Source organism: Drosophila willistoni (assembly GCF_018902025.1).
Source record: "Drosophila willistoni isolate 14030-0811.24 chromosome 2L unlocalized genomic scaffold, UCI_dwil_1.1 Seg168, whole genome shotgun sequence".
Lineage (NCBI taxonomy): Eukaryota > Metazoa > Arthropoda > Insecta > Diptera > Drosophilidae > Drosophila > Drosophila willistoni.
Window position 1 is genome coordinate 16,791,993 of NW_025814047.1, and position 72,089 is coordinate 16,864,081.

A 72,089-nucleotide genomic window follows, 5' to 3' on the forward strand; every position below is an offset into this window, starting at 1 on the left:
GCATTCGGGATCAGGCTTAAAGTGAAGATCGAAGTGACCGCCATAAACCCAGTTTGGTTTTCGTAAGGGGAGATCTACGATAGACGCAATTCAGAAAGTGATAAACATAGCTCAGAACGCAATCACTGGCGATAGATGGATAGGCGGATCAAAAGAATACTGTCTAATAACGACATTAGCTTTTAACTCGGCAAAATGGTCCTGCATACTAGAGGCTCTGCAACACTTTAGAGTTCCGCCTTACCTGTTGAAAGTAACTAGCAGCTACCTCAACAACAGATGGCTGCATGGGGACACCTACGATGGAGGAAAACATTATAGCATTACCGGAGGGGTTCCACAGGGCTCTGTTATGGGGCCGCTACTCTGGAATTTAATGTACAACGGAGTGGTAAACCTGAATATGCCCGAAGGAGTTGAGACCATTGGCTTTGCCGACGACATCGCTTTAGTCTGCGTGGCAAAGCATCGTAACGACGTGGAAGCTGTTGGCCAATTTCTCGGCCATAATTATAATCTGCTACTCGTTGGATTCGATGAATCAAAACTTCCCTTGCCACAATCAAATTAGACGACGTTAGTAGTTTTCCATTTATTTTTGCGTCCGTCGCATTCGAGTTCTCTTGGTACAGTAAATTCTTCAATCCTTATATGCTACGAGAGAGAGTAATACAAAGTAAAATGTAAAGGGAAACGCAAGAAGAGAGCCAACAGTGATGCTAGATTGAACTCTCTTTGAGCTTGCGATATATCGATAGTTTAGCTATTTAATCCAATGGTTAATATTTCAGAATAATTAAATTAATGAATGTAAATTCAGGAGTTCTCCTCCAACATGCTCCCCCTGTTGAAAGAACCAACTTTCAAATAAATGATTCTGGAAGCGGAGCGATCTTGTGAATTGGCCTTTTAAAGATTCCTTTAGCAGTCCTAAGTTCGACTACTCGAATTTTGTCATCAGGTCCGGCATTTACAGACACTACTCTTGCTAAAGGCCAATGTTGAGCCGGCACGTTGTCTTCATGTACTATAACTAGTTGTCCCAAAGCCACATTTGCTTTTCCATAAATACATTTGCTGCGTTGTTGTAAGTTATGAACATAATCCCGTGTCCACAGTGTCCAGAATTGTTGTTTCAAATAGGTCACTCGCTGCCATCTATCCAGATACCGAAGTTCCGTTCCGGGAGGGTCCTTGGAATGGTAAAGTATTGATTCTGGTACTGACGTTAATTCGGTTCCAATCAGCAAATGCTCAGGAGTGAGAGCATTGAAATCGTTGGGGTCATCTGAAGTGGGTGCTTTTGGCCTTGAATTAAGGATAGCTTCCACATCCGAGAGCACAGTGAGTGGTTCCTCGAAAGTAAGAGATGCGTTTGAAATATTCTTCAGAGCCAGTGTCTTCGCTGATTTTACTGACGCTTCCCAGAGGCCGCCAAAGTGTGGAGCTCTAGGGGGAATAAAGCAAAAGTTAAATCCTTTAATTGAACTATATGTTTTTATGTGATCTATGACGTCTGAGTTAAACAATTTTGACTTAAACTCAGCTAGCCTTGTAGCAGCGCCAACAAAGTTTGTGGCGTTGTCGCACACCATGCGCAATGGTACACCACGGCGCGCTACAAATCTACGTATAAAAAGCAGAAATGCATTTGTTGACAATTCGGAGACTAATTCAATATGAATCGCCTTTGAAGCAAAACATATAAAAATTGCCGCATATGTTTTGTACGGCGGCTTTCCGCGAATCCTGTAAGACGTGAAAAATGGGCCGCAAAAATCTACTCCTGTTACTAGGAATGGTCTTTCAGCTCGTAGTCGACCAGCAGGAAGATTGCCCATCAGTTGAGTCATGAGGCGAGGTTTAAAGTGAAAGCAGTGGATGCAGCTTCGCACAACTTTTCTAATCAACGCTCGTGCGTTGATTACCCAAATTCGTTCTCGTAAAAGAGATAAAATAAACTTTGGGCCAGCATGAAGATTTTTGTTGGGCAAGAATTCGATGTATAACTTGGTAAAACGATGATTTTGAGGTAGCAGGGCCTGGTGCTTGGCGTTGAATGGAAGGTCTTCGTTGTCGAGACGTCCTCCGACTCTCATTACACATACTGCAGTTTGTTCAAATGTCATTGTGTGCATGAATGGTGTCAAACGCTGTAGACACGGTGTTAAGGTTTGTTTGTTTTTTAGTAAAGATATTTCATCAGCATAACATTCTTGTTGTATTAGTGCAACAATTTTCCAAAACGATTGATACATTTCTGTGTCAGTAATGCGAATATCGGCTATTGATGATGAAGTTAGAGTGCGATCAGGCTTCACTTTGTTCACGATGCGATAGAGGTATGAAACAATTCGAACGATTCGAATATACGATGAAGAATTATTTATGATCATATTTCATGTGAATTAGCGTTGTCTGCTCTGCTACAAAGAAGTGCTGACTTGGTTCTTACTTCGATAGGCGGCGGAAGTGCTTCCCTAAGAATTGGCCATTCGACCTTAGACAATTTTAAGAATGTTGGCACTGTTATCCACATGCTTGTTTGCAGCTCTGATGTCCTACAACCACGAGAAACAATGTCTGCTGGATTCTTGTTAGAAGGGACGTGCTTCCATATTATTTCTTCCGTGTGTTGTTGTAACTCTGATACTCTATTTGCTACAAAACAATTTAGTGTTGATGCATGAAGTTTCAGCCATTGCAGAACATTTTTTGAATCGGTCCAAAAGTATACCTTGTCGATGTATAATTTTAATGTCCTTTCGAATTTGCGCCAAGTCCGACTGAGCAACAATGCTCCGCACAGTTCTAACTTAGGCAATGACTGTGTCTTGGTAGGTGCTATCTTTGATTTCGCAACGAGTAAAGTGACTTTTGTATTTCGCATCGATACGTTTTTGATGTGTTCACATATCGTGGTATTTGTAGATTTGATAAGTCTCTAAGATCCTGTAAAAGTTCTTTCCATCTTTCCTTAATTTGACCATCGACAGGCTCATCCCAATCTAGGCCCTTGAGTGTCAAATCTTGCATAAGAATTTTGCACCGAACGATGACCGGACTTATGAATCCCAGCAAGTCAAACATTCTTGCTACTACTGAAAGAATTGATCGTTTGGTAAATGGTTCTTGGTGGTCACAAATGTATCGAAATGTAAAGATGTCACTGCTGGGCATCCACGTCATTCCCAGAGTTCTGGTAGTGTCTTGATCTTCCATGGCGATAAATACTTCGTCCTCTGAATTTTTCGTAATTTCCAGTTGCAGTTGCTACTAAATTTTGTAAGATGCAATCCAGCCTGTGCTAAGATGTCTACTGTATCATTTTTAATGTGTTGAAGCTCGGTTACGCTATCAGCTCCGGTTAGCAAGTCATCCACATATAAGTCGTTGCGTAATGTTTTAGCTCCTATAGGATGATCATGTGCGTACAAATCGGCAATATGGTGAACGCCTCTGATAGCTAAGAAGGGTGCAGCTGACATGCCATATGTCACGGTGTTGAGCTCGTAAGTTTTTAGTTCTTCTGTTTTTGTTGGTCGCCATACAAGTGCATACCTGTTCAGACGAAATGATAGAAATGTTATAAAAAGGTCTTGTTGAATTGTGGGGCCAATCATTAACAGCTCATTTAATGATTTTCCCGATGTTGTTTTAGCCGAAGCATCAAACACAACTCTAAGTTTCGTAGTAACGCTTTGCGGACGCAACACGCAATGATGAGGTATGTAATAATGCGGTTCGTTGTGGCTTGCGACAGTTTAAGTAGACATGTGGCCAAGTTTTACATACTCGTTGATGAAATCTACATAGGCCTTTTTTAGTTGATCGTCGCGGTCGAGACGATTTTCTAAGGATTTGAAACGCCGTACTGCATAGTCGTAGGAGAATCCTTATTTCTTTGGGGGTTCTTTAAATGGAAGTCGAACTTGAAGTCTTCCATCCGATTTTACAATTGCATTTTTACAAAAATGGCTTTCGCATTCCTGTTCTTCTTTGGTTTGTCGGTTACCAACAAACTCACAGTCTTCAATTTCCCAAAATCTTTTAACTAGAAGATCAAGTGATGGGTTGACGTGTGCCAATAAACATTGTTGTCGAGGCCTACCGTGTGTGGTTTCCAAATTTCCACTAACTATCCATCCATATTCCGTGTTGATTAAACATGGCATGTTTTCGCCCAAGCCTTGCTGACCATCGAGGATTGCTGCAAACAGCCCATTCGTGTTTATTAAAATGTGTATCTTGTGGGGCTTGTTGAAATACGGATCGGCTTGATTGATCCGTAGGTATGGTCCAATTTGATGTATCGATATGCTCGTGTGGTTGCTGAGCACAAATTTTCTTAATGACGGCAAAGTTGGCGGACCACGTAAATGATGAATGCCTAGAACGTATTGTGGCAAACGCATTGTGTTTAATGCCTTGACTGCTTCCGGTAATGTCGCTGAATTCTTGAGATACACGAGTCCTATCCAGATTTAGGCGCTTGGCAGTCTCTTCTGTAATAAAATTAAGTTCAGAACATGAATCCAAAAGTGCCCGTACAGTATGTGATTGGCCAGACTTATCCATTATGTGAACCAATGCTGTAGGAAGCATCCTCTTTTTATTAGTGCTCGTTAATAACGAATTGCTTTGTGAATTAGTTATTGGATTAACAGATTGAATCGATGATGATAGGTTTTCTATCGGGGTGGAGGCGAATTGATGCAATAACGTATGATGAGCCGATCGGCACACCTTGCACCGGGAGAGTGAGGGACAATCTTTGACGCGATGTCCCGTTCGCAGACAGTTAAGATATGCATTAGTCCGTTTGGCTGTTTCGAACTTTTGTTGTAGCGATAACTCTCCTAATGATTTACAATTACTAACATAGTGTGCCGTCGAATGGCAGTGTAAGCATTGAGAGTTAATATTGAGGAATGCCTTTGACGTTGATGGTCGTTTTCCTCCTAGTGAACTATTGCGCTGACCGAGTTGACCTGTCTGATGACTTCATAGGAACTGGCAGCGGCGATGAAGAATTGTGCAGAATTCCTCCCACGTTGAAAGCTTGTCGAAGCTTTGCTTTTCGTCGTAGACGCCTTTGGTCTCGTCATCAACCTTCGTAAGAAGTATGTGAATCATGATGTTATTCATTATTTCCTCAGTTGATCCTAGTGTAAGAAGTGATCCGCGTATAGCGGACGCATTATCGATGAGCTTCTGCAAAAGTCTTGCTTCTGGTTGCTTGACTAATGGTAAATTGAACAGACTCGATATACAATCATGGAAGATTAGAAGGTCGTTGTCGTAGCGAGCTTCTAATCTTGACCAAGCTAGACTGTAGGTTCGGTGACTTGGAACGACTGCACGACCTCCAGTGCAGGTCCCGATAAACATTCGAGAACATAATTGAATTTATCAATTGTTGGCATGTGGTGATCGTTGTGTATTAGATTCAGGAAAGACGATTTGAATCTCTTAAACGCTGAATATTTACCATCGAAACTGGGTAATTTCAGTTTAGGTAATCGTTGACTGAACCACAGTAGGAGACATTGAAGAACTCATAAAACTCAAATCCGATGTGTTTACTGGTCCCGTTGAACGTTTCCTTTGTAAAAGAGACAATAAATGTACCTTGACCTTTATGTACATTTCATCTAAATTACTGCGCTCTTTATCAATTTCAAATTTGTACAAATTTTCAATTTGAGTTTGAATGTGAGTAATTTGCCTATAATGAGATTCAAGTATTTAAAGTCTGCAGTCTAGTGTATCGGCATCTTCTTGGTCGCTAGTAGCAATGATCTTTTCATGTAAAGTTCGAATATGATTTTCAAACTGAGTCCGCTGGGATCTAAGATTTGTTAGTTTGTCTGTTCCCTTTGAGCTTACGGGAGTGTTTGAACCGTCTTTGCCCATAATGCTTCAATAAACGCCAGCAACACCTCCAAGTAGCAGAACCAATGCGAATGTTGAATAGTTATATGTGTATGTTCGCAAACTTAACTGTTTTTTGATGTACAGTTGGCGCAGGCACTCACGCTTGTTTGTGTTCGATATGTAAAGAGTGGAATGACAAACGACGAAAATATAACTGTTCGGTTTTCTCTTATTGGACATAAGCGAGTACAGTAATTGTTTGATTGAATACTTGCGGTTTTATTCCAATGACTTTACTGCAGTATGTGGAGAGTTTATCGTGGTATCATATGCATTAATGATGTCGACCTTTCTTCCTAGATGTCTCAACGGGTGTTTGATGATTGATTGCCTCTTGCAATCCCTTTTCGGAAACTTGTGGTAGCTTAAGAAGTTATGAAACAACGAGTCCAACTTAGTTGCAATTGAACCAAAACTTATTTAACAGCAAGTTTCTGGTCCTTTCACGGTCGCCAAAATGTTGGCCAAAATGTTTACGGCACTCCGGTCTGGACCGAGGCCATGGCCATAAAATCTTATGCATGGGAGATGGAATCCACCTAAAGGCTCAGCGCGCTTAGAGTCTGCTCCGGTTTCCGCACGACTTCTGGAATTGCTGCTATGGTGCTAGCAGGCACAATTCCTATCCGAGTCCTAGCAGACGAGACTAAACAACTGTTCATAAAGCTAAAAGACCTAAACATTTCTCAAATCAAAAAAGCTGCAATGCGCAAGAGGGAGCGGAGCAGAAGTATTTCTAGATGGCAGGCGCTGTGAGACGAGTCTCAAAACGGCAGATGGACTCACTAATCCGCTAATCGGAAAGAAGGACAGCCAAGGGGGACCTTTTGCTTGAAATGGGAAAGCCAATGCCTGAAAGTCTAAACCAAATAAGCGATTATATTGGCGGTGCATTGGGTAGCCAGTGTAAAGCCTCTGCTTTAATAAGCGAAACCAGGCTGGATATCAGAGAGCTTGATGGGGAAACCAGCAAAGAAGACATAGTATTAGCATAAAGTGAAGATCGAAGTGACCGCCATAAAGAGTCTGCGAAAATCTTATTCAGGCTGCCAGAGACCAACAGTAAGCGTCCGAACTACTGCAGTTAGCGACATCCTTCAAGCTGGAACATTATAGGTTCTCTGGGACGTCTGCCACGTACGCCTAGATAATACCCTGAGAATACCATATCGCGTCCAAATGCACCAGCGAAACAGACCGAACTGGCCTCTGTCTGAGATGTGGCAAATCGGGACACAAGATAAAAGAGTGCAACAATAGCCCTTCATGTTGCCTTTGTGTTGCCAGTGGAATCGATGATTATGAGCGCACGGCAAGTAGTCAGAGGTGCCCGTAAGGTCCGAAAAGGACGTCAACAACAAAACAATAATGAGAATTATTCAAATAAATCTCAACCACTGCGAGGCAGCAAAAGACCAGCTGTCACAGACTGTCAGAGAGCTCGGCACAGACGTTGCCATCATCAGCGAGCTTTACAAAAACGTTACCTCCACAACATGGGCACAAAATAATTCGGGAAAAACTGCGATCTGGGCATGCGGGACCACAACGTGCCATATGAAATTCTCTGCATCCTTTAACGGTTTTGTAAGATCCAAAATAAGAGAATACTGGATTTTGAGCTGCTATCTACCCCCCTCATATAGCCTCGGAGAATACTGCGTCAATCGACTTGGCGCTCCTAAACCCAGGCGACGGCTTCACGTTCCAACGGGGCAACATAGGATCTATAATTGATGTAACATTCGTTACCAGTGCACTCTGTGCAGACGCACGGTGGGTACTGAGTCCCCAATATACAGCTAGCGACCACAATGCAATTATCTGCATAATTGAAAATCAGCGGCGTTCGGAACGTGAGATATCGATACCCCAAACATTCAATTCGAAGTTGTTAGATGTCCAAGTCTTCACTAGAACTGTAGAGCAGCACAATACCGAGGCATATTCAACGGACGAGCTAAACGCGTGCATGCCGCGGAAAAATGCCTGTTCCAAGAACCACAGACCAGCATATTGGTGGAACGAAGAGATTGCCAAACTCCGTAAGTTGTGTCATCGAGCCAGAAGGAGATTTCAACGCACTCGGGCCAGCCAAGACTCTGAGTCTCCCCGCCTAGAATTTGAGGCGAAGCGCAGAGAGTTTAAGATGGCAATTCGCCGTAGCAAAAAGTCTTGCTTTAACGCACTACTCACGGAAGCAGTAAATTATGTTTGCGGCAGGCCATATAAAATTGTTATGAAGAGGCTAAAATATTTCCAGCGAGAACGAACTATTCGCTTCCCAAGCACCCATTAATTTTCTCACAGTCCCCTACGATGTAGCAGGCATACCGCCAGTCACAACACACGAAGTACTGTCAGCGGTAGGACGCATTAGAATCAAATCGTCCTCTGGTTCTGACTGTATCCCGAACGAGGCATTAAAGCTTTGTCGACGACATTGCTTTAGTCTGCGTGGGGAAGCATCTAAACGACGTGGAAGCTGTTTGCTCGAATGCGATATAAAGAGTTCAGCAGTGGTTGGCTACAATGGGCCTTCACTTGGCCGAATATCAAACTGAAGCAGTGCTCGTAAGTAGTCGGAAAAAAGTAGAGACAGCAACAATACAGGCCGGCACCGCGCAAATTACTAGCAAAAGCGTATCAAGTACCTTGGCATACTTATCGATTCCAGGTTAACATTCAAAGACCACCTCACCACAGCAAAGAAAGCGAGAGCTACCGGCACTGCCTTATCGCGCCTGATGTGCAACACAAAGGGTCCCACATAGAGCAGCAGACCACTGCTCCACGGGGTCACAAAAGCAATTATGCTTTACGGCACTCCGGTCTGGACCGAGGCCATGGCCAAAAAATCTTATGCACGGGAGATGGAATCCACCTATAGGCTCAGCGCGCTTAGAGTCTGCTCCGGTTTCCGCACGACTTCTGGAATTGCTGCTATGGTGCTAGCAGGCACAATTCCTATCCGAGTCCTAGCAGACGAGACTAAACAACTGTTCATAAAGCTAAAAGACCTAAACATTTCTCAAATCAAAAAAGCTGCAATGCGCAAGAGGGAGCGGAGCAGAAGTATTTCTAGATGGCAGGCGCTGTGAGACGAGTCTGAAAAAGGCAGATGGACTCACTAATCCGCTAATCGGAAATTTAACCCCCCCCCCCCCCCCAAAAAAAAAACAGTGAGGCATATAAACCTGAGCACTAAGCAGTCTATCGTCAAAATGAAAACGAGTTTCTCTGCCAGAGAGTCCTAGCTGGAAAATTCCAAAAAGGCCCGCAAAAGCAAGACGGGCCCACACAATTGACTCCAAAGGCAAATGGCCGCAACAGAGTCCTCGCAGCGATAACCAAGATGAGTGGCAAAAAGTCACCAACATAAGAAAAAACAGGACGGCGGCTCAAAAGCTGAAGCTGCCAAAACAGAGGCCGGACGCTATTCTGATAGCAAACAAAGGCAACCTAACATACAGCAAGATGCTCATGTTAGCCGCATGCAACGAAAACGAGTCCCTAAAATCGCTTGGGAAAACGTTAAGAAAGCAAGAAGGACAGCCAAGGGGGACCTTTTGCTTGAAATGGGAAAGCCAATGCCTGAAAGTCTAAACCAAATAAGCGATTATATTGGCGGTGCATTGGGTAGCCAGTTCAAAGCCTCTACTTTAATAAGCGAAACCAGGCTGGATATCAAAGAGCTTGATGGGGAAACCAGCAAAGAAGACATAGTATTAGCATTCGGGATCAGGCTTAAAGTGAAGATCGAAGTGACCGCCATAAACCCAGTTTGGTTTTCGTAAGGGGAGATCTACGATAGACGCAATTCAGAAACTGATAAACATAGCTCGGAACGCAATCACTGGTGATAGATGGATAGGCGGATCAAAAGAATACTGTCTAATAACGACATTAGCTTTTAACTCGGCAAAATGGTCCTGCATACTAAAGACTCTGCAACACTTTAGAGTTCCGCCTTACCTGTTAAAATTAACTAGCAGCTACCTCAACAACAGATGGCTGCATGGGAACACCTACGATGGAGGAAAACATTATACCATTACCGGAGGGGTTCCACAGGGCTCTGTTATGGGGCCGCTACTCTGGAATTTAATGTACAACGGAGTGCTAAACCTGAATATGCCCGAAGGAGTTGAGACCATTGGCTTTGCCGACGACATCGCTTTAGTCTGCGTGGCGAAGCATCTAAACGACGTGGAAGCTGTTTGCTCGAATGCGATATAAAGAGTTCAGCAGTGGTTGGCTACAATGGGCCTTCACTTGGCCGAATATCAAACTGAAGCAGTGCTCATAAGCAGTCGGAAAAAAGTAGAGACTGCAACAATACAGGCCGGCACCGCGCAAATTACTAGCAAAAGCGTATCAAGTACCTTGGCATACTTATCGATTCCAGGTTAACATTCAAAGACTACCTCAGTGCAACAGCAAAGAAAGCGAGAGCTACCGGCGCTGCCTTATCGCGCCTGATGTGCAACACAAAGGGTCCCACATAGAACAGCAGACTACTGCTCCACGGGGTCATAAAAGCAATTATGCTTTACGGCACTCCGGTCTGGACCGAGGCCATGGCCATAAAATCTTATGCACGGGAGATGGAATCCATCTATAGGCTCAGCGCGCTTAGAGTCTGCTCCGGTTTCCGCACGACTTCTGGAATTGCTGCTATGGTGCTAGCAGGCACAATTCCTATCCGAGTCCTGGCAGACGAGACTAAACAACTGTTCATAAAGCTAAAAGACCTAAACATTTCTCAAATCAAAAGAGCTCCAATCCGCAAGAGGGAGCGGAGCAGAAGTATTTCTAGATGGCAGGCGCTGTGAGACGAGTCTGAAAAAGGCAGATGGACTCACAGAATCATTCCAAATCTCGAAGCATGGCTGAATAGGAGACACAGCGAAGTCAACTTCAACCTGACACAGCTTCTGAGCGGCCACGGTTGCTTTCGGAGTTACCTCCACAGATTCCGACATGCTGCAAGCCCAGAGTGCTCATGGTGCAACAACGGTGAAGAAGAGACAGCTAAACACTTTCTGTTCAGTTGTGGCCTCTTCGACACTCACAGAAGAAATATGCATGTGGTACTTGGGGGGCATGCGTCAGCAACAAACCTGGTACCGCTAATCATACTTCGGAAGGCAAATTGGGATGCCTTCAACAAGTTCGCAGCGGTCACCATGGCCGAGCTGCGCATAGAGAAACAAACAGAACCCGATAAGAGAACGTGCGGTAGAGGCAAGACCGTATGAAGCAATACCCTCGATGGCAGTACCACACTCTCTACCCTTTCCACGACTTTCCATTTTTTCCATCGTGATTTTCGTATAAAAAAAATATTTTAATCAGTCAGTATTTAATTCAAAAAAAAATTTCCAAAGAAAAATAAGGATAATTTCATTTTTATGGAATTAATATTTTTTCTTGTCTCGGTGCATTTTTATTTTTGCCTCACAGATCCATGAAATTGACCTAGTCCGTTTAATGAAAATTAACTCAGAGTTTATTTTTCTTCATTGAAAAGTTATCGGCACTCCCAATCCTACTGATCTCAATTTTTCCATATTTTTTAAATACTCTTATAAATTTCAACATACAGTGAAACCTCGATATAACGAACTTCGTTATAACGAAAAACCCAATATAACGAATTTTTTGTTAAGTCCCTTGAAAGGACTAAGGTTTTACATTTCAGTACCTATAGCGAATCAATAGATATAACGAATAATTTTGCGATCCCCCTCAGATTCGTTATATCGAGGTTTCACTGTATTTCCACATTGTATAAATTTTAATATCCAAGTGATTATATATCCTTATAATTATTCCCACAACTTGGAGGAAAATTATAAATCCCTCTAATTTCATTTATGCTACCTATGCTTATTCATGGTGTTCATTAAAAAGAGGAGACATTTTTCCTTCTTACTCCTCTATCCTTAAATTATACAGTCCACTTACAGTTTTGTTTCGATCTCCTCGCCTGAGAGCTCTAATTCCACGAAGTTATTTGTTCCCTTTCGATTCGTAATAGATCAGAGAACACTCTTCGATGTCTCTTTCCGGTTTTTTTGTCGTGTGCGAGGCCTTAACGGCCCAGGCTTTAGCTGACGATGTGTCAATCGTCTCCATTAAAATTCACGTAGACCTCTCTTTGTTTGGAGAGCGAATCGAGCAGTTGTCTGCGAAAATGGCTCCACCACCAGTCAGGCTATCCATGGATTCCACCCATCAAAGTCGCACAGTCCCCCCGTGCCAAGTCGAAATCTTCAACGGAGACAGCCTGGCTTGGCCTACATTCTGTGACTTGTTTACCGCGATTTTCATCCATAATCCAAGCCTAACACAAGTGGAGAAACTTTACCACTTAAGTTGCAAAACTCGCGGTGAAGCCAGAGCCATTGTTTCTAGGTCACCCTTGACCAATGAAGGGTTCCAGTCCGCGTGGGATAACCTCACTGCGCGGTACGAAAATAATCGATTATTGATTATGAGCCAAGCCAAGCAGCTTCTACAGATCCCAGCTGTATCCCACGAGTCTGGCAAAGCGTTGAGAGAACTGCAGACGTCTATTCACAGTTGCTTAACCGGTCTTGCGCGTTCCGGGGCTGGTACAGACAATTGGGATATCCTTCTCATAGCAATCTGTACGAGCAAAATGCCCAAATCCACCCTTCTGTTGTGGGAACAGTCCGTTCCAAGTAGGACCGCCGTCTCATCCTGGGACGACCTGAATCGATTCCTAACTGATCGCCACGGATGTCCTTCAACCAAGCTTTGGCGGTCAGACCTTTCCATCCGTAAGCCAAAAACCTACGGCAAGAGCCTTTCCCGCTCAAATGCAAAAGAGCTCAGCACCTGATGCTTGTTTAATTCCGAATCTTGCGTCCTCCGATTCTTCCAGCAGCCCTTATGTAAACGTGGGAAGTTACTTCGCCTCCATTCATAATACGGGCCTCTTGTGTACTGCAAGAAAATTCATCGGTTTACTTTTAATCGAACCTATTTGTTTAAGGATAAACATCGTGTAGTAGTTCCGAAGATATATTGAGAGACACCAATTGTTCTTTCTGGTTTGAGCTCAGTTTATTGAATAATTCTTAATTCTATAACAATTGTCGACTATAGCTAAGACCGCGTAGCTGCGCTGCTAGTCATGCAGGCAGAGGAGCGGTATGCTTATGTATAAACATACTTATGTATAAATGTATAAGTGTTTACATAAAAGTATGTATGTTTATATACCGTCGCAGCGGTAGAGTGAGGATGTATCATATTGCATATTGGGCCAACGCGGCCGCGCGTGTTATATTTGCCGACACAGCAATTGTCCAGCACCATGCACTCATGGGTGGTCATGTTACTTAAGAGGCAAATGCACTTGAATGTTGCGCACATAAATATTGTAACTAATTGCTACAATATGTTTGTATTGTTGTTAATATGTTATTCCAAAACATGCTACATCCCCCCCTCTTTAGAAAAATAACGTAATTATATGGAGTTATTTTCTAAAAAAATTTTTTTTTTTATTATATAGAAATTTATTTACTTATTACTGTTTCTTTTTTTTTTAATTTTTTCTTTTGAATGTTCGAGTGTTTGTTTAATGATACATGTGGTAAAATTATATTTGTATATGTATAGTGTCATTAAATGTTGGTAATTTATTTGTTTAAACTTATTTCTCTTGTTTTATTGTTATTATTATTTTTTTTTATATATATATTAATTGGTTAAGATTTTTAACCTATGCACTAATTGTTTCTTATTCTTTGTATCTTTAATTAAAATGTTATCCCTATCTTTTATTTCTTCTATGATGTATGGGCCTAAATACTTAGATTCTAGCTTATGACCCGTATCATTACGTAATAAAACCTTATCTCCTATTTCTAATTCAATATTTTTTACCTTTCTATCATATATTTCCTCATTCTTCGCTTTGTGCTGTTCTAACATAATTCTTGCTCTTTTATAAGCCTGTTCTAATCTAAATTTTGATTTCTTAGCATAATCTTCTATGTTATATAGTGGATTTATCTTATCAACACTATTAAATTGTTGTGGTAAATTTGAAGTTTTACCGAATACTAACTCATATGGACAATAATCATGTGCCATAGAGGGTGTTGTATTAAAACAATATTCGAAGTATCTTATCCATACATCCCAGTCAGTTTTGTCAACTGAAATGTATGATCATAAAAATTCATTAAATGTTCGGTGGCTTCGCTCCACAGTGCCTACAGTCTGGTGATGATCTGCAGTTGAAGTTATCTTTTTTACTTGCAAGTTTTTGCATAAATCTTCAATTATTGAGTTTCTATATTCTGTTCCCATGTCCGTAATGAACGTCTTCATTGGACCGTACCGCAGAATGAAATCTTCAAATATAGCTTTCGCTACTGTTTTTGCACTTTTGTCTTTAATTGGTATTATTACAAGGTATTTTGTTAAGTCGCAGATTAAAGTTACTGCGTATTCATTTCCGTGTTCTGATGTTGGGAGTGGACCAATCGTATCCACAATAACCCTATCGAAAGCCTGTTGTGGCGTTTCAGTTATGATTAACGGGGTTTTTGTATGCTTTGTTATCTTTGCTTTTTGACACTTATTACATTTTTTTATATATTGAGGCAGCGAAATGGGGCACCGCCTCCACCAATGCAAGAGGCCAAGCACTCCTTGAAGCATTTACGTCAATCGACTTGGCGCTCCTAAACCCAGGCGACGGCTTCACGTTCCAACGGGGCAACATAGGATCTATAATTGATGTAACATTCGTTACCAGTGCACTCTGTGCAGACGCACGGTGGGTACTGAGTCCCCAATATACAGCTAGCGACCACAATGCAATTATCTGCATAATTGAAAATCAGCGGCGTTCGGAACGTGAGATATCGAGACCCCAAACATTCAATTCGAAGTTGTTAGATGTCCAAGTCTTCACTAGAACTGTAGAGCAGCACAATACCGAGGCATATTCAACGGACGAGCTAAACGCGTGCATGCCGCGGAAAAATGCCTGTTCCAAGAACCACAGACCAGCATATTGGTGGAACGAAGAGATTGCCAAACTCCGTAAGTTGTGTCATCGAGCCAGAAGGAGATTTCAACGCACTCGGGCCAGCCAAGACTCTGAGTCTCCCCGCCTAGAATTTGAGGCGAAGCGCAGAGAGTTTAAGATGGCAATTCGCCGTAGCAAAAAGTCTTGCTTTAACGCACTACTCACGGAAGCAGTAAATTATGTTTGCGGCAGGCCATATAAAATTGTTATGAAGAGGCTAAAATATTTCCAGCGCATAGAACCACCTTCTAGCATTGATATGGATGCAATAGTAAACGAACTATTCGCTTCCCAAGCACCCATTAATTTTCTCACAGTCCCCTACGATGTAGCAGGCATACCGCCAGTCACAACACACGAAGTACTGTCAGCGGTAGGACGCATTAGAATCAAATCGTCCTCTGGTTCTGACTGTATCCCGAACGAGGCATTAAAGCTTTGTCGACGACATTGCTTTAGTCTGCGTGGCGAAGCATCTAAACGACGTGGAAGCTGTTTGCTCGAATGCGATATAAAGAGTTCAGCAGTGGTTGGCTACAATGGGCCTTCACTTGGCCGAATATCAAACTGAAGCAGTGCTCGTAAGCAGTCGGAAAAAAGTAGAGACTGCAACAATACAGGCCGGCACCGCGCAAATTACTAGCAAAAGCGTATCAAGTACCTTGGCATACTTATCGATTCCAGGTTAACATTCAAAGACTACCTCAGTGCAACAGCAAAGAAAGCGAGAGCTACCGGCGCTGCCTTATCGCGCCTGATGTGCAACACAAAGGGTCCCACATAGAACAGCAGACTACTGCTCCACGGGGTCATAAAAGCAATTATGCTTTACGGCACTCCGGTCTGTACCGAGGCCATGGCCATAAAATCTTATGCACGGGAGATGGAATCCATCTATAGGCTCAGCGCGCTTAGAGTCTGCTCCGGTTTCCGCACGACTTCTGGAATTGCTGCTATGGTGCTAGCAGGCACAATTCCTATCCGAGTCCTAGCAGACGAGACTAAACAACTGTTCATAAAGCTAAAAGACCTAAACATTTCTCAAATCAAAAGAGCTCCAATCCGCAAGAGGGAGCGGAGCAGAAGTATTTCTAGATGGCAGGCGCTGTGAGACGAGTCTGAAAAAGGCAGATGGACTCACAGAATCATTCCAAATCTCGAAGCATGGCTGAATAGGAGACACAGCGAAGTCAACTTCAACCTGACACAGCTTCTGAGCGGCCACGGTTGCTTTCGGAGTTACCTCCACAGATTCCGACATGCTGCAAGCCCAGAGTGCTCATGGTGCAACAACGGTTAAGAAGAGACAGCTAAACACTTTCTGTTCAGTTGTGGCCTCTTCGACACTCACAGAAGAAATATGCATGTGGTACTTGGGGGGCATGCGTCAGCAACAAACCTGGTACCGCTAATCATACTTCGGAAGGCAAATTGGGATGCCTTCAACAAGTTCGCAGCGGTCACCATGGCCGAGCTGCGCATAGAGAAACAAACAGAACCCGATAAGAGAACGTGCGGTAGAGGCAAGACCGTATGAAGCAATACCCTCGATGGCAGTACCACACTCTCTACCCTTTCCACGACTTTCCATTTTTTCCATCGTGATTTTCGTATAAAAAAAATATTTTAATCAGTCAGTATTTAATTCAAAAAAAAATTTCCAAAGAAAAATAAGGATAATTTCATTTTTATGGAATTAATATTTTTTCTTGTCTCGGTGCATTTTTATTTTTGCCTCACAGATCCATGAAATTGACCTAGTCCGTTTAATGAAAATTAACTCAGAGTTTATTTTTCTTCATTGAAAAGTTATCGGCACTCCCAATCCTACTGATCTCAATTTTTCCATATTTTTTAAATACTCTTATAAATTTCAACATATTTCCACATTGTATAAATTTTAATATCCAAGTGATTATATATCCTTATAATTATTCCCACAACTTGGAGGAAAATTATAAATCCCTCTAATTTCATTTATGCTACCTATGCTTATTCATGGTGTTCATTAAAAAGAGGAGACATTTTTCCTTCTTACTCCTCTATCCTTAAATTATACAGTCCACTTACAGCTTTGTTTCGATCTCCTCGCCTGAGAGCTCTAATTCCACGAAGTTATTTGTTCCCATTCGATTCGTAATAGATCAGAGAACACTCTTCGATGTCTCTTTCCGGTTTTTTTGTCGTGTGCGAAGCCCTAACGGCCCAGGCTTTAGCTGACGATGTGTCAATCGTCTCCATTAAAATTCACGTAGACCTCTCTTTGTTTGGAGAGCGAATCGAGCAGTTGTCCGCGAAAATGGCTCCACCACCAGTCAGGCTATCCATGGATTCCACCCATCAAAGTCGCACAGTCCCCCGTGCCAAGTCGAAATCTTCAACGGAGACAGCCTGGCTTGGCCTACATTCTGTGACTTGTTTACCGCGATTTTCATCCATAATCCAAGCCTAACACAAGTGGAGAAACTTTAACACTTAAGTTGCAAAACTCGCGGTGAAGCCAGAGCCATTGTTTCTAGGTCACCCTTGACCAATGAAGGGTTCCATTCCGCGTGGATAACCTCACTGCGCGGTACGAAAATAATCGATTATTGATTATGAGCCAGGCCAAGCAGCTTCTACAGATCCCAGCTGTATCCCACGAGTCTGGCAAAGCGTTGAGAGAACTGCAGACGTCTATTCACAGTTGCTTAACCGGTCTTGCGCGTTCCGGGGCTGGTACAGACAATTGGGATATCCTTCTCATAGCAATCTGTACGAGCAAAATGCCCAAATCCACCCTTCTGTTGTGGGAACAGTCCGTTCCAAGTAGGACCGCCGTCTCATCCTGGGACGACCTGAATCGATTCCTAACTGATCGCCACGGATGTCCTTCAACCAAGCTTTGGCGGTCAGACCTTTCCATCCGTAAGCCAAAAACCTACGGCAAGAGCCTTTCCCGCTCAAATGCAAGAGAGCTCAGCACCTGATGCTTGTTTAATTCCGAATCTTGCGTCCTCCGATTCTTCCAGCAGCCCTTATGTAAACGTGGGAAGTTACTTCGCCTCCATTCATAATACGGGCCTCTTGTGTACTGCAAGAAAATTCATCGGTTTACTTTTAATCGAACCTATTTGTTTAAGGATAAACATCGTGTAGTAGTTCCGAAGATATATTGAGAGACACCAATTGTTCTTTCTGGTTTGAGCTCAGTTTATTGAATAATTCTTAATTCTATAACAATTGTCGACTATAGCTAAGACCGCGTAGCTGCGCTGCTAGTCATGCAGGCAGAGGAGCGGTATGCTTATGTATAAACATACTTATGTATAAATGTATAAGTGTTTACATAAAAGTATGTATGTTTATATACCGTCGCAGCGGTAGAGTGAGGATGTATCATATTGCATATTGGGCCAACGCGGCCGCGCGTGTTATATTTGCCGACACAGCAATTGTCCAGCACCATGCACTCATGGGTGGTCATGTTACTTAAGAGGCAAATGCACTTGAATGTTGCGCACATAAATATTGTAACTAATTGCTACAATATGTTTGTATTGTTGTTAATATGTTATTCCAAAACATGCTACATCCCCCCCTCTTTAGAAAAATAACGTAATTATATGGAGTTATTTTCTAAAAAAAATTTTTTTTTTATTATATAGAAATTTATTTACTTATTACTGTTTCTTTTTTTTTTTAATTTTTTCTTTTGAATGTTCGAGTGTTTGTTTAATGATACATGTGGTAAAATTATATTTGTATATGTATAGTGTCATTAAATGTTGGTAATTTATTTGTTTAAATTTATTTCTCTTGTTTTATTGTTATTATTATTTTTTTTATATATATATTAATTGGTTAAGATTTTTAACCTATCTTTATGCACTAATTGTTTCTTATTCTTTGTATCTTTAATTAAAATGTTATCCCTATCTTTTATTTCTTCTATGATGTATGGGCCTAAATACTTAGATTCTAGCTTATGACCCGTATCATTACGTAATAAAACCTTATCTCCTATTTCTAATTCAATATTTTTTACCTTTCTATCATATATTTCCTCATTCTTCGCTTTGTGCTGTTCTAACATAATTCTTGCTCTTTTATAACCTGTTCTAATCTAAATTTTGATTTCTTAGCATAATCTTCTATGTTATATAGTGGATTTATCTTATCAACACTATTAAATTGTTGTGGTAAATTTGAAGTTTTACCGAATACTAACTCATATGGACAATAATCATGTGCCATAGAGGGTGTTGTATTAAAACAATATTCGAAGTATCTTATCCATACATCCCAGTCAGTTTTGTCAACTGAAATGTATGATCATAAAAATTCATTAAATGTTCGGTGGCTTCGCTCCACAGTGCCTACAGTCTGGTGATGATGTGCAGTTGAAGTTATCTTTTTTACTTGCAAGTTTTTGCATAAATCTTCAATTATTGAGTTTCTATATTCTGTTCCCATGTCCGTAATGAACGTCTTCATTGGACCGTACCGCAGAATGAAATCTTCAAATATAGCTTTCGCTACTGTTTTTGCACTTTTGTCTTTAATTGGTATTATTACAAGGTATTTTGTTAAGTCGCAGATTAAAGTTACTGCGTATTCATTTCCGTGTTCTGATGTTGAGAGTGGACCGATCGTATCCACAATAACCCTATCGAAAGCCTGTTGTGGCGTTTCAGTTATGATTAACGGGGTTTTTGTATGCTTTGTTATCTTTGCTTTTTGACACTTATTACATTTTTTTATATATTGAGGCAGCGAAATGGGGCACCGCCTCCACCAATGCAAGAGGCCAAGCACTCCTTGAAGCATTTACGTCAATCGACTTGGCGCTCCTAAACCCAGGCGACGGCTTCAAGTTCCAACGGGGCAACATAGGATCTATAATTGATGTAACATTCGTTACCAGTGCACTCTGTGCAGACGCACGGTGGGTACTGAGTCCCCAATATACAGCTAGCGACCACAATGCAATTATCTGCATAATTGAAAATCAGCGGCGTTCGGAACGTGAGATATCGAGACCCCAAACATTCAATTCGAAGTTGTTAGATGTCCAAGTCTTCACTAGAACTGTAGAGCAGCACAATACCGAGGCATATTCAACGGACGAGCTAAACGCGTGCATGCCGCGGAAAAATGCCTGTTCCAAGAACCACAGACCAGCATATTGGTGGAACGAAGAGATTGCCAAACTCCGTAAGTTGTGTCATCGAGCCAGAAGGAGATTTCAACGCACTCGGGCCAGCCAAGACTCTGAGTCTCCCCGCCTAGAATTTGAGGCGAAGCGCAGAGAGTTTAAGATGGCAATTCGCCGTAGCAAAAAGTCTTGCTTTAACGCACTACTCACGGAAGCAGTAAATTATGTTTGCGGCAGGCCATATAAAATTGTTATGAAGAGGCTAAAATATTTCCAGCGCATAGAACCACCTTCTAGCATTGATATGGATGCAATAGTAAACGAACTATTCGCTTCCCAAGCACCCATTAATTTTCTCACAGTCCCCTACGATGTAGCAGGCATACCGCCAGTCACAACACACGAAGTACTGTCAGCGGTAGGACGCATTAGAATCAAATCGTCCTCTGGTTCTGACTGTATCCCGAACGAGGCATTAAAGCTTTGTCGACGACATTGCTTTAGTCTGCGTGGCGAAGCATCTAAACGACGTGGAAGCTGTCGCAATGGGCCTTCACTTGGCCGAATATCAAACTGAAGCAGTGCTCGTAAGCAGTCGGAAAAAAGTAGAGACTGCAACAATACAGGCCGGCACCGCGCAAATTACTAGCAAAAGCGTATCAAGTACCTTGGCATACTTATCGATTCCAGGTTAACATTCAAAGACTACCTCAGTGCAACAGCAAAGAAAGCGAGAGCTACCGGCGCTGCCTTATCGCGCCTGATGTGCAACACAAAGGGTCCCACATAGAACAGCAGACTACTGCTCCACGGGGTCATAAAAGCAATTATGCTTTACGGCACTCCGGTCTGGACCGAGGCCATGGCCATAAAATCTTATGCACGGGAGATGGAATCCATCTATAGGCTCAGCGCGCTTAGAGTCTGCTCCGGTTTCCGCACGACTTCTGGAATTGCTGCTATGGTGCTAGCAGGCACAATTCCTATCCGAGTCCTAGCAGACGAGACTAAACAACTGTTCATAAAGCTAAAAGACCTAAACATTTCTCAAATCAAAAGAGCTCCAATCCGCAAGAGGGAGCGGAGCAGAAGTATTTCTAGATGGCAGGCGCTGTGAGACGAGTCTGAAAAAGGCAGATGGACTCACAGAATCATTCCAAATCTCGAAGCATGGCTGAATAGGAGACACAGCGAAGTCAACTTCAACCTGACACAGCTTCTGAGCGGCCACGGTTGCTTTCGGAGTTACCTCCACAGATTCCGACATGCTGCAAGCCCAGAGTGCTCATGGTGCAACAACGGTGAAGAAGAGACAGCTAAACACTTTCTGTTCAGTTGTGGCCTCTTCGACACTCACAGAAGAAATATGCATGTGGTACTTGGGGGGCATGCGTCAGCAACAAACCTGGTACCGCTAATCATACTTCGGAAGGCAAATTGGGATGCCTTCAACAAGTTCGCAGCGGTCACCATGGCCGAGCTGCGCATAGAGGAACAAACAGAACCCGATAAGAGAACGTGCGGTAGAGGCAAGACCGTATGAAGCAATACCCTCGATGGCAGTACCACACTCTCTACCCTTTCCACGACTTTCCATTTTTTCCATCGTGATTTTCGTATAAAAAAAATATTTTAATCAGTCAGTATTTAATTCAAAAAAAAAATTTCCAAAGAAAAATAAGGATAATTTCATTTTTATGGAATTAATATTTTTTCTTGTCTCGGTGCATTTTTATTTTTGCCTCACAGATCCATGAAATTGACCTAGTCCGTTTAATGAAAATTAACTCAGAGTTTATTTTTCTTCATTGAAAAGTTATCGGCACTCCCAATCCTACTGATCTCAATTTTTCCATATTTTTTAAATACTCTTATAAATTTCAACATATTTCCACATTGTATAAATTTTAATATCCAAGTGATTATATATCCTTATAATTATTCCCACAACTTGGAGGAAAATTATAAATCCCTCTAATTTCATTTATGCTACCTATGCTTATTCATGGTGTTCATTAAAAAGAGGAGACATTTTTCCTTCTTCCACTCTTCGATGTCTCTTTCCGGTTTTTTTGTCGTGTGCGAGGCCTTAACGGCCCAGGCTTTAGCTGACGATGTGTCAATCGTCTCCATTAAAATTCACGTAGACCTCTCTTTGTTTGGAGAGCGAATCGAGCAGTTGTCCGCGAAAATGGCTCCACCACCAGTCAGGCTATCCATGGATTCCACCCATCAAAGTCGCACAGTCCCCCCGTGCCAAGTCGAAATCTTCAACGGAGACAGCCTGGCTTGGCCTACATTCTGTGACTTGTTTACCGCGATTTTCATCCATAATCCAAGCCTAACACAAGTGGAGAAACTTTAACACTTAAGTTGCAAAACTCGCGGTGAAGCCAGAGCCATTGTTTCTAGGTCACCCTTGACCAATGAAGGGTTCCATTCCGCGTGGATAACCTCACTGCGCGGTACGAAAATAATCGATTATTGATTATGAGCCAGGCCAAGCAGCTTCTACAGATCCCAGCTGTATCCCACGAGTCTGGCAAAGCGTTGAGAGAACTGCAGACGTCTATTCACAGTTGCTTAACCGGTCTTGCGCGTTCCGGGGCTGGTACAGACAATTGGGATATCCTTCTCATAGCAATCTGTACGAGCAAAATGCCCAAATCCACCCTTCTGTTGTGGGAACAGTCCGTTCCAAGTAGGACCGCCGTCTCATCCTGGGACGACCTGAATCGATTCCTAACTGATCGCCACGGATGTCCTTCAACCAAGCTTTGGCGGTCAGACCTTTCCATCCGTAAGCCAAAAACCTACGGCAAGAGCCTTTCCCGCTCAAATGCAAGAGAGCTCAGCACCTGATGCTTGTTTAATTCCGAATCTTGCGTCCTCCGATTCTTCCAGCAGCCCTTATGTAAACGTGGGAAGTTACTTCGCCTCCATTCATAATACGGGCCTCTTGTGTACTGCGAGAAAATTCATCGGTTTACTTTTAATCGAACCTATTTGTTTAAGGATAAACATCGTGTAGTAGTTCCGAAGATACATATACCGAACATACTTATGTATAAATGTATAAGTGTTTACATAAAAGTATGTATGTTTATATACCGTCGCAGCGGTAGAGTGAGGATGTATCATATTGCATATTGGGCCAACGCGGCCGCGCGTGTTATATTTGCCGACACAGCAATTGTCCAGCACCATGCACTCATGGGTGGTCATGTTACTTAAGAGGCAAATGCACTTGAATGTTGCGCACATAAATATTGTAACTAATTGCTACAATATGTTTGTATTGTTGTTAATATGTTATTCCAAAACATGCTACATCCCCCCATCTTTAGAAAAATAACGTAATTATATGGAGTTATTTTCTAAAAAAAATTTTTTTTTTATTATATAGAAATTTATTTACTTATTACTGTTTCTTTTTTTTTAATTTTTTCTTTTGAATGTTCGAGTGTTTGTTTAATGATACATGTGGTAAAATTATATTTGTATATGTATAGTGTCATTAAATGTTGGTAATTTATTTGTTTAAATTTATTTCTCTTGTTTTATTGTTATTATTATTTTTTTTTATATATATATTAATTGGTTAAGATTTTTAACCTATCTTTATGCACTAATTGTTTCTTATTCTTTGTATCTTTAATTAAAATGTTATCCCTATCTTTTATTTCTTCTATGATGTATGGGCCTAAATACTTAGATTCTAGCTTATGACCCGTATCATTACGTAATAAAACCTTATCTCCTATTTCTAATTCAATATTTTTTACCTTTCTATCATATATTTCCTCATTCTTCGCTTTGTGCTGTTCTAACATAATTCTTGCTCTTTTATAAGCCTGTTCTAATCTAAATTTTGATTTCTTAGCATAATCTTCTATGTTATATAGTGGATTTATCTTATCAACACTATTAAATTGTTGTGGTAAATTTGAAGTTTTACCGAATACTAACTCATATGGACAATAATCATGTGCCATAGAGGGTGTTGTATTAAAACAATATTCGAAGTATCTTATCCATACATCCCAGTCAGTTTTGTCAACTGAAATGTATGATCATAAAAATTCATTAAATGTTCGGTGGCTTCGCTCCACAGTGCCTACAGTCTGGTGATGATGTGCAGTTGAAGTTATCTTTTTTACTTGCAAGTTTTTGCATAAATCTTCAATTATTGAGTTTCTATATTCTGTTCCCATGTCCGTAATGAACGTCTTCATTGGACCGTACCGCAGAATGAAATCTTCAAATATAGCTTTCGCTACTGTTTTTGCACTTTTGTCTTTAATTGGTATTATTACAAGGTATTTTGTTAAGTCGCAGATTAAAGTTACTGCGTATTCATTTCCGTGTTCTGATGTTGAGAGTGGACCGATCGTATCCACAATAACCCTATCGAAAGCCTGTTGTGGCGTTTCAGTTATGATTAACGGGGTTTTTGTATGCTTTGTTATCTTTGCTTTTTGACACTTATTACATTTTTTTATATATTGAGGCAGCGAAATGGGGCACCGCCTCCACCAATGCAAGAGGCCAAGCACTCCTTGAAGCATTTACGTCAATCGACTTGGCGCTCCTAAACCCAGGCGACGGCTTCAAGTTCCAACGGGGCAACATAGGATCTATAATTGATGTAACATTCGTTACCAGTGCACTCTGTGCAGACGCACGGTGGGTACTGAGTCCCCAATATACAGCTAGCGACCACAATGCAATTATCTGCATAATTGAAAATCAGCGGCGTTCGGAACGTGAGATAGCGAGACCCCAAACATTCAATTCGAAGTTGTTAGATGTCCAAGTCTTCACTAGAACTGTAGAGCAGCACAATACCGAGGCATATTCAACGGACGAGCTAAACGCGTGCATGCCGCGGAAAAATGCCTGTTCCAAGAACCACACACCAGCATATTGGTGGAACGAAGAGATTGCCAAACTCCGTAGGTTGTGTCATCGAGCCAGAAGGAGATTTCAACGCACTCGGGCCAGCCAAGACTCTGAGTCTCCCCGCCTAGAATTTGAGGCGAAGCGCAGAGAGTTTAAGATGGCAATTCGCCGTAGCAAAAAGTCTTGCTTTAATGCACTACTCACGGAAGCAGTAAATTATGTTTGCGGCAGGCCATATAAAATTGTTATGAAGAGGCTAAAATATTTCCAGCGCATAGAACCACCTTCTAGCATTGATATGGATGCAATAGTAAACGAACTATTCGCTTCCCAAGCACTCATTAATTTTCTCACAGTCCCCTACGATGTAGCAGGCATACCGCCAGTCACAACACACGAAGTACTGTCAGCGGTAGGACGCATTAGAATCAAATCGTCCTCTGGTTCTGACTGTATCCCGAACGAGGCATTAAAGCTTTGTCGACGACATTGCTTTAGTCTGCGTGGCGAAGCATCTAAACGACGTGGAAGCTGTTTGCTCGAATGCGATATAAAGAGTTCAGCAGTGGTTGGCTACAATGGGCCTTCACTTGGCCGAATATCAAACTGAAGCAGTGCTCGTAAGCAGTCGGAAAAAAGTAGAGACAGCAACAATACAGGCCGGCACCGCGCAAATTACTAGCAAAAGCGTATTAAGTACCTTGGCATACTTATCGATTCCAGGTTAACATTCAAAGACCACCTTACCACAGCAAAGAAAGCGAGAGCTACCGGCACTGCCTTATCGCACCTGATGTGCAACACAAAGGGTCCCACATAGAGCAGCAGACTACTGCTCCACGGGGTCACAAAAGCAATTATGCTTTACGGCACTCCGGTCTGGACCGAGGCCATGGCCAAAAAATCTTATGCACGGGAGATGGAATCCACCTATAGGCTCAGCGCGCTTAGAGTCTGCTCCGGTTTCCGCACGACTTCTGGAATTGCTGCTATGGTGCTAGCAGGCACAATTCCTATCCGAGTCCTAGCAGACGAGACTAAACAACTGTTCATAAAGCTAAAAGACCTAAACATTTCTCAAATCAAAAAAGCTGCAATGCGCAAGAGGGAGCGGAGCAGAAGTATTTCTAGATGGCAGGCGCTGTGAGACGAGTCTGAAAAAGGCAGATGGACTCACTAATCCGCTAATCGGAAATTTAACCCCCCCCCCCCCCCCCCCCCCCAAAAAAAAACAGTGAGGCATATAAACCTGAGCACTAAGCAGTCTATCGTCAAAATGAAAACGAGTTTCTCTGCCAGAGAGTCCTAGCTGGAAAATTCCAAAAAGGCCCGCAAAAGCAAGACGGGCCCACACAATTGACTCCAAAGGCAAATGGCCGCAACAGAGTCCTCGCAGCGATAACCAAGATGAGTGGCAAAAAGTCACCAACATAAGAAAAAACAGGACGGCGGCTCAAAAGCTGAAGCTGCCAAAACAGAGGCCGGACGCTATTCTGATAGCAAACAAAGGCAACCTAACATACAGCAAGATGCTCATGTTAGCCGCATGCAACGAAAACGAGTCCCTAAAATCGCTTGGGAAAACGTTAAGAAAGCAAGAAGGACAGCCAAGGGGGACCTTTTGCTTGAAATGGGAAAGCCAATGCCTGAAAGTCTAAACCAAATAAGCGATTATATTGGCGGTGCATTGGGTAGCCAGTTCAAAGCCTCTACTTTAATAAGCGAAACCAGGCTGGATATCAAAGAGCTTGATGGGGAAACCAGCAAAGAAGACATAGTATTAGCATTCGGGATCAGGCTTAAAGTGAAGATCGAAGTGACCGCCATAAACCCAGTTTGGTTTTCGTAAGGGGAGATCTACGATAGACGCAATTCAAAAACTGATAAACATAGCTCGGAACGCAATCACTGGCGATAGATGGATAGGCGGATCAAAAGAATACTGTCTAATAACGACATTAGCTTTTAACTCGGCAAAATGGTCCTGCATACTAGAGACTCTGCAACACTTTAGAGTTCCGCCTTACCTGTTAAAATTAACTAGCAGCTACCTCAACAACAGATGGCTGCATAGGAACACCTACGATGGAGGAAAACATTATAGCATTACCGGAGGGCCGCTACTCTGGAATTTAATGTACAACGGAGTGCTAAACCTGAATATGCCCGAAGGAGTTGAGACCATTGGCTTTGCCGACGACATCGCTTTAGTCTGCGTGGCGAAGCATCTAAACGACGTGGAAGCTGTTTGCTCGAATGCGATATAAAGAGTTCAGCAGTGGTTGGCTACAATGGGCCTTCACTTGGCCGAATATCAAACTGAAGCAGTGCTCGTAAGCAGTCGGAAAAAAGTAGAGACTGCAACAATACAGGCCGGCACCGCGCAAATTACTAGCAAAAGCGTATCAAGTACCTTGGCATACTTATCGATTCCAGGTTAACATTCAAAGACTACCTCAGTGCAACAGCAAAGAAAGCGAGAGCTACCGGCGCTGCCTTATCGCGCCTGATGTGCAACACAAAGGGTCCCACATAGAACAGCAGACTACTGCTCCACGGGGTCATAAAAGCAATTATGCTTTACGGCACTCCGGTCTGGACCGAGGCCATGGCCATAAAATCTTATGCACGGGAGATGGAATCCATCTATAGGCTCAGCGCGCTTAGAGTCTGCTCCGGTTTCCGCACGACTTCTGGAATTGCTGCTATGGTGCTAGCAGGCACAATTCCTATCCGAGTCCTAGCAGACGAGACTAAACAACTGTTCATAAAGCTAAAAGACCTAAACATTTCTCAAATCAAAAGAGCTCCAATCCGCAAGAGGGAGCGGAGCAGAAGTATTTCTAGATGGCAGGCGCTGTGAGACGAGTCTGAAAAAGGCAGATGGACTCACAGAATCATTCCAAATCTCGAAGCATGGCTGAATAGGAGACACAGCGAAGTCAACTTCAACCTGACACAGCTTCTGAGCGGCCACGGTTGCTTTCGGAGTTACCTCCACAGATTCCGACATGCTGCAAGCCCAGAGTGCTCATGGTGCAACAACGGTGAAGAAGAGACAGCTAAACACTTTCTGTTCAGTTGTGGCCTCTTCGACACTCACAGAAGAAATATGCATGTGGTACTTGGGGGGCATGCGTCACAAACCTGGTACCGCTAATCATACTTCGGAAGGCAAATTGGGATGCCTTCAACAAGTTCGCAGCGGTCACCATGGCCGAGCTGCGCATAGAGAAACAAACAGAACCCGTTAAGAGAACGTGCGGTAGAGGCAAGACCGTATGAAGCAATACCCTCGATGGCAGTACCACACTCTCTACCCTTTCCACGACTTTCCATTTTTTCCATCGTGATTTTCGTATAAAAAAAATATTTTAATCAGTCGGTATTTAATTCAAAAAAAAATTTCCAAAGAAAAATAAGGATAATTTCATTTTTATGGAATTAATATTTTTTCTTGTCTCGGTGCATTTTTATTTTTGCCTCACAGATCCATGAAATTGACCTAGTCCGTTTAATGAAAATTAACTCAGAGTTTATTTTTCTTCATTGAAAAGTTATCGGCACTCCCAATCCTACTGATCTCAATTTTTCCATATTTTTTAAATACTCTTATAAATTTAAACATATTTCCACATTGTATAAATTTTAATATCCAAGTGATTATATATCCTTATAATTATTCCCACAACTTGGAGGAAAATTATAAATCCCTCTAATTTCATTTATGCTACCTATGCTTATTCATGGTGTTCATTAAAAAGAGGAGACATTTTTCCTTCTTACTCCTCTATCCTTAAATTATACAGTCCACTTACAGCTTTGTTTCGATCTCCTCGCCTGAGAGCTCTAATTCCACGAAGTTATTTGTTCCCATTCGATTCGTAATAGATCAGAGAACACTCTTCGATGTCTCTTTCCGGTTTTTTTGTCGTGTGCGAGGCCTTAACGGCCCAGGCTTTAGCTGACGATGTGTCAATCGTCTCCATTAAAATTCACGTAGACCTCTCTTTGTTTGGAGAGCGAATCGAGCAGTTGTCCGCGAAAATGGCTCCACCACCAGTCAGGCTATCCATGGATTCCACCCATCAAAGTCGCACAGTCCCCCCGTGCCAAGTCGAAATCTTCAACGGAGACAGCCTGGCTTGGCCTACATTCTGTGACTTGTTTACCGCGATTTTCATCCATAATCCAAGCCTAACACAAGTGGAGAAACTTTAACACTTAAGTTGCAAAACTCGCGGTGAAGCCAGAGCCATTGTTTCTAGGTCACCCTTGACCAATGAAGGGTTCCATTCCGCGTGGATAACCTCACTGCGCGGTACGAAAATAATCGATTATTGATTATGAGCCAGGCCAAGCAGCTTCTACAGATCCCAGCTGTATCCCACGAGTCTGGCAAAGCGTTGAGAGAACTGCAGACGTCTATTCACAGTTGCTTAACCGGTCTTGCGCGTTCCGGGGCTGGTACAGACAATTGGGATATCCTTCTCATAGCAATCTGTACGAGCAAAATGCCCAAATCCACCCTTCTGTTGTGGGAACAGTCCGTTCCAAGTAGGACCGCCGTCTCATCCTGGGACGACCTGAATCGATTCCTAACTGATCGCCACGGATGTCCTTCAACCAAGCTTTGGCGGTCAGACCTTTCCATCCGTAAGCCAAAAACCTACGGCAAGAGCCTTTCCCGCTCAAATGCAAGAGAGCTCAGCACCTGATGCTTGTTTAATTCCGAATCTTGCGTCCTCCGATTCTTCCAGCAGCCCTTATGTAAACGTGGGAAGTTACTTCGCCTCCATTCATAATACGGGCCTCTTGTGTACTGCGAGAAAATTCATCGGTTTACTTTTAATCGAACCTATTTGTTTAAGGATAAACATCGTGTAGTAGTTCCGAAGATACATATACCGAACATACTTATGTATAAATGTATAAGTGTTTACATAAAAGTATGTATGTTTATATACCGTCGCAGCGGTAGAGTGAGGATGTATCATATTGCATATTGGGCCAACGCGGCCGCGCGTGTTATATTTGCCGACACAGCAATTGTCCAGCACCATGCACTCATGGGTGGTCATGTTACTTAAGAGGCAAATGCACTTGAATGTTGCGCACATAAATATTGTAACTAATTGCTACAATATGTTTGTATTGTTGTTAATATGTTATTCCAAAACATGCTACATCCCCCCATCTTTAGAAAAATAACGTAATTATATGGAGTTATTTTCTAAAAAAATTTTTTTTTTATTATATAGAAATTTATTTACTTATTACTGTTTCTTTTTTTTTAATTTTTTCTTTTGAATGTTCGAGTGTTTGTTTAATGATACATGTGGTAAAATTATATTTGTATATGTATAGTGTCATTAAATGTTGGTAATTTATTTGTTTAAATTTATTTCTCTTGTTTTATTGTTATTATTATTTTTTTTTATATATATATATTAATTGGTTAAGATTTTTAACCTATCTTTATGCACTAATTGTTTCTTATTCTTTGTATCTTTAATTAAAATGTTATCCCTATCTTTTATTTCTTCTATGATGTATGGGCCTAAATACTTAGATTCTAGCTTATGACCCGTATCATTACGTAATAAAACCTTATCTCCTATTTCTAATTCAATATTTTTTACCTTTCTATCATATATTTCCTCATTCTTCGCTTTGTGCTGTTCTAACATAATTCTTGCTCTTTTATAAGCCTGTTCTAATCTAAATTTTGATTTCTTAGCATAATCTTCTATGTTATATAGTGGATTTATCTTATCAACACTATTAAATTGTTGTGGTAAATTTGAAGTTTTACCGAATACTAACTCATATGGACAATAATCATGTGCCATAGAGGGTGTTGTATTAAAACAATATTCGAAGTATCTTATCCATACATCCCAGTCAGTTTTGTCAACTGAAATGTATGATCATAAAAATTCATTAAATGTTCGGTGGCTTCGCTCCACAGTGCCTACAGTCTGGTGATGATGTGCAGTTGAAGTTATCTTTTTTACTTGCAAGTTTTTGCATAAATCTTCAATTATTGAGTTTCTATATTCTGTTCCCATGTCCGTAATGAACGTCTTCATTGGACCGTACCGCAGAATGAAATCTTCAAATATAGCTTTCGCTACTGTTTTTGCTCTTTTGTCTTTAATTGGTATTATTACAAGGTATTTTGTTAAGTCGCAGATTAAAGTTACTGCGTATTCATTTCCGTGTTCTGATGTTGAGAGTGGACCGATCGTATCCACAATAACCCTATCGAAAGCCTGTTGTGGCGTTTCAGTTATGATTAACGGGGTTTTTGTATGCTTTGTTATCTTTGCTTTTTGACACTTATTACATTTTTTTATATATTGAGGCAGCGAAATGGGGCACCGCCTCCACCAATGCAAGAGGCCAAGCACTCCTTGAAGCATTTACGTCAATCGACTTGGCGCTCCTAAACCCAGGCGACGGCTTCAAGTTCCAACGGGGCAACATAGGATCTATAATTGATGTAACATTCGTTACCAGAGCACTCTGTGCAGACGCACGGTGGGTACTGAGTCCCCAATATACAGCTAGCGACCACAATGCAATTATCTGCATAATTGAAAATCAGCGGCGTTCGGAACGTGAGATAGCGAGACCCCAAACATTCAATTCGAAGTTGTTAGATGTCCAAGTCTTCACTAGAACTGTAGAGCAGCACAATACCGAGGCATATTCAACGGACGAGCTAAACGCGTGCATGCCGCGGAAAAATGCCTGTTCCAAGAACCACACACCAGCATATTGGTGGAACGAAGAGATTGCCAAACTCCGTAGGTTGTGTCATCGAGCCAGAAGGAGATTTCAACGCACTCGGGCCAGCCAAGACTCTGAGTCTCCCCGCCTAGAATTTGAGGCGAAGCGCAGAGACTTTTAAGATGGCAATTCGCCGTAGCAAAAAGTCTTGCTTTAATGCACTACTCACGGAAGCAGTAAATTATGTTTGCGGCAGGCCATATAAAATTGTTATGAAGAGGCTAAAATATTTCCAGCGCATAGAACCACCTTCTAGCATTGATATGGATGCAATAGTAAACGAACTATTCGCTTCCCAAGCACTCATTAATTTTCTCACAGTCCCCTACGATGTAGCAGGCATACCGCCAGTCACAACACACGAAGTACTGTCAGCGGTAGGACGCATTAGAATCAAATCGTCCTCTGGTTCTGACTGTATCCCGAACGAGGCATTAAAGCTTTGTCGACGACATTGCTTTAGTCTGCGTGGCGAAGCATCTAAACGATGTGGAAGCTGTTTGCTCGAATGCGATATAAAGAGTTCAGCAGTGGTTGGCTACAATGGGCCTTCACTTGGCCGAATATCAAACTGAAGCAGTGCTCGTAAGCAGTCGGAAAAAAGTAGAGACAGCAACAATACAGGCCGGCACCGCGCAAATTACTAGCAAAAGCGTATTAAGTACCTTGGCATACTTATCGATTCCAGGTTAACATTCAAAGACCACCTCACCACAGCAAAGAAAGCGAGAGCTACCGGCACTGCCTTATCGCACCTGATGTGCAACACAAAGGGTCCCACATAGAGCTAGACTACTGCTCCACGGGGTCACAAAAGCAATTATGCTTTACGGCACTCCGGTCTGGACCGAGGCCATGGCCAAAAAATCTTATGCACGGGAGATGGAATCCACCTATAGGCTCAGCGCGCTTAGAGTCTGCTCCGGTTTCCGCACGACTTCTGGAATTGCTGCTATGGTGCTAGCAGGCACAATTCCTATCCGAGTCCTAGCAGACGAGACTAAACAACTGTTCATAAAGCTAAAAGACCTAAACATTTCTCAAATCAAAAAAGCTGCAATGCGCAAGAGGGAGCGGAGCAGAAGTATTTCTAGATGGCAGGCGCTGTGAGACGAGTCTGAAAAAGGCAGATGGACTCACTAATCCGCTAATCGGAAATTTAACCCCCCCCCCCCAAAAAAAAACAGTGAGGCATATAAACCTGAGCACTAAGCAGTCTATCGTCAAAATGAAAACGAGTTTCTCTGCCAGAGAGTCCTAGCTGGAAAATTCCAAAAAGGCCCGCAAAAGCAAGACGGGCCCACACAATTGACTCCAAAGGCAAATGGCCGCAACAGAGTCCTCGCAGCGATAACCAAGATGAGTGGCAAAAAGTCACCAACATAAGAAAAAACAGGACGGCGGCTCAAAAGCTGAAGCTGCCAAAACAGAGGCCGGACGCTATTCTGATAGCAAACAAAGGCAACCTAACATACAGCAAGATGCTCATGTTAGCCGCATGCAACGAAAACGAGTCCCTAAAATCGCTTGGGAAAACGTTAAGAAAGCAAGAAGGACAGCCAAGGGGGACCTTTTGCTTGAAATGGGAAAGCCAATGCCTGAAAGTCTAAACCAAATAAGCGATTATATTGGCGGTGCATTGGGTAGCCAGTTCAAAGCCTCTACTTTAATAAGCGAAACCAGGCTGGATATCAAAGAGCTTGATGGGGAAACCAGCAAAGAAGACATAGTATTAGCATTCGGGATCAGGCTTAAAGTGAAGATCGAAGTGACCGCCATAAACCCAGTTTGGTTTTCGTAAGGGGAGATCTACGATAGACGCAATTCAGAAACTGATAAACATAGCTCGGAACGCAATCACTGGCAATAGATGGATAGGCGGATCAAAAGAATACTGTCTAATAACGACATTAGCTTTTAACTCGGCAAAATGGTCCTGCATACTAGAGACTCTGCAACACTTTAGAGTTCCGCCTTACCTGTTAAAATTAACTAGCAGCTACCTCAACAACAGATGGCTGCATGGGAACACCTACGATGGAGGAAAACATTATAGCATTACCGGAGGGCCGCTACTCTGGAATTTAATGTACAACGGAGTGCTAAACCTGAATATGCCCGAAGGAGTTGAGACCATTGGCTTTGCCGACGACATCGCTTTAGTCTGCGTGGCGAAGCATCTAAACGACGTGGAAGCTGTTTGCTCGAATGCGATATAAAGAGTTCAGCAGTGGTTGGCTACAATGGGCCTTCACTTGGCCGAATATCAAACTGAAGCAGTGCTCGTAAGCAGTCGGAAAAAAGTAGAGACTGCAACAATACAGGCCGGCACCGCGCAAATTACTAGCAAAAGCGTATCAAGTACCTTGGCATACTTATCGATTCCAGGTTAACATTCAAAGACTACCTCAGTGCAACAGCAAAGAAAGCGAGAGCTACCGGCGCTGCCTTATCGCGCCTGATGTGCAACACAAAGGGTCCCACATAGAACAGCAGACTACTGCTCCACGGGGTCATAAAAGCAATTATGCTTTACGGCACTCCGGTCTGGACCGAGGCCATGGCCATAAAATCTTATGCACGGGAGATGGAATCCATCTATAGGCTCAGCGCGCTTAGAGTCTGCTCCGGTTTCCGCACGACTTCTGGAATTGCTGCTATGGTGCTAGCAGGCACAATTCCTATCCGAGTCCTAGCAGACGAGACTAAACAACTGTTCATAAAGCTAAAAGACCTAAACATTTCTCAAATCAAAAGAGCTCCAATCCGCAAGAGGGAGCGGAGCAGAAGTATTTCTAGATGGCAGGCGCTGTGAGACGAGTCTGAAAAAGGCAGATGGACTCACAGAATCATTCCAAATCTCGAAGCATGGCTGAATAGGAGACACAGCGAAGTCAACTTCAACCTGACACAGCTTCTGAGCGGCCACGGTTGCTTTCGGAGTTACCTCCACAGATTCCGACATGCTGCAAGCCCAGAGTGCTCATGGTGCAACAACGGTGAAGAAGAGACAGCTAAACACTTTCTGTTCAGTTGTGGCCTCTTCGACACTCACAGAAGAAATATGCATGTGGTACTTGGGGGGCATGCGTCAGCAACAAACCTGGTACCGCTAATCATACTTCGGAAGGCAAATTGGGATGCCTTCAACAAGTTCGCAGCGGTCACCATGGCCGAGCTGCGCATAGAGAAACAAACAGAACCCGATAAGAGAACGTGCGGTAGAGGCAAGACCGTATGAAGCAATACCCTCGATGGCAGTACCACACTCTCTACCCTTTCCACGACTTTCCATTTTTTCCATCGTGATTTTCGTATAAAAAAAATATTTTAATCAGTCAGTATTTAATTCAAAAAAAAATTTCCAAAGAAAATTAAGGATAATTTCATTTTTATGGAATTAATATTTTTTCTTGTCTCGGTGCATTTTTATTTTTGCCTCACAGATCCATGAAATTGACCTAGTCCGTTTAATGAAAATTAACTCAGAGTTTATTTTTCTTCATTGAAAAGTTATCGGCACTCCCAATCCTACTGATCTCAATTTTTCCATATTTTTTAAATACTCTTATAAATTTAAACATATTTCCACATTGTATAAATTTTAATATCCAAGTGATTATATATCCTTATAATTATTCCCACAACTTGGAGGAAAATTATAAATCCCTCTAATTTCATTTATGCTACCTATGCTTATTCATGGTGTTCATTAAAAAGAGGAGACATTTTTCCTTCTTACTCCTCTATCCTTAAATTATACAGTCCACTTACAGCTTTGTTTCGATCTCCTCGCCTGAGAGCTCTAATTCCACGAAGTTATTTGTTCCCATTCGATTCGTAATAGATCAGAGAACACTCTTCGATGTCTCTTTCCGGTTTTTTTGTCGTGTGCGAGGCCTTAACGGCCCAGGCTTTAGCTGACGATGTGTCAATCGTCTCCATTAAAATTCACGTAGACCTCTCTTTGTTTGGAGAGCGAATCGAGCAGTTGTCCGCGAAAATGGCTCCACCACCAGTCAGGCTATCCATGGATTCCACCCATCAAAGTCGCACAGTCCCCCCGTGCCAAGTCGAAATCTTCAACGGAGACAGCCTGGCTTGGCCTACATTCTGTGACTTGTTTACCGCGATTTTCATCCATAATCCAAGCCTAACACAAGTGGAGAAACTTTAACACTTAAGTTGCAAAACTCGCGGTGAAGCCAGAGCCATTGTTTCTAGGTCACCCTTGACCAATGAAGGGTTCCATTCCGCGTGGATAACCTCACTGCGCGGTACGAAAATAATCGATTATTGATTATGAGCCAGGCCAAGCAGCTTCTACAGATCCCAGCTGTATCCCACGAGTCTGGCAAAGCGTTGAGAGAACTGCAGACGTCTATTCACAGTTGCTTAACCGGTCTTGCGCGTTCCGGGGCTGGTACAGACAATTGGGATATCCTTCTCATAGCAATCTGTACGAGCAAAATGCCCAAATCCACCCTTCTGTTGTGGGAACAGTCCGTTCCAAGTAGGACCGCCGTCTCATCCTGGGATGACCTGAATCGATTCCTAACTGATCGCCACGGATGTCCTTCAACCAAGCTTTGGCGGTCAGACCTTTCCATCCGTAAGCCAAAAACCTACGGCAAGAGCCTTTCCCGCTCAAATGCAAGAGAGCTCAGCACCTGATGCTTGTTTAATTCCGAATCTTGCGTCCTCCGATTCTTCCAGCAGCCCTTATGTAAACGTGGGAAGTTACTTCGCCTCCATTCATAATACGGGCCTCTTGTGTACTGCAAGAAAATTCATCGGTTTACTTTTAATCGAACCTATTTGTTTAAGGATAAACATCGTGTAGTAGTTCCGAAGATATATTGAGAGACACCAATTGTTCTTTCTGGTTTGAGCTCAGTTTATTGAATAATTCTTAATTCTATAACAATTGTCGACTATAGCTAAGACCGCGTAGCTGCGCTGCTAGTCATGCAGGCAGAGGAGCGGTATGCTTATGTATAAACATACTTATGTATAAATGTATAAGTGTTTACATAAAAGTATGTATGTTCATATACCGTCGCAGCGGTAGAGTGAGGATGTATCATATTGCATATTGGGCCAACGCGGCCGCGCGTGTTATATTTGCCGACACAGCAATTGTCCAGCACCATGCACTCATGGGTGGTCATGTTACTTAAGAGGCAAATGCACTTGAATGTTGCGCACATAAATATTGTAACTAATTGCTACAATATGTTTGCATTGTTGTTAATATGTTATTCCAAAACATGCTACATCCCCCCCTCTTTAGAAAAATAACGTAATTATATGGAGTTATTTTCTAAAAAAATTTTTTTTTTTATTATATACGAATTTATTTACTTATTACTGTTTCTTTTTTTTTTTAATTTTTTCTTTTGAATGTTCGAGTGTTTGTTTAATGATACATGTGGTAAAATTATATTTGTATATGTATAGTGTCATTAAATGTTGGTAATTTATTTGTTTAAATTTATTTCTCTTGTTTTATTGTTATTATTATTTTTTTTTATATATATATTAATTGGTTAAGATTTTTAACCTATCTTTATGCACTAATTGTTTCTTATTCTTTGTATCTTTAATTAAAATGTTATCCCTATCTTTTATTTCTTCTATGATGTATGGGCCTAAATACTTAGATTCTAGCTTATGACCCGTATCATTACGTAATAAAACCTTATCTCCTATTTCTAATTCAATATTTTTTACCTTTCTATCATATATTTCCTCATTCTTCGCTTTGTGCTGTTCTAACATAATTCTTGCTCTTTTATAAGCCTGTTCTAATCTAAATTTTGATTTCTTAGCATAATCTTCTATGTTATATAGTGGATTTATCTTATCAACACTATTAAATTGTTGTGGTAAATTTGAAGTTTTACCGAATACTAACTCATATGGACAATAATCATGTGCCATAGAGGGTGTTGTATTAAAACAATATTCGAAGTATCTTATCCATACATCCCAGTCAGTTTTGTCAACTGAAATGTATGATCATAAAAATTCATTAAATGTTCGGTGGCTTCGCTCCACAGTGCCTACAGTCTGGTGATGATGTGCAGTTGAAGTTATCTTTTTTACTTGCAAGTTTTTGCATAAATCTTCAATTATTGAGTTTCTATATTCTGTTCCCATGTCCGTAATGAACGTCTTCATTGGACCGTACCGCAGAATGAAATCTTCAAATATAGCTTTCGCTACTGTTTTTGCACTTTTGTCTTTAATTGGTATTATTACAAGGTATTTTGTTAAGTCGCAGATTAAAGTTACTGCGTATTCATTTCCGTGTTCTGATGTTGGGAGTGGACCAATCGTATCCACAATAACCCTATCGAAAGCCTGTTGTGGCGTTTCAGTTATGATTAACGGGGTTTTTGTATGCTTTGTTATCTTTGCTTTTTGACACTTATTACATTTTTTTATATATTGAGGCAGCGAAATGGGTCCCCGCCTCCACCAATGCAAGAGGCCAAGCACTCCTTGAAGCATTTACGTCAATCGACTTGGCTCTCCTAAACCCAGGCGACGGCTTCACGTTCCAACGGGGCAACATAGGATCTATAATTGATGTAACATTCGTTACCAGTGCACTCTGTGCAGACGCACGGTGTGTACTGAGTCCCCAATATACAGCTAGCGACCACAATGCAATTATCTGCATAATTGAAAATCAGCGGCGTTCGGAACGTGAGATATCGAGACCCCAAACATTCAATTCGAAGTTGTTAGATGTCCAAGTCTTCACTAGAACTGTAGAGCAGCACAATACCGAGGCATATTCAACGGACGAGCTAAACGCGTGCATGCCGCGGAAAAATGCCTGTTCCAACAACCACAGACCAGCATATTGGTGGAACGAAGAGATTGCCAAACTCCGTAGGTTGTGTCATCGAGCCAGAAGGAGATTTCAACGCACTCGGGCCAGCCAAGACTCTGAGTCTCCCCGCCTAGAATTTGAGGCGAAGCGCAGAGAGTTTAAGATGGCAATTCGCCGTAGCAAAAAGTCTTGCTTTAATGCACTACTCACGGAAGCAGTAAATTATGTTTGCGGCAGGCCATATAAAATTGTTATGAAGAGGCTAAAATATTTCCAGCGCATAGAACCACCTTCTAGCATTGATATGGATGCAATAGTAAACGAACTATTCGCTTCCCAAGCACCCATTAATTTTCTCACAGTCCCCTACAATGTAGCAGGCATACCGCCAGTCACAACACACGAAGTACTGTCAGCGGTAGGACGCATTAGAATCAAATCGTCCTCTGGTTCTGACTGTATCCCGAACGAGGCATTAAAGCTTTGTCGACGACATTGCTTTAGTCTGCGTGGCGAAGCATCTAAACGATGTGGAAGCTGTTTGCTCGAATGCGATATAAAGAGTTCAGCAGTGGTTAGCTACAATGGGCCTTCACTTGGCCGAATATCAAACTGAAGCAGTGCTCGTAAGCAGTCGGAAAAAAGTAGAGACAGCAACAATACAGGCCGGCACCGCGCAAATTACTAGCAAAAGCGTATTAAGTACCTTGGCATACTTATCGATTCCAGGTTAACATTCAAAGACCACCTCACCACAGCAAAGAAAGCGAGAGCTACCGGCGCTGCCTTATCGCGCCTGATGTGCAACACAAAGGGTCCCACATAGAGCAGCAGACTACTGCTCCACGGGGTCACAAAAGCAATTATGCTTTACGGCACTCCGGTCTGGACCGAGGCCATGGCCAAAAAATCTTATGCACGGGAGATGGAATCCACCTATAGGCTCAGCGCGCTTAGAGTCTGCTCCGGTTTCCGCACGACTTCTGGAATTGCTGCTATGGTGCTAGCAGGCACAATTCCTATCCGAGTCCTAGCAGACGAGACTAAACAACTGTTCATAAAGCTAAAAGACCTAAACATTTCTCAAATCAAAAAAGCTGCAATGCGCAAGAGGGAGCGGAGCAGAAGTATTTCTAGATGGCAGGCGCTGTGAGACGAGTCTGAAAAAGGCAGATGGACTCACTAATCCGCTAATCGGAAATTTAACCCCCCCCCCCCCAAAAAAAAACAGTGAGGCATATAAACCTGAGCACTAAGCAGTCTATCTTCAAAATGAAAACGAGTTTCTCTGCCAGAGAGTCCTAGCTGGAAAATTCCAAAAAGGCCCGCAAAAGCAAGACAGGCCCACACAATTGACTCCAAAGGCAAATGGCCGCAACAGAGTCCTCGCAGCGATAACCAAGATGAGTGGCAAAAAGTCACCAACATAAGAAAAAACAGGACGGCGGCTCAAAAGCTGAAGCTGCCAAAACAGAGGCCGGACGCTATTCTGATAGCAAACAAAGGCAACCTAACATACAGCAAGATGCTCATGTTAGCCGCATGCAACGAAAACGAGTCCCTAAAATCGCTTGGGAAAACGTTAAGAAAGCAAGAAGGACAGCCAAGGGGGACCTTTTGCTTGAAATGGGAAAGCCAATGCCTGAAAGTCTAAACCAAATAAGCGATTATATTGGCGGTGCATTGGGTAGCCAGTTCAAAGCCTCTACTTTAATAAGCGAAACCAGGCTGGATATCAAAGAGCTTGATGGGGAAACCAGCAAAGAAGACATAGTATTAGCATTCGGGATCAGGCTTAAAGTGAAGATCGAAGTGACCGCCATAAACCCAGTTTGGTTTTCGTAAGGGGAGATCTACGATAGACGCAATTCAGAAACTGATAAACATAGCTCGGAACGCAATCACTGGCGATAGATGGATAGGCGGATCAAAAGAATACTGTCTAATAACGACATTAGCTTTTAACTCGGCAAAATGGTCCTGCATACTAGAGACTCTGCAACACTTTAGAGTTCCGCCTTACCTGTTAAAATTAACTAGCAGCTACCTCAACAACAGATGGCTGCATGGGAACACCTACGATGGAGGAAAACATTATAGCATTACCGGAGGGCCGCTACTCTGGAATTTAATGTACAACGGAGTGCTAAACCTGAATATGCCCGAAGGAGTTGAGACCATTGGCTTTGCCGACGACATCGCTTTAGTCTGCGTGGCGAAGCATCTAAACGACGTGGAAGCTGTTTGCTCGAATGCGATATAAAGAGTTCAGCAGTGGTTGGCTACAATGGGCCTTCACTTGGCCGAATATCAAACTGAAGCAGTGCTCGTAAGCAGTCGGAAAAAAGTAGAGACTGCAACAATACAGGCCGGCACCGCGCAAATTACTAGCAAAAGCGTATCAAGTACCTTGGCATACTTATCGATTCCAGGTTAACATTCAAAGACTACCTCAGTGCAACAGCAAAGAAAGCGAGAGCTACCGGCGCTGCCTTATCGCGCCTGATGTGCAACACAAAGGGTCCCACATAGAACAGCAGACTACTGCTCCACGGGGTCATAAAAGCAATTATGCTTTACGGCACTCCGGTCTGGACCGAGGCCATGGCCATAAAATCTTATGCACGGGAGATGGAATCCATCTATAGGCTCAGCGCGCTTAGAGTCTGCTCCGGTTTCCGCACGACTTCTGGAATTGCTGCTATGGTGCTAGCAGGCACAATTCCTATCCGAGTCCTAGCAGACGAGACTAAACAACTGTTCATAAAGCTAAAAGACCTAAACATTTCTCAAATCAAAAGAGCTCCAATCCGCAAGAGGGAGCGGAGCAGAAGTATTTCTAGATGGCAGGCGCTGTGAGACGAGTCTGAAAAAGGCAGATGGACTCACAGAATCATTCCAAATCTCGAAGCATGGCTGAATAGGAGACACAGCGAAGTCAACTTCAACCTGACACAGCTTCTGAGCGGCCACGGTTGCTTTCGGAGTTACCTCCACAGATTCCGACATGCTGCAAGCCCAGAGTGCTCATGGTGCAACAACGGTGAAGAAGAGACAGCTAAACACTTTCTGTTCAGTTGTGGCCTCTTCGACACTCACAGAAGAAATATGCATGTGGTACTTGGGGGGCATGCGTCAGCAACAAACCTGGTACCGCTAATCATACTTCGGAAGGCAAATTGGGATGCCTTCAACAAGTTTGCAGCGGTCACCATGGCCGAGCTGCGCATAGAGAAACAAACAGAACCCGATAAGAGAACGTGCGGTAGAGGCAAGACCGTATGAAGCAATACCCTCGATGGCAGTACCACACTCTCTACCCTTTCCACGACTTTCCATTTTTTCCATCGTGATTTTCGTATAAAAAAAATATTTTAATCAGTCAGTATTTAATTCAAAAAAAAATTTCCAAAGAAAAATAAGGATAATTTCATTTTTATGGAATTAATATTTTTTCTTGTCTCGGTGCATTTTTATTTTTGCCTCACAGATCCATGAAATTGACCTAGTCCGTTTAATGAAAATTAACTCAGAGTTTATTTTTCTTCATTGAAAAGTTATCGGCACTCCCAATCCTACTGATCTCAATTTTTCCATATTTTTTAAATACTCTTATAAATTTCAACATATTTCCACATTGTATAAATTTTAATATCCAAGTGATTATATATCCTTATAATTATTCCCACAACTTGGAGGAAAATTATAAATCCCTCTAATTTCATTTATGCTACCTATGCTTATTCATGGTGTTCATTAAAAAGAGGAGACATTTTTCCTTCTTCCACTCTTCGATGTCTCTTTCCGGTTTTTTTGTCGTGTGCGAGGCCTTAACGGCCCAGGCTTTAGCTGACGATGTGTCAATCGTCTCCATTAAAATTCACGTAGACCTCTCTTTGTTTGGAGAGCGAATCGAGCAGTTGTCCGCGAAAATGGCTCCACCACCAGTCAGGCTATCCATGGACTCCACCCATCAAAGTCGCACAGTCCCCCCGTGCCAAGTCGAAATCTTCAACGGAGACAGCCTGGCTTGGCCTACATTCTGTGACTTGTTTACCGCGATTTTCATCCATAATCCAAGCCTAACACAAGTGGAGAAACTTTACCACTTAAGTTGCAAAACTCGCGGTGAAGCCAGAGCCATTGTTTCTAGGTCACCCTTGACCAATGAAGGGTTCCAGTCCGCGTGGGATAACCTCACTGCGCGGTACGAAAATAATCGATTATTGATTATGAGCCAAGCCAAGCAGCTTCTACAGATCCCAGCTGTATCCCACGAGTCTGGCAAAGCGTTGAGAGAACTGCAGACGTCTATTCACAGTTGCTTAACCGGTCTTGCGCGTTCGGGGCTGGTACAGACAATTGGGATATCCTTCTCATAGCAATCTGTACGAGCAAAATGCTCAAATCCACCCTTCTGTTGTGGGAACAGTCCGTTCCAAGTAGGACCGCCGTCTCATCCTTCAACCAAGCTTTGGCGGTCAGACCTTTCCATCCGTAAGCCAAAAACCTACGGCAAGAGCCTTTCCCGCTCAAATGCAAGAGAGCTCAGCACCTGATGCTTGTTTAATTCCGAATCTTGCGTCCTCCGATTCTTCCAGCAGCCCTTATGTAAACGTGGGAAGTTACTTCGCCTCCATTCATAATACGGGCCTCTTGTGTACTGCGAGAAAATTCATCGGTTTACTTTTAATCGAACCTATTTGTTTAAGGATAAACATCGTGTAGTAGTTCCGAAGATACATATACCGAACATACTTATGTATAAATGTATAAGTGTTTACATAAAAGTATGTATGTTTATATACCGTCGCAGCGGTAGAGTGAGGATGTATCATATTGCATATTGGGCCAACGCGGCCGCGCGTGTTATATTTGCCGACACAGCAATTGTCCAGCACCATGCACTCATGGGTGGTCATGTTACTTAAGAGGCAAATGCACTTGAATGTTGCGCACATAAATATTGTAACTAATTGCTACAATATGTTTGTATTGTTGTTAATATGTTATTCCAAAACATGCTACATCCCCCCATCTTTAGAAAAATAACGTAATTATATGGAGTTATTTTCTAAAAAAAATTTTTTTTTTATTATATAGAAATTTATTTACTTATTACTGTTTCTTTTTTTTTAATTTTTTCTTTTGAATGTTCGAGTGTTTGTTTAATGATACATGTGGTAAAATTATATTTGTATATGTATAGTGTCATTAAATGTTGGTAATTTATTTGTTTAAATTTATTTCTCTTGTTTTATTGTTATTATTATTTTTTTTATATATATATTAATTGGTTAAGATTTTTAACCTATCTTTATGCACTAATTGTTTCTTATTCTTTGTATCTTTAATTAAAATGTTATCCCTATCTTTTATTTCTTCTATGATGTATGGGCCTAAATACTTAGATTCTAGCTTATGACCCGTATCATTACGTAATAAAACCTTATCTCCTATTTCTAATTCAATATTTTTTACCTTTCTATCATATATTTCCTCATTCTTCGCTTTGTGCTGTTCTAACATAATTCTTGCTCTTTTATAAGCCTGTTCTAATCTAAATTTTGATTTCTTAGCATAATCTTCTATGTTATATAGTGGATTTATCTTATCAACACTATTAAATTGTTGTGGTAAATTTGAAGTTTTACCGAATACTAACTCATATGGACAATAATCATGTGCCATAGAGGGTGTTGTATTAAAACAATATTCGAAGTATCTTATCCATACATCCCAGTCAGTTTTGTCAACTGAAATGTATGATCATAAAAATTCATTAAATGTTCGGTGGCTTCGCTCCACAGTGCCTACAGTCTGGTGATGATGTGCAGTTGAAGTTATCTTTTTTACTTGCAAGTTTTTGCATAAATCTTCAATTATTGAGTTTCTATATTCTGTTCCCATGTCCGTAATGAACGTCTTCATTGGACCGTACCGCAGAATGAAATCTTCAAAGATAGCTTTCGCTACTGTTTTTGCACTTTTGTCTTTAATTGGTATTATTACAAGGTATTTTGTTAAGTCGCAGATTAAAGTTACTGCGTATTCATTTCCGTGTTCTGATGTTGAGAGTGGACCGATCGTATCCACAATAACCCTATCGAAAGCCTGTTGTGGCGTTTCAGTTATGATTAACGGGGTTTTTGTATGCTTTGTTATCTTTGCTTTTTGACACTTATTACATTTTTTTATATATTGAGGCAGCGAAATGGGGCACCGCCTCCACCAATGCAAGAGGCCAAGCACTCCTTGAAGCATTTACGTCAATCGACTTGGCGCTCCTAAACCCAGGCGACGGCTTCAAGTTCCAACTGGGCAACATAGGATCTATAATTGATGTAACATTCGTTACCAGTGCACTCTGTGCAGACGCACGGTGTGTACTGAGTCCCCAATATACAGCTAGCGACCACAATGCAATTATCTGCATAATTGAAAATCAGCGGCGTTCGGAACGTGAGATATCGAGACCCCAAACATTCAATTCGAAGTTGTTAGATGTCCAAGTCTTCACTAGAACTGTAGAGCAGCACAATACCGAGGCATATTCAACGGACGAGCTAAACGCGTGCATGCCGCGGAAAAATGCCTGTTCCAACAACCACAGACCAGCATATTGGTGGAACGAAGAGATTGCCAAACTCCGTAGGTTGTGTCATCGAGCCAGAAGGAGATTTCAACGCACTCGGGCCAGCCAAGACTCTGAGTCTCCCCGCCTAGAATTTGAGGCGAAGCGCAGAGAGTTTAAGATGGCAATTCGCCGTAGCAAAAAGTCTTGCTTTAATGCACTACTCACGGAAGCAGTAAATTATGTTTGCGGCAGGCCATATAAAATTGTTATGAAGAGGCTAAAATATTTCCAGCGCATAGAACCACCTTCTAGCATTGATATGGATGCAATAGTAAACGAACTATTCGCTTCCCAAGCACTCATTAATTTTCTCACAGTCCCCTACGATGTAGCAGGCATACCGCCAGTCACAACACACGAAGTACTGTCAGCGGTAGGACGCATTAGAATCAAATCGTCCTCTGGTTCTGACTGTATCCCGAACGAGGCATTAAAGCTTTGTCGACGACATTGCTTTAGTCTGCGTGGCGAAGCATCTAAACGACGTGGAAGCTGTTTGCTCGAATGCGATATAAAGAGTTCAGCAGTGGTTGGCTACAATGGGCCTTCACTTGGCCGAATATCAAACTGAAGCAGTGCTCGTAAGCAGTCGGAAAAAAGTAGAGACAGCAACAATACAGGCCGGCACCGCGCAAATTACTAGCAAAAGCGTATTAAGTACCTTGGCATACTTATCGATTCCAGGTTAACATTCAAAGACCACCTCACCACAGCAAAGAAAGCGAGAGCTACCGGCACTGCCTTATCGCACCTGATGTGCAACACAAAGGGTCCCACATAGAGCAGCAGACTACTGCTCCACGGGGTCACAAAAGCAATTATGCTTTACGGCACTCCGGTCTGGACCGAGGCCATGGCCAAAAAATCTTATGCACGGGAGATGGAATCCACCTATAGGCTCAGCGCGCTTAGAGTCTGCTCCGGTTTCCGCACGACTTCTGGAATTGCTGCTATGGTGCTAGCAGGCACAATTCCTATCCGAGTCCTAGCAGACGAGACTAAACAACTGTTCATAAAGCTAAAAGACCTAAACATTTCTCAAATCAAAAAAGCTGCAATGCGCAAGAGGGAGCGGAGCAGAAGTATTTCTAGATGGCAGGCGCTGTGAGACGAGTCTGAAAAAGGCAGATGGACTCACTAATCCGCTAATCGGAAATTTAACCCCCCCCCCCCCCAAAAAAAAACAGTGAGGCATATAAACCTGAGCACTAAGCAGTCTATCGTCAAAATGAAAACGAGTTTCTCTGCCAGAGAGTCCTAGCTGGAAAATTCCAAAAAGGCCCGCAAAAGCAAGACAGGCCCACACAATTGACTCCAAAGGCAAATGGCCGCAACAGAGTCCTCGCAGCGATAACCAAGATGAGTGGCAAAAAGTCACCAACATAAGAAAAAACAGGACGGCGGCTCAAAAGCTGAAGCTGCCAAAACAGAGGCCGGACGCTATTCTGATAGCAAACAAAGGCAACCTAACATACAGCAAGATGCTCATGTTAGCCGCATGCAACGAAAACGAGTCCCTAAAATCGCTTGGGAAAACGTTAAGAAAGCAAGAAGGACAGCCAAGGGGCACCTTTTGCTTGAAATGGGAAAGCCAATGCCTGAAAGTCTAAACCAAATAAGCGATTATATTGGCGGTGCATTGGGTAGCCAGTTCAAAGCCTCTACTTTAATAAGCGAAACCAGGCTGGATATCAAAGAGCTTGATGGGGAAACCAGCAAAGAAGACATAGTATTAGCATTCGGGATCAGGCTTAAAGTGAAGATCGAAGTGACCGCCATAAACCCAGTTTGGTTTTCGTAAGGGGAGATCTACGATAGACGCAATTCAGAAACTGATAAACATAGCTCGGAACGCAATCACTGTCGATAGATGGATAGGCGGATCAAAAGAATACTGTCTAATAACGACATTAGCTTTTAACTCGGCAAAATGGTCCTGCCTACTAGAGACTCTGCAACACTTTAGAGTTCCGCCTTACCTGTTAAAATTAACTAGCAGCTACCTCAACAACAGATGGCTGCATGGGAACACCTACGATGGAGGAAAACATTATAGCATTACCGGAGGGGTTCCACAGGGCTCTGTTATGGGGCCGCTACTCTGGAATTCAATGTACAACGGAGTGCTAAACCTGAATATGCCCGAAGGAGTTGAGACCATTGGCTTTGCCGACGACATCGCTTTAGTCTGCGTGGCGAAGCATCTAAACGACGTGGAAGCTGTTTTCTCGAATGCGATGTAAAGAGTTCAGCAGTGGTTGGCTACAATGGGCCTTCACTTGGCCGAATATCAAACTGAAGCAGTGCTCGTAAGCAGTCGGAAAAAAGTAGAGACTGCAACAATACAGGCCGGCACCGCGCAAATTACTAGCAAAAGCGTATCAAGTACCTTGGCATACTTATCGATTCCAGGTTAACATTCAAAGACTACCTCAGTGCAACAGCAAAGAAAGCGAGAGCTACCGGCGCTGCCTTATCGCGCCTGATGTGCAACACAAAGGGTCCCACATAGAACAGCAGACTACTGCTCCACGGGGTCATAAAAGCAATTATGCTTTACGGCACTCCGGTCTGGACCAAGGCCATGGCCATAAAATCTTATGCACGGGAGATGGAATCCATCTATAGGCTCAGCGCGCTTAGAGTCTGCTCCGGTTTCCGCACGACTTCTGGAATTGCTGCTATGGTGCTAGCAGGCACAATTCCTATCCGAGTCCTAGCAGACGAGACTAAACAACTGTTCATAAAGCTAAAAGACCTAAACATTTCTCAAATCAAAAGAGCTCCAATCCGCAAGAGGGAGCGGAGCAGAAGTATTTCTAGATGGCAGGCGCTGTGAGACGAGTCTGAAAAAGGCAGATGGACTCACAGAATCATTCCAAATCTCGAAGCATGGCTGAATAGGAGACACAGCGAAGTCAACTTTAACCTGACACAGCTTCTGAGCGGCCACGGTTGCTTTCGGAGTTACCTCCACAGATTCCGACATGCTGCAAGCCCAGAGTGCTCATGGTGCAACAACGGTGAAGAAGAGACAGCTAAACACTTTCTGTTCAGTTGTGGCCTCTTCGACACTCACAGAAGAAATATGCATGTGGTACTTGGGGGGCATGCGTCAGCAACAAACCTGGTACCGCTAATCATACTTCGGAAGGCAAATTGGGATGCCTTCAACAAGTTCGCAGCGGTCACCATGGCCGAGCTGCGCATAGAGAAACAAACAGAACCCGATAAGAGAACGTGCGGTAGAGGCAAGACCGTATGAAGCAATACCCTCGATGGCAGTACCACACTCTCTACCCTTTCCACGACTTTCCATTTTTTCCATCGTGATTTTCGTATAAAAAAAATATTTTAATCAGTCAGTATTTAATTCAAAAAAAAATTTCCAAAGAAAAATAAGGATAATTTCATTTTTATGGAATTAATATTTTTTCTTGTCTCGGTGCATTTTTATTTTTGCCTCACAGATCCATGAAATTGACCTAGTCCGTTTAATGAAAATTAACTCAGAGTTTATTTTTCTTCATTGAAAAGTTATCGGCACTCCCAATCCTACTGATCTCAATTTTTCCATATTTTTTAAATACTCTTATAAATTTCAACATATTTCCACATTGTATAAATTTTAATATCCAAGTGATTATATATCCTTATAATTATTCCCACAACTTGGAGGAAAATTATAAATCCCTCTAATTTCATTTATGCTACCTATGCTTATTCATGGTGTTCATTAAAAAGAGGAGACATTTTTCCTTCTTACTCCTCTATCCTTAAATTATACAGTCCACTTACAGCTTTGTTTCGATCTCCTCGCCTGAGAGCTCTAATTCCACGAAGTTATTTGTTCCCATTCGATTCGTAATAGATCAGAGAACACTCTTCGATGTCTCTTTCCGGTTTTTTTGTCGTGTGCGAGGCCTTAACGGCCCAGGCTTTAGCTGACGATGTGTCAATCGTCTCCATTAAAATTCAAAGACCTCTCTTTGTTTGGAGAGCGAATCGAGCAGTTGTCCGCGAAAATGGCTCCACCACCAGTCAGGCTATCCATGGATTCCACCCATCAAAGTCGCACAGTCCCCCCGTGCCAAGTCGAAATCTTCAACGGAGACAGCCTGGCTTGGCCTACATTCTGTGACTTGTTTACCGCGATTTTCATCCATAATCCAAGCCTAACACAAGTGGAGAAACTTTACCACTTAAGTTGCAAAACTCGCGGTGAAGCCAGAGCCATTGTTTCTAGGTCACCCTTGACCAATGAAGGGTTCCAGTCCGCGTGGGATAACCTCACTGCGCGGTATGAAAATAATCGATTATTGATTATGAGCCAAGCCAAGCAGCTTCTACAGATCCCAGCTGTATCCCACGAGTCTGGCAAAGCGTTGAGAGAACTGCAGACGTCTATTCACAGTTGCTTAACCGGTCTTGCGCGTTCCGGGGCTGGTACAGACAATTGGGATATCCTTCTCATAGCAATCTGTACGAGCAAAATGCCCAAATCCACCCTTCTGTTGTGGGAACAGTCCGTTCCAAGTAGGACCGCCGTCTCATCCTGGGACGACCTGAATCGATTCCTAACTGATCGCCACGGATGTCCTTCAACCAAGCTTTGGCGGTCAGACCTTTCCATCCGTAAGCCAAAAACCTACGGCAAGAGCCTTTCCCGCTCAAATGCAAGAGAGCTCAGCACCTGATGCTTGTTTAATTCCGAATCTTGCGTCCTCCGATTCTTCCAGCAGCCCTTATGTAAACGTGGGAAGTTACTTCGCCTCCATTCATAATACGGGCCTCTTGTGTACTGCGAGAAAATTCATCAGTTTACTTTTAATCGAACCTATTTGTTTAAGGATAAACATCGTGTAGTAGTTCCGAAGATATATTGAGAGACACCAATTGTTCTTTCTGGTTTGAGCTCAGTTTATTGAATAATTCTTAATTCTATAACAATTGTCGACTATAGCTAAGACCGCGTAGCTGCGCTGCTAGTCATGCAGGCAGAGGAGCGGTATGCTTATGTATAAACATACTTATGTATAAATGTATAAGTGTTTACATAAAAGTATGTATGTTTATATACCGTCGCAGCGGTAGAGTGAGGATGTATCATATTGCATATTGGGCCAACGCGGCCGCGCGTGTTATATTTGCCGACACAGCAATTGTCCAGCACCATGCACTCATGGGTGGTCATGTTACTTAAGAGGCAAATGCACTTGAATGTTGCGCACATAAATATTGTAACTAATTGCTACAATATGTTTGTATTGTTGTTAATATGTTATTCCAAAACATGCTACATCCCCCCCTCTTTAGAAAAATAACGTAATTATATGGAGTTATTTTCTAAAAAAATTTTTTTTTTATTATATAGAAATTTATTTACTTATTACTGTTTCTTTTTTTTTGTGGTAAAATTATATTTGTATATGTATAGTGTCATTAAATGTTGGTAATTTATTTGTTTAAATTTATTTCTCTTGTTTTATTGTTATTATTATTTTTTTTTATATATATATTAATTGGTTAAGCTTTTTAACCTATCTTTATGCACTAATTGTTTCTTATTCTTTGTATCTTTAATTAAAATGTTATCCCTATCTTTTATTTCTTCTATGATGTATGGGCCTAAATACTTAGATTCTAGCTTATGACCCGTATCATTACGTAATAAAACCTTATCTCCTATTTCTAATTCAATATTTTTTACCTTTCTATCATATATTTCCTTATTCTTCGCTTTGTGCTGTTCTAACATAATTCTTGCTCTTTTATAAGCCTGTTCTAATCTAAATTTTGATTTCTTAGCATAATCTTCTATGTTATATAGTGGATTTATCTTATCAACACTATTAAATTGTTGTGGTAAATTTGAAGTTTTACCGAATACTAACTCATATGGACAATAATCATGTGCCATAGAGGGTGTTGTATTAAAACAATATTCGAAGTATCTTATCCATACATCCTAGTCAGTTTTGTCAACTGAAATGTATGATCATAAAAATTCATTAAATGTTCGGTGGCTTCGCTCCACAGTGCCTACAGTCTGGTGATGATGTGCAGTTGAAGTTATCTTTTTTACTTGCAAGTTTTTGCATAAATCTTCAATTATTGAGTTTCTATATTCTGTTCCCATGTCCGTAATGAACGTCTTCATTGGACCGTACCGCAGAATGAAATCTTCAAAAATAGCTTTCGCTACTGTTTTTGCACTTTTGTCTTTAATTGGTATTATTACAAGGTATTTTGTTAAGTCGCAGATTAAAGTTACTGCGTATTCATTTCCGTGTTCTGATGTTGGGAGTGGACCGATCGTATCCACAATAACCCTATCGAAAGCCTGTTGTGGCGTTTCAGTTATGATTAACGGGGTTTTTGTATGCTTTGTTTTTATATATTGAGATATATCTCGTGTCATATTTTTCCAATAATAATGCCTTTTTATTTTGGCCATAGTTCTCAATATTCCAGTATGACCTCCTTGTATTGGGTCATCGTGGAACGTAAACAGTATTGCTTCTTTTTCTTTATCATTATTTGATAATAGGGTCACCGGCTTGAGTAGCGCTACTCTTAATGATTGTAAAATTTTATTGCCCATATTTTTAAAAGATTCTATTGAGATAGTTTCAAAGATATTTTCGCTCGGTGCCACTTTGACTTGACTTATGTTGAGTATACCGGCTTCTTTTTCGAGCCTTTGAAAAAATTGACCTAAGTCGAGAATTCCATTGGTATACATATCGCAAATATCAATTCTTGCTATAACTTTCTTGCCATGTTTGAATGTGGTTAAACAATCAGTTATTCGCAAGGTCACTACTTTTCGTACTTCGTCATTTACAATGACGTCATATACGTTGGGCTTAGAAGCATTAAGAGATTGTTTTTGCACATCTTCTTTTTCTTTTTCGTTCCCTGCGCAGGAATTTAACTGTTTATTTTGGTTTCTGGTAGTGACTTTCAGAATTTTATTATCGATTTGTATGTTTTGTAAGTCTGTGATTGTTATTCTTGATAGGGTATCTGCTACATAATTATCTTTACCCTTAAGATACTCTACTGTGAAATCATATTCCTCTAATTCAAGTCTCATTCGCGTTAGTTTCGAACTTGGATTTATCATTGAAAATAGATAAGTAAGTGCTCTGTGATCAGTTTTGACGGTGAAATGTCTACCATAAATGTATGGTCTGAAATGTGTTATTGCCCAATGAATAGCTGCTAATTCTTGTTCTGTTGTACTCTTGTTGCTCTCACCTTTTGTAAAGGCTCTTGATGCGTATGCAACTGGTAGCTGGAGTCCTTCTTTGTTCTGTGTTAGGGCTGCTCCACATGCGTGCTTACTCGCATCAGTGATTATGCAAAATTCTTTGCTGAAATCTGGGTATTGCAATAGAGTTGGGTTTATTAATGCCGATTTTAGATGTTCAAAAGCATTTTGACAGTCAGGTGTCCATTCAAATTTTACATCTTTTTTACATAATCTTGTTATGTGACGAGAATAGTCGGCAAAATTCTTTATGAATCTTCTGTAATAATTGCAAAATGCAATAAATCTTCTAGCGCTGTCCGCATCGTGGGGGACTGGATAATTTTGGATCACGTCGTATTTTGTGTCATCAGGCAAGATTCCTTTGTCTGTGCATTTATGCCCCAAAAAGGTGTCTTCATGCATAAAAAATGAACATTTTTCGGGATGTAATTTTAGGTAGGCAACACACATTTCTCAAACACATCTGTTAAGTTATTGAGCATATGTTTTTCAGAATGACTATTAAATCGTCCATATAAAGGAATGCTTGAGAAGGTTCAAGTCCAGTGAATGCTATAGTCATCATTCTCTGGAATGAATTTGGCGCTATCTTTAGACCAAATGGTAATCGCGTGAAGCGATATGAACCATTGTTTGTTGAAAAGGATGTAACATTTCGTGACTCTTTTTCGAGTTATATCTGATGAAAACCTGACATTAAATCCAGGCACGAAAAGTACTTCGCCCTTCCCAGTTGATCTAGAATATCATCTATCCTTGGGAGTGGGAATTTATCGGACAACAATTTTTTATTAATCTGACGATAGTCAATTACTAATCGCCATTTTTTCTTTTCGGAATTAGGCAGTGATTTCTTTGGTACAAGTAACAGTGGGCTGTTATAAGCTGATAACGATGGTTCAACTATTTTGTCATCTATTAACTTTTGGACTTGTTTTTGTATCTCGTCTTTTTGACTATGAGGATTTCTGTAGTTCTTTATATATATTGGATCATCATCTTTCAGTCTCAGTTTTTGTTTATAAAAATTATTGGTAGTTATAGATTCGGTTTCCAAACCAAACACATCACTATATTGTGTGCATAATTTGGTTAGTTGGCTATTGAACTGTGGTGGGAAATTCTTCGAGAGTGTCGCTAATACCGTTTTCTCTCTATCTTCTGAACTTGTTTTAACTACTTCGTAGTTCGAAAGTGATTCGTAATGCAAGTTATTTATATTGACTATTTGATTTGTGTTTGTTGTATTTAGCAATTTTATGAATGCGTTTTGAGAAGATGCTATGGTATTTGCTATGTAAATACCCTGCTGAATTTCTTGGTTAGGAATTAATATACTGTCTTCCGCTGAGGTTATTTCAATTTTTCGGACAACTTGTGATCTTGCTGGCAGAACTATGGAGTTGTTGCCAGAACTGTATGCTATTGGTACATATATGGGATATTGTAAATTATTTGGTCTAATTATAAGCCAATCCTCAGTCGGTTTAAAATCTAATTGACAGTTATATTTTCTTATGAAATCGATACCTAGTATTCCATCACAAGGAATAGCGAATTGTAAATTTACGATATGAAAATTGTGTGGAATTATGTATTTAGAGGTTTGTATTTCTATGGAAGTAAGTCCTTTTGATTTTGTTATTTCTTGACTTATTCCCTGTATATTTATTATTTGATTGGTTTGAATATATTGGAAGTTGTCGGAATTTTCTTTTAATATGGATATGTCAGCACCTGTGTCTATTAAAAATACTAACTCTTTTCCTGTGGCTACGTTAGTGAAACTTGCAAATGTGCTTTGACTGAGACTGATGGTGTAAACCTTGTAATTTTTTATTGTTGAGTATCTAAAGGTTGTTGGGAGTTTCCCGAATTATTCTGGGCTACCCTAACATTGCTATTATTAGAGTTATAACCTCTGTTTTGTTGGTTATTTCCTCTATTCCCTCTGTTATTATTTCTGCCGCAACCTCTGTTGTTTCCTCTGTAACTATTGTTTCTGTTTTGTTGGAAATTTTGGCCGTTATTGTTTTTGTTATAGTTGTTGTAATAACCACGACCATTGCCTCTACCACGATAATTATATTTGTTATTGTAATTACCACGGTTTCTTTGAGCAAATAGAACAGTATTTGGATTACCTGATATCTCAGTACTTTTTTGTAGGTACTTTGCTATAGCTTCGTCCATGGTTTTGAAGTTACCAGAGTCAAGTATATTTTTAATTCTGTTGTGTTCGCAATTTCCAATCATTGCTTCTATAGCATCGTCTGTGATATTCTTAAGAGCAAGTGCTGCAGGCATACCTTCTTCGATATATGCAGATTGAAGTGTTTTGCGTAAGTTATCTATCTGCGAAGTAAATTCGTCAGCGGTTTTACCTTTCTGAGTTGTATTCTTCAATCTGGCTTTTATAACTTTAGATGTTTCACCAATTACAAATTGCCTTGCAATTTTTGGATTATTGCTTCTATTGAAGTTTCTTCTTCGACTTCATATAGTGTTGGGCCAATAATTTTTGATTTTATTACCTCAACTGCTATATTTTCGTAGTCGCCTTTCATCATATCTACCAACCTCAGAGCTGTTACGAATCTTTTGAGTTGCATTTTCGCGCCGTTAAATTCAGGTATGGCTATGTTTATATCTTTCATATATGCCCTTCGGGCATTTAATTCTGCCATCCTGTCAGTTGTGTTTATTACACTTGTATTGGTGTCCAAATCTGATTCGTTGTCTTGTTCAGACAACGCTTCTATATCAGGTAATGTTAATAGCGCAGGAATTGTTAGATCGTTTAGATCTTTCTCTTCTATTTCTTCCTCGCTTGTTTCAGATTCTTCACCTTCTTGCTCTGTTTCCTTTTTACAGGTGTCTATGCTCAGGGGTGAATTAAGGACGGTAGGTACAAATATATCAAGATTGTATTTTGTCTTTATAGAGATTAGGTTTGTACGTAACTTGATCAGTAGATTGGAAATCTTTGACCAATTTGCTTTACCTATGCTCTCTCTATTAACATGCACTAAATTTCTTGCTTCGTTGAATGAATCAACTAGAATTTTTACGTGCTTGTTTATTGTTTCCTTTTGGATGTTTCTATTTTGTGTAACGCATTTATATGATTTTTTGAAATTTTCTTTAATATTTTGGATATGGAGAAGTAATTCTTCCCATTCCATGCTTGAAAGTTTATTTTTGTGTTTTTTTTTTTTTTAATTCCGTGAGAGATCGATTATCTCTATGGGTTCTTCAAACAGTTTATGTACCCAGGTGGGTAAAATTCTATTTTTTCGCTTTAGGCGATTATATGCTCCTACTATGGATCTTTCTATCAAGTGGGCTATCCTTGATTTGAATTTTCTGTTATTCACAATCCAGTGTTTAATTTCTTTATATTTTGGATTGGTTTCACCTCTGTTGAAGAGGAAATCTAAGAATGGAACATATTTGTTCAAATATTTAAGTTCTACTCGATCCACTTACTCTTATATTTTCTCTACTCTTATATTTTTCTTGATTTTTGCTTTATTTTCGCAACAACTTATTATTGTTGAGCTTCATCCATCAGGTAGAAGCGAAATGTGCCTGTTGAGTTGGAAAAACAGCATATATTTGGTACAGTGACAATAAAACTCACCTGTACCATTGCACTTTCTTTAACTGGGAATTCTTCTCCCGTTAAATCGAAGTATGCTAATCTGATCTGTACTAGATTTATCGAACTTTGTGCCGATTTAATATTATCCCTATTAAAAACCTCAACTAAATCCGCTGCACTGTTGGGATTCCTATTTACTATCTTCCTAAAATAATTGTCTAACGTACTCATTTTAATCAACCAATATATATTTTATTCAGCTTAAAAATTTTTTTTTTTTTTTGTATTTGGAAATTGATATATATATATTTTTCTTTTGATAATGTTCACGCCACCGGGTGAACACCAGTGAGCGGCGAAGAGCAGTGAAGAGTTAGGAGGGTTTTTTGATCCTCGGCATCTACGGTCACACCAGGAGGGGTGACTGGGTTTTTTCCAATGGGCATCGCCATTATGCTGAATCGAGATTTTCACCCGAACACCCGTTCATCTCCTTTATAATTTACTTTGCGATTTGTCACTTTTTCAAACCGAACCATTTCGTGTGTGTGTCGGTATACCTTGTGAATTAAATAAATCAAACATAGAATTAAAACGAAGTTTTTCGCGCGTTTTAATCATTCTACTCACGTACGAGACCCTGAAGATATTGGCACCCGCCAACCACTTGAGACTATATCGGGTCCTTCCGCCCCTCCACAAACATTGGTCTTTCGAGCCGGATATCCTTCCGCTCCTCCAGCTTGCATCGGCGGAATTCCTGATAAGTACAAAAATTTCATTATTCGTTTCATTTGGCCCTACATACTAATAAAAGTGTGAGGTTTTCCCGCTTCTCCATAGCGACCTACACACTTTTACATATTGTATGTACATACCTGACCTGTTCCAAGGGTCCATGGTAGTTCCTAATCCTTAGCGTGTTTGTCCAACGTTCTCGTTTTACATTACATTTCCATTTTTATTTATATTTTTCCCCGCACTTGTCCAAATCCACCTCTTTTACATATGCATTCACATGTACATGTAATTTCCACAGCTGTTTGCCAAGTCCGCGTAAAGGGTTAAAAAACAAAAAAAAAAAAATATTAAAGTGTTATAAAAAATAGAAAAAAATAATAATCCAAGTGTTCACCGCGTTTTCTTATGTGTTGAAATAATTATTTTTTAATGCCAAACTAATTTCCGCACGCGCGTATCTACGTACATACACACATCGTCATCTGTTGATGTACGCGCATATGTACATATCCATGTACATATAATCCCTTCACACATTTACCACAACACAAAAGGCCAAAAAATATTGTTTTTTTTTTTTTAATAGCACTTAACGTATGCACCGCGATTTCTTGCGCGTTCGAATTAGGTGCGAAATTAATTCCTCACGCGCGTCTTTGGAAACCGGTGCACTTGCTTACATATGTACATACATGCTTACATAGTCATACATTGCACATATGTACATATCCACAACACATAATCCATTTCGGTGTCGCGCATTGATTTAACACCACCCCACCTCCAATTTTTTAAATGACAATTACTTACGTTATTTTTGTTGTGAACAACGCGTGTGCACACATATCTATATACTCACCTGTGTACTTATGCATGTACGTACATACATAGATCAAGCATTTGTCCACATGCATTGATCGTTTGTTTTGTTTGCCTTCGCGCACAACACTCGCGGTGTGTAAAAGCGTTCTTTTGTTCTTGGTTTTCTCTTTTTTTGCACAACCACAAAAAAATTATTAACATAATTAAACAACAACATCAAAATATAAACAACGGCCGACAGCTGTTTTCGGAGTAGTGGTGACACGTGAGTCGAGTCGTGATATCGATAGGCGGCTCAAGCGCGCCAAATTCAAATCACATTATTTCCGATTCCCTTTTTTTCGCCTAATTATATATCCGCCCATATTTATAAATAAATACATATATATTTTTCCAGCACTATCGTGCCCACATTTATATATCCGTCCATATGTATAAGTCTTTTATATAATTTTTCCGGCCAACTTTTTGCGCTCATATATGTATCCGCCCCTATTTATAAATAAATACATATATAATTTTTCCAGCACTATCGTGCCCACATTTATATATCCGTCCATATTTATAAATCATTTATATAATTTTTCCGGCCAACTTTTTGCGCGCATATATGTATCCGCCCATATTTATAAATAAATACATATATATTTTTTCCAGCACTATCGGGCTCATATTTATATATCCGCCCATATTTATAAATAAATACATATATATTTTTTCCAGCACTATCGGGCCCATATTTATATATCCGTCCATATTCATAAATTATATATATATAATTTTTTCCGGCCAGTATTTTGCGCACATATATATATCCGCCCATATTTATAAATAAATACATATATATTTTTTCCAGCACTATCGGGCCCATATTTATATATCCGTCCATATTCATAAATTATATATATATAATTTTTTCCGGCCAGTATTTTGCGCACATATATATATCCGCCCATATTTATAAATAAATACATATATATTTTTTCCAGCACTATCGGGCCCATATTTATATATCCATTCATATTCAAAAATTATAAATATATTTTTTCCGGCCAGCCTTTTGCGCTCATATATATATCCGCCCATATTTATAAATAAATACATATATATTTTTTCCAGTACTATCGGGCCCATATTTATATATCCATTCATATTCAAAAATTATAAATATATTTCTTCCGGCCAGCCTTTTGCGCTCATATATATATCCGCCCACATTTATAAATAAATACATATATATATTTTTTCAGGCACTATCGGGCCCATATTTATACATCCGTCCATATTTATAAATTATATATATAATTTTTCCGGCCAGTATTGTGCGCACATATATATATCCAGATCCAGATTTATACAAAAACGTATTTTCTTTTATCCTATACATCTTTATTTATATATTTCCTCCGTGTTTTGTTTTATACGTACTCCCAGCGTTACTTACGAATCCATACAAACTTGTTTTGTAATCATTTAGCTTTGTCTACGTGCAAGTTTTGATCCGCACTCGTGCGTTCGTATATTGTTCCGCATCTATCCCCATTAAAAGGGCTCCGTTTCCGAGCCGCACGCGAGATAATTCTCCCGCAATCCTGCGGTGCACAGTGAGAAAGCTCTTGCGTCCTCATACAGTCCACTTCTCATTTCCTGTGGTTTTTTTTTTCAAAACAAAAAAAAAAAACCCACAAACTCGGTGTTCGACGGTAAGGTCGTCCCCTGAGTATGTCCACGGAGCCGTCCAAGACTGCGCCGAAGTCTAACGGTCTTTCGTCTCCCTCTTCAACTCCGGAGAAGGTTCGGTCTCCGATAACTCCGGCGACCGTGAAGCGTACGGATATTTCGCGCAAGTTCTCGTCTGTTCGCAGCCGCAGCGAATCCCCAAGATCCCGTCCGTCTTCGTCCAGCCTCCCTCAGGGTCGCAGATTCTCGGTTAAAGACTCGAGTGAACACAAAGGTCGTTCCAAGCTTTCAACCCAGACCCAGATCCCGCACGTTGTTGTGACGCACTATTCTGACGCTTCCGTCACCCGATCCGTATCACAACAGCGCAGAGAACACTCCAGAATGTCCCTCTCCGATTTCATTCTGGCGTGCGACGCATTGACTCTGTTCGAAGCTCGGGAGAGTGAAGCACTAACTTCTGAAGTGCCCTTGTTTTCCATTAAAATGCACTTAGAGCAGCTCAAATCCCTTTGGTCAACTGTCGAGATGGAACACTCCCGTTGTCACAAGGCTTTGACAGTCCAAACCGACGAGGAAAGCTTGGCAAACATAAGCCGCATCAAGGCGAAGCACGAATACGCTTATGCGGCGTATGTGCGATGCGGGACGTTGTTCGGAGAACGCATCGAACAGCTCTCGGCACAGATGACGAGTCTTATGCGTCAGCCAACCGCTCCGTCGAGGCCGGCGGGGCATAGAGTTCCTCCGTGTGAGGTGGAGACATTTGATGGCGACAGCCTAGCATGGCCCACATTCCGCGATTTGTTCGCCGCCATTTATATCGCCAACCCGTACTTGTCACAAGTGGAGAAGCTCTACCACCTGAACACCAAGACGCGAGGGGAAGCGAGAACCATCGTAGCTAAGTCCCCCCTGACGAATGAGGGTTTCCAGGCCGCGTGGGAGAACCTCACCGCACGGTACGAAAATAGCCGTCTGCTTGTCATGACTCAAGCCAGACAACTCCTTCAGATTCCTGCGGTGGCACAAGAGTCGGGCAAATCCTTGCGAGAGCTGCAGACTGCGTTTCAAGGGTGTCTTACCGCGCTTGAGCGTTCGGGTGTTAGTACGGAGAATTGGGATGTCTTACTTATCGCCATCTGCACTAGCAAATTGCCGAAGGCCACAATCCTCCTGTGGGAGCAATCAGTGCCAAATAAGACTGTCGTCTCAAATTGGTCCGATTTGAACCAATTTCTTACCGATCGGTATCGTGTCCTGGATGCCACCGAAGAACATAAGTCGGGCCCAAGTGTGCAAGCCATCCCCTTTGGCCCCCGCAAATCCTCTGCAACGATGAAGGTCCAAGCGTTCCCCGCGAAAGCCCAGCTCAAACCGGCTTCTTGTAAGCTGTGCCATCGGGAGAATCACCCTATACGGCTCTGCCCTAGTTTTCTTGATATGCCTGTTCACAGGCGGCTGGAAACCATTAGACAGCAGGGACTTTGTCTGAACTGTTTTGCCCGCGGTCATCAAGTGAAGGGCTGCTCCAGTGCGCATAATTGCCATACCTGCAAGGAACGTCATCATACGCTGTTGCATCCTAGTGATGTGTCCGTGTCCTCGCCGTCCGCTGCGCAAGTCCCACCATCCAGCGCCACAGAGGGTCCGTCCACGAGCAACCAGCTCACAAATGCTCAAAGTTATTTTGCATCTACCCCAGGCAGAGGCCTTTTAGGCACTGCGATTGTCACTCTGCACCATCGTGGTGTGGATCACCATATTCGGGCGTTGATCGACTCTGGGGCCGATTCCACTTTTCTCTCCGAGCGTGTCTTCAGCATGGTCCAGCCCCCCTTCTACCCAGTAGACGCTGCGGTTACTGGCATGGGCCAGAGTGATGGAGGCTGCGCCGACAAGGTGTGTCTGCTAATGCTGTCTCCCCCGTGTGACAGACTGAACAAGATCGAGGTCTCCGCCCTGGTCGTATCCAAATTGTCAGGGGCCATTCCAACAGCTCCATTCCTTAATACGGTTCCGACGCAGTGCCTCGATCGCCCCCTGGCTGACCCGTACTACAACAAGCCCGCGCCTATTGACATGATTATCGGTGTTGACCTGTTTCCCCACATCCTCGGAGAACGGATCAAAAAGGATATTAATGAGTTCGTCGGGCTAGAAACCATCTTTGGATGGGTTCTGTGTGGAGCTATCATGCCTGACCCTCCGGTGTCTCGATCAGTTTTCGCGGCACAGACGCGAGTTAGGCCAGAAGCAAAACTTGATGTACTCCTCACCAAGTTTTGGGAGGTGGAAGACCTTCCCGCAAAACCGGAAAAGGAGGATGACGTATTCTGCGAGCGGAACTTCCAGGAGACCACCCAAAGAGGAAAGGACGGTCGATATGTTGTGTCCCTACCCTTCAAAGGTCCGAATAGCGTTGACTTGGGCCACTCAAGACCGATCGCGCTGGCTCAATTCCTGCGGAATGAAGCACGCCTTCTCAAGGATCCCGTCCTAAAAACGCAGTATGATGCCATTATTCAAGAGTACGAGGAATTGGGTCACATGATTCGGGTGACGCCGCCTCAAGATGGGAAAAAATTCTATCTCCCCCATCATGCGGTGTTTAAGCCCGATAGCACCACCACGAAGGTACGCGTGGTATTTAACGCCTTCACGATGTCTTGCACACCGGCCCCACTCTTCAGGCCGACCTCACGCTTCAGGTACTGAAATGGCGGTTCTTCAATTCGTTTTCAACGCCGACATAACGCAGATGTATCGACAAATCCGAGTCGACCCCAGGCATACCCCCTTTCAGCGAATCCTCTACCGAAACCGCTGCGGCAATATTCAGGATTATGAGTTACAAACTGTCACGTTTGGGGTTAACTGCGCGCCATTCTTGGCGATCCGAGTCCTTTTACAACTGGCACAAGAGGTGCAAGCGATGTATCCTCAGGCGAGCGAAATCCTTCGGAACTACATGTATGTTGATGATGTCCTTGCCGGCGCTCACACTGAAGCCGACGCCCGTCTCGCCATACGAGAGCTTCAAGCGACCCTCCAATCTGCGGGCTTCCCGCTTCGAGCTGGAAGACGCGAGCACTGCAAAAACCTTGGGCATGCGCTGGCAAGCTGCCGAAGACGTCTTCTTCTTCACCGTAGCGGAGCCCCCCTTGAAGGAGTCGATCACCAAGAGGCAGGTTCTGTCCCATATCGCTAAACTCTTTGACCCCGCTGGTTGGCTAGCCCCATTTGTCATCCGAGCGAAGATATTCATGCAACAAATCTGGCTTACCGAACTGGGCTGGGATGATGTTCTGCCGCCTCTCCTGCTGCAGCAATGGCACGAATTCCTGCAGGATTACCCAGGCCTCAGTCGACTCCGCATTCCCCGTTGGCTAAACACCAGCGATAAGCTCTCGTGGGAGCTTCATGGCTTCTGTGACGCGTCACAGAAAGCGTATGGAGCAGCCCTATATGTGCGGGTTCGGTGCGGCGATCAAGTAGACGTCCATTTATTAACGGCTAAGACCCGTGTAGCTCTAGTCAAAACAGTCTCGCTGCCTCGGCTGGAGTTGTGCGGAGCGGTTTTGCTAGCCGATCTCTGGGCGTCGATCGTTCCTGAACTCCCAATCCCACCTGCAACCTCCCAGTTTTGGACCGACTCTACCATTGTGTTGGCTTGGCTCAATAAACCCCCGTGCAGTTGGTCCACCTTCGTGGCCAATCGGGTATCCAGCATCTCCAAAAGCACCAGTGGCCAAAACTGGTCACATGTGCGCTCCGAGGACAACCCCGCTGATCTGGCGAGCCGTGGGGTCTCCGCGGCCGAGTTATCGGCCAGCAGACTCTGGTGGCATGGGCCGGACTGGCTCCAGCGAGCCCCCGAGTATTGGCCAACTCCCCATAACGAACTCCCAGACACCCAGCTGGAGCAACGAGTCCAGTGCCACACCACCGCGACCACCCTACTCGAGGACGTCAGCGAACGTTTCTCGGATTATGGTAGGGCATTACGAGTCATCGCGTACATCCTACGCTTCGCCACCAAAAGGATTTCGACGCCTTCCACGGTTCACCTCACCAATGACGAACTTCTCTCCGCCGAGCGCGCCTTGATTCGGACCTCTCAGCGTCGGGAATACCTCGCGGAGATACGGGCCCTGGGGGAAGGGCGACCCCTGCCATCATCCAGCACGCTACTCAATCTGAATCCATTTCTCGACCAGCATGGGTTACTCCGCTCCTGCGGACGACTCCGGGCCACTGAGTCCCTCCGATATGATGAACGTCACCCTATTCTCCTCCCCTATAGTACTCATTTCACTCGCCTGCTTGTCGAATTCGCCCACCGCATCACGTTGCATGGCGGCAATCAACTGATGGTGCGGTATCTGCGCACCAAATTCTGGATCCCACGGATCAAGAACATGGTGAAGTCCCACATCAAGGGGTGTAAAGTCTGCATCGTTCATCGTCGACGACTACAGACCCAGATGATGGGTGATCTCCCTCGAGAACGCATCACGTACTCCAGGCCCTTCACCCACACGGGCATTGATTTCGCAGGGCCGTTCGAGATCAAAAATTACACCGGGCGTGCGTGTCTCATAACTAAGGGTTATGTCTGCGTCTTTGTGTGTTTCAGCACGAAGGCAATCCATCTCGAGGCTACCTCCGACCTCACCACTGAAAGATTTCTTGCAGCCTTCCCTCGGTTTGTCGCACGGAGACAATGCCCACAGCGCATTTACTCCGACAATGGCAAAACCTTCGTAGGGGCCTCAAAGGCGCTCGAACAAGATTTCCTGAACGCCAGCAAGCTTGAAGGCATTTCCCCAGCACATTTTATCCTGGCAGTTCATTCCGCCAAGCGCGCCCCATATGGGAGGACTGTGGGAAGCAGGGGTCAAAAGTTTTAAGACCCTGTTTTACAAGTCCTCGTCCACTGTCAAATACACCTTCGAGGAACTTTCCACTCTCCTGTGTAGGATCGAAGCGTGCCTAAACTCCAGGCCAATCTCTCCCATGAGCGAGGATCCAGAGGACCTGCTGGCCCTAAGCCCGGGACATTTCCTGATTGGAGGACCGCTCTTATCCATTGCGGAACCGGAAATTCTGGTCGAGCCTATGTCACTGATCAACCGATGGCAGCGACTGAAGGCAATCCAGCAGGCTTTCTGCCGCCGCTGGAAGAGTGAGTACCTCAAGGAGCTTCACAAACGGAACAAGTGGAAATCACCGACTCGCAGCATCCAGACCGGCGACCTCGTGATCGTGTCCGAAGATCATCTCCCCTCCAACGAGTGGCGCTTAGGGCGAATTCTGAGTCCTGAGCCTAAAACCTTATCGTGACTCCCAATCCCTCTATGTTCCCTCCGAATGTCCTCGTCTCCGTGCATGTTGTTCGTTCCCGCGCATAGACTAATCCACTCCCCCCTACGTAATTTCTTTCGTTACAGTTCGTTCAGCTCGCCCCTTCATAGCGACATGGCCCCCACACGTCTGCCGCACCACCGCAGCAAACGAGCTGCTCCGCAGGGCATGAACGTGTACCGATGCCGGGTCTGTCGGAGGGTTCATGCACTCCGGCAGTGTCAGCGCTTCCTGAACCTCCGAGGGGAAAAGCGGCTGCGGGCGGTGCTGATCAACAAGTATTGTCCCAATTGCTTGGCACACGAGCATTCATCCGACGCGTGCCGGACTCGCCATGGTTGCCGACGATGCGGGCAAAGGCACCATACCCTGCTCCACATGGCCGACCAACCGCCGAGACAACGTGCCTCCGCCCGGCGTCGCAGGCAATCACCCCCCTCCGGGCGTGCTGCACCCCCGCTACAACCCTGTTCCCGATCATCGTCCGACCGCTCCGCTTCCCCAGAAGGCGCACCCGAAATCTCTCTATCCTCCCTGCTCCACGCCAGGACGACGACTGTCCTGCCAACCGCAGTTCTCCGGTTGGGCAATGGCTCGAAATCCTTCGAGACCCGCGTCCTTCTCGATGCGTGTGCGGCTGAGAGCCGCATCAATCGCTCCTTTGCCCGGTCCCTGGGGTTAGCTGTGACCAAGGTCGGGGTCGACCAAGCCTGTACGGCCGTCCTCGAGTCGAGGTCCGACGAGACGTTCCGACGGAACGTTATATTCCGGGTCGAAGAGGACTTGCTCATCCGCACTCCCATCCGGGAAGTGGCGGCGCCGGTTCGGGAGAAATTCGCCACCCTGATCCTGGCCGACCCCTATTTCTATCGAACGGCGCCGGTGTCCGTGGTACTCGGGGCAGACCTCTATCCTGAGGTCATCCAACCAGGCTGTGTGCCCGGTCATAGCGGTACTCCCGCAGCCCAGAGCACCGTGTTCGGATGGGTCGTCTCCGGCTCCTGTGGGATCTAGGCGCTCCAGAACGTTGCCGTCCCCCATCCTTTATATGTCCAGGGTGGCAATTGCAACGTGTTGCAAGGGGGGCGGTATGTTCACGCCACCGGGTGAACAGCAGTGAGCGGCGAAGAGCAGTGAAGAGTGAGGAGGGTTTTTTGATCCTCGGCATCTAAGGTCACACCAGGAGGGGTGACTGGGTTTTTTCCAATGGGCATCGCCATTATGCTGAATCGAGATTTTCACCCGAACACCCGTTCATCTCCTTTATAATTTACTTTGCGATTTGTCACTTTTTCAAACCGAACCATTTCGTGTGTGTGTCGGTATACCTTGTGAATTAAATAAATCAAACATAGAATTAAAACGAAGTTTTTCGCGCGTTTTAATCATTCTACTCACCCTGAAGATATTGGCACCCGCCAACCACTTGAGACTATATCGGGTCCTTCCGCCCCTCCACAAACAGATAATAATTTTTTTTTTGAAATGCATTTTTATTATAATTGTTGCATATGTTATTTAGATCTTATCAAGATCATTAGCATGGCTTAAGGCTCTTTTTGTTACACATTTATTGTGTAGTTTGTATGGTTTATATAACACATATGCGCTAATTATTATTACAATTACTAATAAAAGTGCATTTGTTGGTTTTAAATCTACATTCGATGACTCTATTTTATTAATTACATTTGCAGTGGAGTCCACTGTTTTAGTATCTATTAACCCCATATTGGGTGTATCAAATGTATCATCAAACTTGCTTATTTTGTTATCAAACATTCCATTTAAAGAAAAGGTTTGGAATAAATATTTATTTCATTTGGCTTTTAATTTTTTTTTTTGAATGTAGTTTAGTAGAGTAGTAATTTAATAAAAATTTTTTTTTTTTAAGCTGAAGGCTCTTCTTTTTTTTTTTACATATATCCCTGCCTATTTTTTTCGTATGGTTTTCAGGCCACACTCTAATTGGACAGCTTTAATGCCGCACAATTGTACATAGTTTGTTTTACAATTTATAAAAAAAAATATGCATCGCAGTGCATTAAAAAAAATTGTGCGACGCAGCGCATTAAGTTTTTATTAAGTTTTGTTGGGCGCTCTTTGTAGCGCTATCGGTTCACTTTTAGGGCGCGTTCAATCTCAGCTGCTGATGTCCGGGGCCTAGGGGCTCAGGCGGTACCGGTGCCGGTCTTCGCACCAGATTTTGGTGTATCGTAGAGTATGGGATTTCGGTTGTGGTTGTACTTTTCTTTTCGCCCAATTGGCTTTTTATGAATTCTACCTCGGCGTGTAATCTCAACGAGGTATTCCAGCTTATTATATTTGGGCTGTTTAATAGCCTCAAAATTTCAGCCTTTCTGGCTTTTAACTTCTTTACCACACCGGATTTTTTTCCCATAACTCTACTTACTTTTGTTTATATGTATTTTGTTTTTCTTCATTCATCCTCATGATGCTGCCCAACGTTGGTGTAGTGGGCGGATTGCCTGCCACACGTAAATGATATTCTGCTCAGCACCTCCACACGTTGTTGCCTTTTATGTTCTAGGTCCGCTTTGCCTTCCGGTCACTTTTTATAAGTTAGTGACCACTGTCACGGTCGCCATGTAGTAGTTCCGAAGATATATTGAGAGACACCAATTGTTCTTTCTGGTTTGAGCTCAGTTTATTGAATAATTCTTAATTCTATAACAATTGTCGACTATAGCTAAGACCGCGTAGCTGCGCTGCTAGTCATGCAGGCAGAGGAGCGGTATGCTTATGTATAAACATACTTATGTATAAATGTATAAGTGTTTACATAAAAGTATGTATGTTTATATACCGTCGCAGCGGTAGAGTGAGGATGTATCATATTGCATATTGGGCCAACGCGGCCGCGCGTTTTATATTTGCCGACACAGCAATTGTCCAGCACCATGCACTCATGGGTGGTCATGTTACTTAAGAGGCAAATGCACTTGAATGTTGCGCACATAAATATTGTAACTAATTGCTACAATCGTGTTCATCTGAAGCGGCTTCACCAAATCAGATGCACTAAAGAAAATATAATACAACTGTACTTTGGCACAAACAACTAATCTAGCATATGACTAGAATTACAATCAGCCACACGCGTTGTGGAAAAAACACTTGTAATTGTAAACTAACCCAAACGATCACAACGGCAGGATGTCAAGTGGCCGACGCCGTGCCTAGAATAATAATAATTTTTCAACCCCCGAATGCGTGGGTGTGAGTCGTACTAGAATAAGATCTCCTTAAGAACAATTGTTACCTCCTAGAGCCTAAGATTTCCTATATAAACTCCGTACTTTTGTAAATAAAATCAGTTCATATTTTGAATTCAACGAATGAAGATTGGGTTATTTTCCTTCTCCCGGAATCCCTATTCACTATTCGTGTGTGAGATTGTTCTGTAAATAAACATCGTAGTTTTAAACTGAGTTTCCGCGCGTTTTGAATTAGTTACCAGCTCACCAGACCAGAAGAAATCGGCACCCGCCAACTATTTGTATTTTTTATTTGGATGCTTCCAACCCTCCACGAACAGTAGGGAAGCCATTATTTATTATAGATAAGCTTCCGGATAAGAATGTCATAAAAGGGATTATGTTTTGATTAAGTGAGATCAATAGTGCCTCTAAACCACTTGGAGTTTGCTGTGGGTGGTCTAGCCGATTTAAGTTTATATACAGCGCGCTTGATCGTCTTGCTGATCGGCAAGAATTTTAAAGCGATTCCCGCTAAGGGGTGCTACTCGTTCATTTGGTTTATTTATTTTCGGCGTATGGCCACTTTTTTTCTTTTGCGGGCTTAGCTTCCGCTTAGTTATTTTAATTTATTTATCCATTCCAGTTTGGGTTTATTGTTGTGGCTGACTCTGGGCGACTTGGCGTTGACGGCTTGAGGCAGGTCAATACTTCGGCAGACGTGGCAGTAGTTGCTGTCAACGAGCTGACGGTGCTGGTCGGTGCAATCGGTGACCCAGTTATCGATATTGATGGAGAAGCACACTGCTCTCTCCACGGTAAGTTGCTGTTGATTGCTGAGGGACTTGCACTTTCGGTGCTATTGCTTACGGTAGCATTCAGTTGGGTCGGCAACACCACCGAAAAGAATGAGTTGGACCGAAAGTCGACGCTCACATTGTTGTTGTACAATTAGTTCTTGTAGCTGTTGCTGTTTTTTTTTCCAAAAATTACGTAGTTTGTTGTTGCAACTTAGTTGTTCTTAGTATTTATTGCTATTAGAACAAACTAATAGCAATATGATTGTAAATAGACGTTTCCGAGGCGACTGAGACACTAAAATTTGCGGAGTGCATTAAAAAACACAACTGCATTAAAAGTTAAAAATTAAAGTGTTCACCGCGATATTTAGATTCTTGTGTTAAAAAAAATTTAAATTATCCAATTATCCAATTAATTTCCACATTCATATACTTATGCACAGACATACTTACATCATCACATGTTGATGTACATATGTACATTCTCATAAGCAATTTCGGTGCCGCGCATTTACAGAAAAAAGAACCAACAAATTAATTGAATTTTATGGAACATATTTAACGTGAAAAACGTTTTTATTTTTTTCGCACTTTAAATAATAAAACACTTAATCAAAAAAAGAAATATATATAGATATTGGCCGGCAGCTGTTTTGGAGTAGTGGTGACATGTGAGTCGACTAGTGATATCGATAGGTGGCTCGAGTGCGCCAAATTCAAATCACAACGTATCGGAAATATTCTTGTGTTCCCTCACATTTATCAATACATTGTCCATCCTATAAATTTTTTATATGGATAATACTATACATATATATTCTTTCTTTTTTCATCCATTTTTTTCCATCTCTATATATATTCGTCCATATTTATAGATAAATATATATATATTTATTTTTTCCTCCCAATGTTTTTCCCATATATATTTCTATCCATTTTTTTCCTATGTATATATAATTCAACCCAAATTAATATACAATTTTGTATTCAATTTTTTTCTTTTTCCATATATTTATATCCGTCTTTTATTTTCAAACGTATTTCCATCGATACTTATAAGTCCACCTAAATTTTTTATAGCCTATCGGGTTTGCCTACATATACATTTCGATCAGTATTCGTGTATTCGCATGTTGTTCTGCCATCATACAACGGGCTCCTTTCCCTTTTCCACTTCTCATCTTTTTTTGTTTTCAAAAACAAAGGGGGCGCAAACTCGGACTTCGGCGGTGAAATCGTCATCTGAGTATGTCCACAGAGCCATCTAACCCCGCGCCGAAGTCTCACCACCTCTCGTCTCTCTCTGTACCTCCTGAGAACTGAGACCTCCTGAGTTCGGCCCCCGAAGACTCCGGTGACCGCAAAGCGTACCGACATTCATCGGAAGACCCCGCTTGATCGCAGCCTCAGTGTATCTCCAAAGTCTCGTCCGTCCTCGTCAAGCTTTACTAAGCTTCGCAAATTCTCGTTTAAAAGCTCGAGTGAACGCAAAGCTAGCTCCAAGCTTTCGACCCCATCTCAGATCCTGCAAGTTATTGTTACGTACTGCTCTGACTTTCCGGTCACCAGATCCGTATCCCAACTGTGTAGCGAACATAAACCGCATTAAGGCGTAGCACGCATCTGCTTGCGCAGTGTATGTGTCGTGCGGGACGTTGTTTGGAGAACGCATCGAACAGCTATCGGCACAGACTACGAGTCTTATGCGTCGGCCAACAGCTCCGTCCGGGCCATAGAATTCCTCCGTGTGAGGTCGAAACGTTCGATGACGACAGCCTGGCATGGCCTCCCTTCCGCATGCTGTTCGCTGCCATTTATATCGCCAATCCGTACCTGTCGCAAGTCGCAAAAAGCTCTACCACTTGAACGCCAAGACACGAGGGGAACCGAAAACCGTCAAGTCTAACCCCACCTGACCGCTTTCAACCGACCGGTAGGAGAATAGCAGTCTGTTTGTCTTGACTTAAGCCAGACAACTCCTTCAAAATCCCGCGGTGGTACAAGAGTCAGGCAAAGAGAGAGTTGCAGACGGCGATTCAAGAGGGTCTTACCGCTCTTGAGCGCTCGGGTGTTAGTAAAGAGAATTGGGGTGTTCTGCTCATCCCCGTCTGTACTATCAAGTTGCCAAAGACAACAATCGGTGCCAAAAAAGACTGTCGTCTCCACTTGGTACGATCTGAACCAATTCCTCACAGATCAAGCCATCCCCATTGGCCCCCGTAAATCATCCGAGACGATGCATATTCAAGCGTTCCCCGCCAAAGCCCAGCTCAACCCGCAAAGCTTGCTTGCCATCGGGAAAATGTCCCGATACGCATTTGCCTAAGTTTCCTAGACATAACCGTCCAGAGGCGTTTGGGAACTATTAGACAGCAGGGCCTCTGCTTGAACTGTTTCGCTCGTGGTCATCAAGTGAAAGACTGCTCCAGTGCGCATAATTGTCATACGTGCAAGGAGCGTCATTACACTTTGTTGTATCCTCGCTGCGCAAGTCCCACCATTCAGCGCTACCGAGCGTCCGTCCACGAGCGGCCAGCTTACAAATGCACATAAATACTTTGCATCCACCCCAGGCTGAGCGCTCTTAGGCACCGCGATTGTCACCCTTCATCATCGTGGTGTGGAGCACCATATTCGTGCGTTGATCGCGTCGGGGCCGATTCCGGCGCAGTATCTCGATCGTCCCCTGGCTGACCCGTACTACAGAAATCCTGTGCTTATTGATAGGATTATCGGTGTATACCTGTTTCCCCACATCCTCGGAGAGCGGATCAAAAAGGACATTGGTGATTTTGTCAGGTTAGAAACTATCTTTGGATGGGTTCTATGTAGAGCCAGTATTCCTGATCTTCCAGTGCCTCGATTAAGTTTCGCTGCGCAGACGCGAGTCGTCTTGGAAGCAAAACTTGATGTATCCTCACCAAGTTTTGGGAGGTAAAAGACCTTCCAGCAAAACCGGAAAAGGAGAATGACGTGTTCTGCGAGCGGAATTTCCAGGAGACTACCCGAAAAGGAAATGACAGTCGATATAATGTGTCCTTGCCGTTGGAAAGTCCGAATAGTGGCGGCTTGGGTCATTCAAGACCGCTAGCTCAATTCCGAAATGAAGCGTGCCTCCTCAAGGATCCTCTCCTAAAAACGCAGTACGATGCCATAGTTCAGGAGTACAAGGAATTAGGCCATATGATTCGGGTGACGCCACCTCAAGACTGGAAACACTTCTATCTCCCCCATCACTCTGTGTTCA